Source organism: Mangifera indica, chromosome 16, assembly GCF_011075055.1.
Source record: "Mangifera indica cultivar Alphonso chromosome 16, CATAS_Mindica_2.1, whole genome shotgun sequence".
Taxonomy (NCBI): domain Eukaryota; kingdom Viridiplantae; phylum Streptophyta; class Magnoliopsida; order Sapindales; family Anacardiaceae; genus Mangifera; species Mangifera indica.
The window spans coordinates 7,877,453-7,949,541 of record NC_058152.1 but is presented as its reverse complement, the minus strand read 5'-3'; the positions used below and the strand labels follow the sequence as shown (position 1 = coordinate 7,949,541).

At 34.0% G+C, this 72,089-nt stretch overlaps 2 protein-coding genes and 1 pseudogene across 3 annotated transcripts; 2 read left to right on the top strand and 1 right to left on the bottom strand.

Annotated features, from left to right (window-relative positions):
- The first annotated feature begins 38,290 nt into the window (after nt 1–38,290).
- On the top strand, nt 38,291–39,858 carry LOC123199444. The gene is made up of 2 exons (XM_044614452.1): nt 38,291–39,310; nt 39,484–39,858. The coding sequence occupies exons 1-2, from the start codon at nt 38,574–38,576 to the stop codon at nt 39,572–39,574; spliced, it is 828 nt and encodes a 275-aa protein (XP_044470387.1). The 5' UTR covers nt 38,291–38,573; the 3' UTR covers nt 39,575–39,858.
- Nucleotides 39,859–40,410: 552 nt separating this feature from the next.
- LOC123199445 lies at nt 40,411–60,710 on the bottom strand. 2 transcript variants are annotated; one of them, XM_044614453.1, is made up of 7 exons: nt 60,413–60,705; nt 60,016–60,127; nt 59,686–59,847; nt 58,977–59,023; nt 41,633–41,711; nt 40,900–40,966; nt 40,411–40,819 (listed from the first exon to the last, which is right to left on the bottom strand). In XM_044614453.1, exons 1-7 carry the CDS (start codon nt 60,602–60,604, stop codon nt 40,765–40,767), a joined length of 714 nt encoding a protein of 237 aa, XP_044470388.1. In that variant the 5' UTR covers nt 60,605–60,705; the 3' UTR covers nt 40,411–40,764. The 2 variants fall into 2 exon arrangements, with proteins under 2 accessions (XP_044470388.1, XP_044470389.1); XM_044614454.1 differs by lacking the exon at nt 41,633–41,711 and having other exon boundaries at nt 60,413–60,710.
- Nucleotides 60,711–67,760: 7,050 nt separating this feature from the next.
- On the top strand, nt 67,761–70,420 carry LOC123199628 (annotated as a pseudogene).
- The last annotated feature ends 1,669 nt before the right edge of the window (nt 70,421–72,089 follow it).

Genomic DNA, 72,089 nt, shown 5'->3' with positions numbered 1-72,089 from the left:
GGAGTTTGATGTGTGTATGAAATACACACAAATAGGGTTACAATAGTATAGTTTTAAAGAGAATTTTGGTCTATTTTGTCAAATTCATTAAGTTTTATTTAATCTTGATGGTTTTATCTTATTTTGTTCTTTGAATTATATTTGTAGATGATTTGGAGTCATTCAAGCCCCTTTTAGAGTGAAAATGGAAGCTTAAAGAAGCAAATGAGAAGGGTTTACATCAAGAGGCAAATAGTAATTATGAGCAGTCTTATGGTCATAATTGGTGCCCATAATTACTGGGCATAAATAAAAAATTAAAAAAACAGAAAATAGGGTTAAGTGACAGGTATAAAAAGAAAGTTACGTCTTCTCCAAAGGGGGGAACCAAATATACAGCAGTTCAAAGGATTTTTAGAGAGAAAAAGCTTCAAGAAACAAGTAGAAGAGGGAAGATCCAAGATTAAAGATAGAAGACCCAAGAGAATCAAGATTTGAAGACCTTAGAGTTTTTCTTATCTCTCTATTTATCTTCTTTTATTGATTCAAAATGTCTCTCTCTCTAACTTTGCTAGGGTTTATAATGAATCTATAAATTCTCAAAGATTATGTAATAGGTTTTGATTTTTAATTAATAATGATGAATATTTGATTTAGTAATTGTGATTTTAACTTCTTGTTTGGTGTTAGGGCCCAATGTCATGCTTGTTTGTAGATTAGAGTGTGATATTGAGAAATACATATCTAATTAGTTCATGCATTTGCTAAACCTAGGGTTTTATTTAGAGATAAATATAAATCTTTTGTGGGCAAATTGATTGTCATAGAAATTAATGGGTTTTGATTAACAATATACCACGAAAGTAGGTAAGCTTTTAATCTTAACACTCCTAATTAACTTTGAGAGAGGAATTTGGTAAAATAGGATAATTGGATTCGTTACTGATTTTTGAGTAATTGTTAGTGAAATCATAAACCCTAGGCATCTCTATAATTGGTATTTTACTTTTAATTTGCTAAGTGATTATTTTTCTTTGTTAATTTCGATTTAGTTAGTTGTTTTATTTTATTATTTTTAATTCAATCCCAATCCATAGCATTTCTATTTCTCTAGCTAATTTAAACTACAAAACAAGCTAGTATTCAACAACCAATCTCTGTGGGACCGACATCTTTCTATATTACTTGATTGACTCGTATACTTGCGAGCCATTGGCAACAATATACAACTTCTTCTCTTGATATAAAATAATCCAAAGATTTATATATCAATTAGTGAAGCTGCTTCTAATAAGTCTATTTTCTTTTTTGAGAATTAATCGATACGTTATGTTTGACATAGTGCTTTTGTCATTTACAATTTACAGATAAAAAGACTTAGCAATTTTATTTAATTATTAATATTCATTTTAATTACGAATTTAATTAATTAAATTTGTCCCACTATTTTCCTCAAGTTAACAACCTTCACTATTGTACTCAAGAAGTTCATTAGAACCTCTTAGTAGATTGAGATTTTTTCGCATTAATTTTGTCATTTGCTTGGCAAATAAGTTTGAATTAATCAAATAGGTAAATTTCAAATTAATCATCAAAAACTCATGATCTTAAGGCAAGTGTTAATCCAATAAATCATACAACCTCAAATGTGACTTTTGGTATCAATAAAGTGGATATTTTATATCTCTTTACATCAACAACTGCATTCCCTACTGATGTCTTTAACATACTTCACCTTCACTTTGACGAACAAACAAAGTACATTAGTTAAGTCGGACATAATACAATAAACAACTAATTTTTCACCTTGTAGAAGTGTACCCTTTGCTCTGGCGAACAAGGTTTCAATGAATAGGGGCTAAATTGGGACATTATATTGGAAAATACTAATTAAATCTTAGACTTAATATTTAAATTGATGGTTTTATCAATTAGTTTCATCATATTTTAGTTGCATTTTGGGTGATATTTGTAAAATAAAATCTACACATACATTCTATGATGTAAAAATAAAACGTGTCAGTACATAACCATAAATAATGCCAAACCCCTTTGCCAAAAGGAGTTTGACTGGATAACTTATGTGAATCTTTATCTTCGAGTCTTTGTACTTGTCCTTTGTCTTTACTCCTAAATTATTACATGGCTTTGCTTTCTAGCTACATAATTATAAAAAAATAAAACAACCTACTCTAAAAGAAGAAATAGGATAAAGGCATATAGGTCTTATTTAAAATTATAATCCAAAAATAAAATAAATAAAAAAACATTCACAAGGTCCATTGATTGTGTACTGGACACCATACATGCATACATCCATACATATACATACTAATTAAAATTAAATTTTAATTATCATTATCCTAAATGTCAAATTACATTTTGATCCTTGAAGTTTCATAAAATTAAAATTCAACCCAAAGCTTAAAAAAATCTTAGTTCAATCCAAATTCAACAAAATTGAACTAAACTAATATTTCCAACTTTGCCAAATGTGTAGGTAAAACATCTAGTCATGTTTCTGAAATTCACAAAAATTTCAAAATGATACACGGTTAGAGGACTTGATTGGAAGGAATGCACATAGCTAGAAATAAGCCAAAATGCATGGTTGACACCATGTTGAAGTCATGGCTAGACTAAGAATGTCTAGCAGTGCACCATGGCATGGTGAAAAAGAGTGCCCCTTTGGTATCGCTATGTGTTGTTGAGTGGTGTGCACCTGACACCCACCATACATGGCGATTTTTCTAGAATCAGTTTTCTGAGTTTTTCTAATGACAAAAAATTTAGAAAACTTTATAATCTTCAGCAAGCCAATCACCGGGGTGAGAGAATATGACATGTAAAACATACTCATACTAATGTCAACATTGAAATAATTAAACAACATGATTCAAAGGCTTTTTCATAAAACAACATAAAACCTATGACATTTAACCAAAAATAACCTATATAAATCAACAAAACTCAAACAAAAATTCAAGAGTCATCCCTTAATAATTTAACAAAGTTTACATTATACATGATACTCAACAAATCGTGCAACAACATGATTGAAAATCATGTTTACCAATTTTATTCAGTTTTGATTATTTTCAATTATATGCAATCAACATATAAAATTAATTAAAACTAACTATAGGCATAATTTTCATGAAAAATATACAAAACAATAGCTCTAATACCACTGTAGAGTTTTCAAGGCATCAATAACTACTAGTATAACATAATTTAAAATTTTAATAATTAAAAAATTAAAAAACCTCAGCCAGGATACCTGTTTTAGACATGAAATTCATGAATATGCAAAATACTTATAAGGTGTTTTAGATTTATACTTGCGTTGATGGCTCCTTCAAAACTTCATGTAGCTTTGAGAAGATGTTTTCGAACCCTCATGTAGCTTTAGTGTCTATGGAATAAATCCTCTAAACTCCATAAGTACATATGATCTTATGACTTGAGGTTGCCAAACCATCTCATGTAAGGATCAATATGGTTCGATACTATCCAATGTTCTACTATAACTAGGGTATCTGAAAGGTAGTGAACTACCATATCATGAGATACACAGAGGCTATGGTTGATCAATAAAAGATTTGTCACTTTTGAGCATAAAAGAAAACGTCTCACATGAGAATACTGAATGACATTCATGATTATTTGATTTTGTGGCTACAATAAGATAAAGTTGTAGCCAAATCTTTGTAATTATTAATATGTACCAGTTCATATCAAGGAACTATTGAGATAGGCACATTTTTATGTCTTAGTCTCGAGAGATATTGGTCGACGAAATGATTGAATTACACGTAATTGTAATGTTGTAAAAGCTTAAGAGATTTTCGTTGACAGTCTATCTTTTGGGTGGCCATGATACTTTGCTAGAGGCTAATCTTGGATTGTGTTTGAATTCAGTATGAATGGAGGCACTACCAATTCAATAGAAAGCTTATGGGTCATACACATATAACAGTTGATGCAAACCCAGAAGTGAGAATCATTTGATGACAATCTTGGTGTTTAGGGAAATAGAGAACTCTATTGACCACACTTAACCAAAATCCTTTAGTATGCATGTGCCACCATGCAAAATAGAAGCTTGGCACGGTTGGACAAGAAATTTTCCAATTGTGCAAAGGCCAATGCATGGCATGACTTGACAAGCCTTATCAAGCTATGCAAGGCATAATTCATGTCAGGCAGTACACTTTAGTATCTACCCGTGTATGGTTTCAAGTGTGTGAAGTGGCACACAAGTGTAACACCTATGCACGTGTGTTGATAGAGACATTGTTGGATTAAATTCCAATAAGACATTATTTCTTACCTACATATAAATAATAATAAGCAATAATTAATAAAAATCTAATAAAAACAATGCACATACAAATTTAGAAAAACCTAGCTATTAGGTTCTCTAAAATTTCTCTCTTCTTATGAATAGATTTTCATCTAACATAGAAGCTCTAATAGCCTTCTTCTTGGATGACCTCTTATGTTCATGCTTTATGTGAATTCCAGGGTGCCACCTCATGAGGGTTGGATAGTGTTTTTTTCTTTGCCATGTGAAGATTTCAAGAAGCCATTAATGCAGGTATAAACCTTAAAATCACCCTATGGTTGTTTTGAATATTCATGTTAAATATGTTTTAAAACAGGTATTTTGGTTAGGGTTTTAGGATTGTATGATTTTATAAAATTTTAATTTCGCTGTACTACTAGTTATTGGTTCCTTAAAACCCTAAAGTGGTATTAAAGCCACCATTTAGTCATATTTTCATGAAAATAATACTTGCTTGTTTTGATTATTTTACCTATTATTGCATATAATTAAATTTATCAAAACGCTAAAATTGGTAAAGATGATTTGCAATCATCTTGTCACACAATTTGTAGAGTTACATAAACAACGTAAACATATGTTAAATCATCAAGTGATGATTTCTTATTGTTTTGCTTGAGTTTTATTATTTTTGTAGGTTGAATTAAAGTTGAAAGTTGATCTACTAGAGTGAGTATGGTTTAGGTGTCGTATTTCTCACCCAGTGGAGGCTTGTTGAGAATAGGATTTTTGATAATTGGAAAATCCAAAAGAATCGTAAAAAAAACTATCGTGAACAGAGGTGTCTTTTGCAGAGACCTTGTACCAAAGGAGGTGTCATAGTAGTACAAAATTTGGTCCAATCGTGACATATCACTTGGTGTTTGGCACCATAAGTGTCACAATTGGACCATCTTCAAATTGGTCCAGTCGTGACACATAAAAAACACCTAAAGGTGTCATAGTTGGGTCGATTTTTATATTGGTCTAGTCATGACTTATCATGGCACCATATGTGATACCCTTAGGCGAATCTTGCATTGGTTAAAGGTGGGAGAATTTGATTGGTTGAATAGCTTGTGAGTTTCTTAAACTGTTAAGACGCGTTTTGGGTTGTAAAGCCTATAAACAAAACCATGATGGACTGTGTGTCCAAAGTGGACAATATCTTGACAATGGTCCAGGTTATTAGACTAGGGATGTTACAAATGATATTAAAATGGCTCAACGTGTCCTTTTGAATGATAGTGGGGCAAACCTCAATGAGGATGCTATGTCTTGTAAGGAGGGTTGTATGTGATACCCTTAGACGAATCTCACATCGATAAAGCATAGGAGAGATGTTGAGTCTATTTGTACTCTATCTATGTATCCCACATCAGTTAGAGGTGGGAGAATTTGACTAGTTAAATAGCTTATGAGCTCTTTAAACTATTAAAATATGTTTTAGGTTGCAAAGCCTAAAAGCAAAACCATAATGGACTATATGTCTAAAGTGGACAATATCTTAACAGTGGTTGGGTTATTAGACCAGGGATATTATAAATGGTATTAGAGCGGCTTCGCGTGTCCTCTTTGAAAAATGGTAGGGCAAACCTCATCGAGGATGTTGAGTCTTGTAAAAATGGTGTATGTGATACCGTTAGGTGAATCTCATATCGATAAAGCATAGAAGAGATGTCGAGTCTATCTATACTCTGTCTATGTATCCCACATTAGTTAGAGGTGAGAGAATTTGACTAGTTAAATAGTTTGTGAGCTGTTTAAGCTGTTAAGACGTGTTTTGGGTTGCAAGCCTCGAAGCAAAACCATGATGGACTTTATGTCTAAAGTGGACAATATCTTGACAGTGGGTCGAGTTATTAAACCTGAGATGTTACACCATATGTCTAGCCATGAGACAATTATATGTCATGGCTAGATCATTTTTCATATTAGTCTAATCATGCTCAAGTCGTGTGCTAGTTATACATTCTTTTGGAACTTTATTGAATTCCAAAATCATGACTAGATGTCTCGCCTGCACGCCCGACAAAGTTGTAATTACGGTTTGGTCTTGTTTTATTGAATTTAGGGCGAATTAAAATTTTCTTAAGCTTTAGGGTAAATAATAATTTTACAGAACTTCAAGGACTAGAATGTAATTTTTCACTTTGTTAAGTAATAATTTAAAATTTAATTTTAATTGGATGTATATGTATGCATGGCACCCAGTGCATAGCCAAAGAATCGATGTGAATGTTTTTATTTATTTTCTTTTTGAGTTGTAATTTTGAAATAGAGTTTGTGGTCTTGCCTTAGCCCCCCCTTCTTCTTTAGTTTAAATTGTTATTTTATTTTGTTAGAATTATGTAACTAGAAAACAAAGTCAGGTAATTATTAAAGACTAAAGGCGAAAAGACAAGTGCAAAGACCAAAAAATAAAGATTCATCTAGGTTGACTAGTCAAACCCCTCTTGGCTCGAGGGGCTTGACATTTGTTATGTCTATGTGATGGCATGTTTATTTTTACATTGTTATATGTATGTAGATGGTTATATTTTGCAAATATTACCAAACATGCGACTTTAATCTAATAAGATTAATTAATATAAACCTTCAAATCAAATATTAAGTATAAAATTAAATTGGTGTCTTCCAATATGATGCCTTGATTAAGCCCTTTTATTTGGAACCTTGTTTACCAAAGCGAAGGGTAAACTTTTACCAAGCAAAAAATTTGGAGGTGTTTATATTAGGTTTGACTTAACTAGTGTACCTTACTTGTTCACTCATTAACTAATGTACCTTAATTAGAGGCATAAGTAAAGACTGCATTTGATGATGTAAGGAGATATGTTGCATCCACCCTACTAACACCAAAAGTCACATTGGACGTCGCATGATTTGTTGGGATAAAATCTAGCTCGAGATCATGGGCTTTTGTTGATTAATTTGAAATTTACCTATTCAATTAATTTGAATTTGTTCACCAAAATGAAGGGGAAAATTAATGAGATGAAGTCTTGGTCCACCAGAAAGTTCACTGGAACTTTTTGAGTATAATAGTGAGGGCTATTGGCTTGAGGAAAATAGTGGGAGCATTTTAGTTAATTAAATCCATAATTAAAATAAATATTAATTATTAATAGAATTACTAATTCCTTTATTTGTAAATCGCAAATCAAATAATCATCATGCCAACCCAATGTATCGATTAATCCTCGAAAAGGAAGTTAGGTTCATTGGAAGTAACTTCATGATTGGTACAAAAATCTTTGTATTATTTTATGTCAAGAGAAGAAGTTGTACATCCTTGAGGGATAGTTGTTTTGTGAGACATGTCCTGATACCCCTAGAAGGAAAAAGATACTTTTAATTAGTATCTTGATGACTCCGTGGAAGTGTTTCATGTTGACTTCTATGTCACTTGAGCTTCAAAAACAACATGAAGAAATGGATGTTCTTTCCATACTTGCAAACTTCGAGAGTTATATGCCATTCATGTAAGGGTTGAATGATATGAGGTGTTAAGTGTGCTATCTGATTGTAAACTCTCTAAAGGAGAACAACTTGGCTACTATGTGGTCACGATGATTGGCTACATTAAATGGTTGGCTAGCTTGAGCTTTATCATGGACAATAAGCTTGCCATTGACCTGGTGTTGAAATCTCTCCTTAAATCATGGCCTAATTTCATCACAAACTTTAACCTGAATGAAAAGGAGAAAACCCTTGAAGAGTTGTTATATATGTTTTAGTAAACTGGATAAGAGGTACAAAAGATAACTTTAACTAATATGCTTGCAAATGAAGCCCATGCACTTAGATCCAAGGCTAAGGGCAAAGATAAAGCACAAAGGAAAGAAGTAACTAGATACTACAGCTCAGCCAACAAGTGGTATGGTAAAAGGTAATGTTGTTTACTTCTATTATGGCAAAGCTAGTCACTAGAGAAAACATTGCAAAGCCTTCCAAGAGAACAAGAAAAAAAAGGTAGTTAAAACCTCTACTTCAGGTATGTTTATCATTAAGATAAATTATTCTCCTTGTTTATCCTAAGTTGTAAGCATAAGATATGGTTTTCATATTTGTTTCGATATGCAGAGACTACGATAAAGTAGATTACTCGTCAAATGAGAAGTTAACCTATGTGTTAGAAATAGAATACCCATTGTTGAATTAGCCCTAGGGGTTTATTATCTTAGGCTGCCCACTAGGCTAGTTTTAGAATTAGATAATTGTTATTATGTTCTAGAAACCTAGTTTATGTGTTTGTTTTGGACAAAGAGTGATATTTATTTTTTATGATTGGTGGTACTATAACTATTAGCCTAAATAATATTTTTTATAGAGAAGCTTAATAGCATAATGGTTTATATATATTCTAAAACTATATAATGAAATTCTCAAAAATGTAAAGCAACAAATGATTGAAATCAAATGAGTTGAATGCCACATAACGTATATCAAGGCTTCTTAAATAAAAAGTCTTGCAATCATTTTACTTCTAGTCTTATGATAAATGCAATCATACCAATTGGGTAAGATGACCAAAGTGTTTTTCACTGGACATAATGAAAGAGTGGCTGACTATTAAGGATCATTCACAATGATGTTTGTGAGCTCATGATAAAACATAACAAATATGGGGAGGAGGTCTACTTCGTCACATTTACTAATGACTTAAGTAGATATGGTTATGTGTTTTTTATGAAACACAAGTTTGAATGCTTTAATAAATTCAAAGAATTCAAGAACGAGATAGAAAAGCAACTTGGAAAACAAATTAAAATCCTGCACAGTGATTATAGAGGTGAATACCTATGTGTTGAATTTAGAGGATACCTAAAGGAACGTGGGATAGTTTCTCAACTTACTTTTCCTAGTAAACCACAGCATAATAGTGTATATGAATGGAAGAATAGGACCTTGATAGAAATGATTAGGTTAATGATAAGTTTTACCGATTTACCTATGCCTTTATAGGATTATGCCTTAGAAATTGATGCCTATACATTAAATTATGCCCCATCTAAATCAGTGGATAAAACTCCATAAGAGTTATAGATTGGACAAAAGCCTAATTTAGATTACTTGAGGATTTGGGGTTATGAAACTTATGTCAAGAAATTGACTTCAAACAAGCTAAACACTAAGTCTGAAAGGTATATCTTTATGGGGTATCCGAAGGTAACTAAAGAATACTACTTTTACTAATCAGAGGAGCAAAAAGACTTTGTTACTTATACTAGCATGTTCCTTAAGAAGGAATTTATTCTCAAGAAAACCTATGGGAAGAAAGTGGAACTCGATAAATTTCCTAGACCACAAGATACATAAATATTAGATAGGATGATGTGTTATCATAGATGATTGATCACATTAAGAAAGTTCCTTCATCTCAAGAGAAATAACCTCAGAGTACACAAGAGTTATATAGGTCTACCTGAGTGTGTCGTGAGCTAAAAAGATTTAGTTTTCTTATAATTCAACACGGTGACATACTAATCATCGTTAATGATAAGCCAAAGCCCTATAATAATGTTGTCTCGAGTCTAGATTTTGAGAGATAGTTAGATGCCATGAAATCCGAAATAGACTCTATGTACTAAAACCAAGAACTCTAGTGGATACACCTAAAGCAGTAAACCAATAGGGTACAAATAGGTTTTCAAAAATAAAACTGTCATGAAAGGTAATGTGCATACCTATAAAGCTTGATTGGTTGCCAAAGGTTTCACTTAAAAATATGACACTAACTATGATAAAATCTTTTCGCTAGTTGTTATGCTTAAGTCTATTAGAATTATGCTTGCTATAATTATGTACTATGACAATGAAATCTTTCAAATGAATGTCAAAACTACCTTTTTATATAGTAACCTTTTAGAGGACATCTATATGTCATATCCCAATGGTTTCATTCTTGTTGGATAAACAGATAAAGTATGCAAGCTATAAAAGTCAACTTATGGGTTTAAATAAGCTTCTAGAAGTTGGAATATTTGTTTTGATAAAGTTGTTTATGATTTTAATTTTATCAAAAAGAAAAATGAGTCATGTGTGTATAAGAAGGTTAGTATGAGTGTGACTGCATTTCTAGTACTGTATGTCAATGACATCTTGATTATTGAAAATGATATATCAAACTTGCAATTGATAAAGGCTTGATTATCCAAGTGCTTCTCCATGAAAGACTTTGGTGAAGCAACCTACATTCTTGGGATTAAAATTTATTAACATAAAGAGCTTAGAGTATTGGGCCTAAGTCAAAACACATATATAGATAAGGTATTGACAAAATTCTTTATAGAGGAATCCAAGAAAAGATTTCTACCTATCTCTCATAATATTTATCTTTTGAAAAATATATGTCTATCTTCATAATCTAAGATAAGATGAGTAGATCTCATATGTCTCAGTTATAGCATTGATCATATATACCATACTACATATGAGAGTTGATGTCTCATATGCCTTTAGTATTTGTAGTAGATATCAATCTGATCCAAGTGAAAAACACTAGATAACTATCAAGAACATCCTAAAGTACCTATAAAGAATTAAGGATACATTCTTGGTTTATGAAAGAGATTCTGGTCTCACTGTTGGAGGCTACAGTGATGCCAATTTCCAAACTAATCGAGATGATTTTAAATCCCAATTAGGGTTTGTATTTTGTTTGAATGGTGATATAGTTAGCTAGAAAAACTTTAAGAAAAGTATAGTGGATGATTCTATGATAGAGTCTGAGTACACTACCCTTTCAAAAAGGACAAAAGAGGTTGTATGGATCAAGAAGTTTGTTACTAAACTTTGAGTAGTCTCAAGTATCATCGAGCTAATTGAGCTTTATTGTGACAATAATGAGGTGATTGCTCAGGCAAATGAGTTATAATCTCATCAGAGATCTAAGCATATACTCAGACGATATCACTTAATTTAAGAGATTATTCAACCTGATGATATATAAATAGAGAGAATTGAGATAGATGACAATTTGGTTGACCTATTGACAAAGTTTATGTCATAGCAAAAACATGATAAGCATGTAGTAGGATTAGGTATTAGATATATGACTGATTGGCTATAGTGTAAGTAGAAGATTGGTAAGGTAGTAGTCTAAAACCAATTAAGTTAGCATTTGTAATTGTAATTTTACGTTCATTAATTAATAAAAGATTAATTATTATTCAATTCATACGTGTGTTTTTTCACATGATTGTGTGAATAACATGCCTTTAGAATGGTATAACTATGATAAAGGGATCAAATGACTGATCATGAGAACCTTATGCACATGTCATTTTAGAAACGTCCATAATCTTGACATTACAATAAACAGAGGCACACATAATGATGACAAGATTATCATAGTATTGAACTACCACATTAAAAGGTGATGACAATTCTCATGTGTTAAAGTCGTTTATAGATAGTTTGGTGTAATATATGGGTGCACATTATAGACGTGTTCATTAGACTAGCCACCCCATAGGATATCCATATGGATGGTTACTTTAGTATCTATGGAATAAATCTCTTGAGCACCATGGGTGCATGTGATTCTATAACTTAAGGTCGTTAGACTGTTTTGTGTAAAGATCAATATGGCTTGACACTATCTAATGTGCCAACGTAACTGAGGTATCATAAAGGTAGTAAACAACCATATCGTAGGATACATGAAGGCTATTATTGATCAATAAATGATTTGTCACTTCTAAGCACAAGAAAATATATCTCACATTAGAATCCTAAATGACATTTATAACTACTTAAATCTGTGGCCACAATAGGATAAAGTTGTAGCCTAATCTGTGTAAGTCATTAATTTGTATCAGTTTATATAGAGGAACTACTAAGATAAACACATTTCTGTGTCTTAGCCTTGAGAGATATTAGTTGAAAAGGGATTGAATTGCACATAACTATAATGTTGTAAAAGCTTAAAAGATGTTCATTGACACTCTGGGTGGTCAGGATGTTTTGCTAGAAGCCAATCTTGGTTTGTGTCTAATAGAGAGTTTATGGATTACACATATATATGAATCCAAAGGTGAGGACTATTTCATAACAATCCTGATGTTTAGGGAAAGGGAGAACTCTGTTGACCATACTTGACCAAAATCCAACCTTGGCATGGTTAGATAAGAAATTTCCAACCATTCAAAGGCTAATGCAAGGCATGGCTACAGAAGCCTTGTCCAGCCATGCAAGGCATGATTCATGCCAGGTAGTACACTTTAGTATCTACCTATGCATGGTTTAAAGTGTGTTGGGTGGCACACAAGTGTTCTACTTGTACACGTGTGTTGATGAAGATGTTGTTGGATTAAATTTCAATGAGACACGAATTCTTACACACATATAAATATAATAATCATGAGTTAATAAAAATCTATAAAAATAATACCAATATAGATTTAGAAAACCCTAGTCTCTAGATTCTCTGAATTTTCTCTTTTCTTATGAACACATTCTTATCTAATACAAAAGCCTTAGCAACCTTCTTCTTGGACAACCTCTCATATTCGTGCTCTATATGGATACCAAGGTACTACCTTACAAGGGTTAGATAACATTCGTTTCTTTACCATATGAAGATTTGGAAAAGCCACTAATACAAGTATAAACCCTAAAAACACCTTATGGTTGTTTGAATATTTATGTTAAATATGTTTTAAAACGAGTATCGTGGTTAGGGTTTTAGGATTGTATGATTTTATAAAATTTTAATTTAATTATGCTACTAGTTAACAGTGCCCTAAACCCTACTAGTTTTTCCAACTAGGCAATACTCATGTATAAATAGTCCAAGTTTTGTGAAAGTTCCTAATAAACAGTCACTGGCCAATTTGGATATTCTATCTTGGCCAAGGTGTCCTAATCTAGCATGTCATGTATTCTCATCAACATCCATATTATTGGGAGTAGAAAATAATGGAAAAACTAACATTATCATTACCATAATGAAGGGTGTCCAATACCATAAAACCATTAAAATAAATCCAAATCCAAAGAAATCAGTACTATTGTGAATATTAATAGAGTCTCAAGAGAAATTTAAATTATATCCTAGTCTAAATAGAACAAGCACTAAGACCAAAATTTGTCAAATGTCTTGAGCATATAAAACTTTATATAGGTATAGGGTTCGTCCACCATGCAAAACTTGTTGAATCTTAATGTTTTGATAATAATAAAAATATAAGTTTAATATATTAACATATCTAAAAAATGCATGAATGCATTACAAGGTGAACAAAATGTGAAATTTGCAGATAAATTTGAAGCAAGGAAATATTGATCGTACCTCTTCCGTGATGAAACCATGCGTTAACCGTTCAGTCTTCTGGAAATAAAAATTACTTAAAAAGAGAAACGTTCTAGCTATGATGATTTAATTGTTCTAGTTGTGAATTTTATGCCACGTGTGAAGTGTCTAAAGCCTCATCTTTATGTGTCCAAGGAAGTGCTAATCTATTGCCGCCAAGTGTTCAAGTCACATGTGCTAAAATGGTCGTAGCTAAGACACTTGAAAAAAGTCCCAATAATTACATCTCTCTTTACAAATCGCTGTCATGTGTCACTTCCAAGCAATGCCTCGCTGCCACATGTCCAAGGAAGCTGCTAATCTATTCCTTGTCACCACGTGTCTAATTGCATTAAATGTCCAGTTAGGACACTTGAAAAATGTACTAGCTATGACACTCTTTTTTCATGGATTATTGCCACATGTCATCTCTAAGCTGTGTCTAATGTATCACTACCACGTGTCTAAGTAATTTGTTTCACTATCACATTTCCAAAGACTTATTGTCCCAACTGTGACATAAAATCCAATTCAGGTGTGACATGTGTAAAATTCATCCCTCTCATGCAGTTTTTGAAAACCTCCCAATTGTGACATAAAATTCAATCAAATTGTGACACGTGTAAAATCTTCCCAACCTGTAGTTTTTCAAAACTTTCCAATCGTACCTCTCTTAAAATCAAACTCTTACTTCAACCATGTGCAAGTTGGTATATTATCGTTCAAGCCTTTGGATTTTTTTTCTAAACATAGAAATAAAGCAAGCCACTGATGACACGAATCTGTCACTAATGTTGAGTATATTTATTGCTATCCGTTGTAACTCTAATCGAGGTTTGTTTTTTTGGCTAGATTTTTGAGTTGGTACTCAACAACAACTTAATCCAATGGAATGCAACTAGCTCTATAAATTGGTTTCAGATTGAAGAGTAAAAGGTTACAAATTCTACAAAGTAAAAAAATAAAAATAAAAATTATTCTGATTTCTCTCTGTCACTCTCTCTAAGCTTCTGTTTTTATTCATTGAGAGTTTTGTGCACTCAACTTGTATTTACAGTCTTATAAAGGTATTAATACTTTCATCTCTTTGTAATTAAACATTGTGGGTGTAATCCAAGGTGATTTACTTAAAGAAGTGGATGTAGGAAGCTTGCAAAAAAAAGCTTTGACCATTCTAACTAAGTGTTTCTACAACACAGACTCTTTAAATTGTGTCTATTGTTACTATTATTTATTGTTATTACTATGGTTGTTGATATCGTTATTTATTGTTGTTGTTGTTATTTATTTCTATTGTAAAATTTGTTATTATTATGCCTCTATAAAATCGTAATTTGTTTGTTAATTTATTGTTGTTGTTACTATTATTTGTTTTACAAAGCTTTCTCTAGAATTTATTAAAGTGTATCCTCTAATTTTTTGTTAAAAACCTATTCACCCCTATCTAGGTTCATATTAGCCATTATAAGAGTGTTTAATAAAATTAATTTGCATATGTTATCCCTCTTACTTCAACCTTTGTATTGTTGCTCATAATAATCCATCTAACCTCTTTTGGTATTCAGCGACTTTCCATAAAAAACTCTTTTTTCAGAAGTTACATGGTTTATGGATTTTGAGTCCACAATCCAAATAGGATAAGATTAAGTTATTTACACAGTATTAGAAGCAAAAATTTTATCACTAAAGAAGACTAAGACAATATCTTTTTCAACTTTGCATATTCACAAGTGAAATGACTCTTTATGCCAAAATGATAAAATGTCATCTTACTTTTGTCTCCTTTTTTAGCATGTTTATCTATCTTTAGTTTTAATTGCTTGTTCTTGTTCTTTGAGCCTTGTATGACATTCTTTCCTTTCTTGGACTTGTGTCACTTACGTTTGAAGTCCTAAATAACTCTTGGAACTCGGCTCTATAATGTATGCATGAATACCTAGTCTAACTGCCTTTAAATGCTTGTTCTTTGGCACAATATGGTGAGTAATATCAACAAAAAATCTTATACTCTCATTATGGGTCATATGCATCTTTATATGTTTCTAACTTTTAAGAAGACGTAATATTACCGCATGAACCTATTGTTCATCCATTTGGTTGTGTTCAATTGACTTCAACTCTATAATCATATTTGTGTAAGGTTTTAGAACACTAATAACCAACAGTGCAGCAGAATTAAAAATTAAAAGAAAAAAATAATTCTATAACCCTAACCAAAATACCTATTTTACAATATATTTAACATAAATATACAAAACAACCATAGGTGTTTTAGGGTTTAAACATGCATTGATGGCTCTTCCAAGTTTTCACATGGTAAAGGAAAAAAGGTTATCCAAACCTTGTAAGGTGACACCTTATATCAACGTGGAGCTCGAAAATAGGAGGCTATCTAGGAAGAAGGCTACTAGGGCTTCTATATGGTAGAAAAAAACGTGTTCATGGGAAGAAAGAAAATCAAAGAAATCACAAATGACAACTAGGGTTTTTTCTTTTTCTTTTCCGTATATGGCATTTTGTATCATATTGTATTAATTAACTCAAAACCCATTTCCATTAACATATGCATGAGTGGCACAAAATTATGTCAGGTGACATTTAACACGTATTGCACAGTTAGATAAGACTTGTCTAGTTGTGCCATGTATTGGCCTTGCATGGGTAGACCAAAAAGGTAGTCTAGTCGTGCCATGCATCCCAAATGGCATTATACATACCAAGTCAAACTTGGTCAAAGAATGGCTAACCAGAATCTCTCCCTCCCTAAACACCAGAATTGTCACCAAAATGATCCTTGCCACCCATGCATATGACCCATAAGCTCTCAATTAAACCGAAAGTGTTTGAATTCAGGTCAAATTTAGACACAAACTAATATAGGCCTCTAGCAAAGCATCATGGCCATCTGGACAACATAATGTCAGTGAATATCTCTTAAGCTTTTATAATATCATAGTTATGTGTAATTCAATTCCTTCCTCAACCAATATCTCTCGAGGTTGAGACATAGAAACATGTCTATCTCAGTAGTTCCTCCATATGAACTGATATACGTTAATGACTTATATGAATTAAGCTACAACCTTATCCCATTATAGCCACAAATTTAAGTAGTTATGAATGTCATTCAGTATTCTCATGTGAGATATCTTCTTCTATTCTCAGTGGTGACAAATTCTTATTAATCAACCATAGCCTACATGTATCTCATGATATGATTATACATTACCTTTATGATACCCTAGTTACAACAATATGTTGGATAGAGTCAAACCTTACTGATCTTTATACGAGATGGTTTGGTGACCTCAAGCTATAGAATCACATGCACCCATGGTGTTCAGAGAATTTATTCTATAGACACTGAAGCAACCATTCATATGGATATCCTCTAGTAGGGTTAGTTTGATGAACACGTCCACAATGTGTACCTATATGTTACACCAAGTTGTTTACAAACAACTTCGACATGTGAGAATTGTTGTTACCTTTCAATGGGCTTGCTCAACACTATGATAATCTCATCACTATTACATGTGCCCTTGGTCATTGCAATGCTAGGATTATGGACATTTCTATAATGGCTACTTAACGTGTGCATAAGGTTCTCACGATTAGTCGTTTAATCTCTTCATCATAGTTCTACCGTTATAAAGGCATATTGTTTGCACAATTATATAAAATGACACATATGAATTTAATAGCAATTAATTCTTTTATTAATTAATCAATTGGCTCTAAAGGCACCCCCAAACAATTTGATGTGTCCCTTAGATGCAGTTTCATTGATATATTGAGGAACCTTCTTATGTTTGTCAAATTTGATGGTCAACTGCTTCAGTTTGGGGACTACAATTCCTCTAAACTTTTCTTTTGAAACATCCACATGACATGTGTAGTTAGATATTGCTAGTACTTATATACCAGACATCATTCATGAAGCTGTTCAAGATACCACATGTAGTGAAGTCTTTTTTTTTACAAGTGTGATATGCGTCTATATCACATTTGTTTAGGCATTATCCTTCAATTAGTTGCAGCTCTTCTATAACTTGATTTACAGCCTTTAAGGCCTCTTACTCATTTAGGACATAGTTCATCTATAAATGACATATATTATAATTATCCTCATTCAATTTCTTATCCTAATTCAAATAAGTAAATATATTTTAAGATGTCACGGTTAACTAGATCACAGAGACACACCAAACATAAGATTAACTAATGCAATTAAATACACATCAATTGTCACAATTGCGCATTAAGTGAAAGTTTACTATGTTCCTAATCATCTTCCATCACTCAAATATTTGATATTTCGAAATTCAATTCAACTAGACTAATATTAATTATGGATGAGAATTTTATTAAATCCTACCAATCTTAAAATTCCTACATTTAACATTTATAATATGTGATACAATAAATGCATCACCACTATGACTATAACCATATCATTATCCCGTATAATTCTTTGAGTTACTTTATCCATAGTAAAGTCTCTACATTATTTGTGATAGGTCAAATGTCTCATATTTCGTTGATTTAAGAATAATAATAAAGTAGTAGATTTTATCACATTCATTATTATGCATTGCACTTCAACAAGTTGTAATTTATCCATAAAATCCCAAAAGTTCTTCACATTTTTATCCCAAACAAGATCATTTATTACAAGAGTCTAATGGTTAGGCATGGATATTAATAGACTATATATCATCTTTTTTCCAACTAAGAGTATGTGACTTATTTTTTAAATCTAAATTTTATTATATATAAATATATCTATAGTCCTAACATGCACCATTAGATTATCAAATGATCATATGTTACATTATATGTGAAGGTCCTAGTCAACAAGTTTGCAATGTTTAGAAACATGTGTTTACATAAGCTGGAATGAGGTATTACAAGCACTCACGCATTGTAGAACCCTATTGTATTTATTTAGCACATCAATCCAAGCATCATCACACTATCACATGCTACTAAAAAAGTTTAACACGCTAAAACAACGTCTTTACATACCTTCATGCACTAAAATAGTGTTGCACCTGCCTGCCACACATTGTATCTTAGTCACACATGTTTGCACGAGCCCTTACACGTCATCACACATCGGGAAGAAACTACTGTTGATTGATGATCGATCAACCATTGATCATTGATTAGTTAACTGACCAGTGGATGTTAATCAATTTGGGTCATCAGTTGCCATATGGGTTATCCTATTGACCAAATGGGTTGGGCCAAGTTTTCCCAACCAAATTGCAAATTGCATTGCCATGAAGAACCCTAATTTCGGTTGGTTAATTTGTCGTCTTCTAGCCATCTATCAGTGATGAAACCATAGGGTTTTTAAAGGTCTCACAACAGTGATCTTACTCATACCAACTACCAAAGTCAAAGTCATCGAAATCTAGCGAAATGGCAACTTGCACATGACAACATGGGTCTTAGTTTTGGCCTCTAAATTCATCAATTTAGGGCTCATCTTTATGTGATTTAAAGATCAAATCATACAGTACATATCCAAACAACATCCTAACATGTTTCTAAGCCTTAATTCATGCAATAAAAACCAAGCATCATCTCTCCAATTAATACTATAATTCATAAAAAAAAAAAAAATGAGATGTACTCTACAACTCTAAACAATGTGAAAAAACAAACAATACGCATCATTCGGAGGATGAAATATGATTGAAAAATACTACACTGAAATAACATTTTAGTTATAAATAAAAAATATAATAATCAGAAACACACAAGGATTACAAGATAAGAGAGTAGAATCTATGTGAAAATTTGAGCAAAGAAAGAAGATCTTTTGACAAACACTAACCATGGAATAGATGGATCACTAACTATAGTTCCATCAATAAAAAATAAAACCGTCAATTGAACCACCAGGAAGGCAGAAATCATAGAATTTAGATTAAACACATAATCTTTGGCATGACAATTAACCTCATTCTGATAGATACAAGTATGCCAATTCTGAAAAATTAAATTATTGTAAATTACATACCCAGATTCTGAATCATTTTGGGTTAATGACGAATGCAATCTAAATATGATTCAAGGTTCGATAATTAATCTAATCCACAACACAATTTGCCCTTTATTAGTGTTTTTCTAAATTTTTTGTTAAAAGGTTGTTTGTTTGGTACTATAGGAGGAGAAGAAGAATAGAGAATAATCACATTCTGTAATTCGATTTCCTTAGAAATAGTTTCTATAGTTTTAGGACATTTAAATATGTCCTCAATTGCTACCTTAACTCCTACTAACTGTGTATTGTCAATTAACTACAAATAGGTCGAGTCAACCCATATGTGTGGATCTTAATCCAATAATTAATTGCACCAAAGCAAAAACTTCACAAGTTTCAGGCCATGATTAGTAGGAAATGTAAAGGAAGCTTGAATTTTATCATAAAAGTTAAGAATTTAACTTCACAGAAAGTGTAAATAAAATAGTTTCTAAAGTTAGAAGATGGGAAAGTGTCATTAGACTCATTATAACAAAATATGGGTAAAAAATAGCGGTTCTCCTGAAATAAAATAACATAGTGATAAAGTATTACAATGTAATTGAAAGATGAAGAAAAGGAATGCTTTGTTTTATTTGTATGTCCATAAACATATTTAATCATCAATGGATAACATATATTTGCATACTAACTTTTTCCCCAATTCATTATACAAAGAAAAGAGTTCATTCTTATCTGGAAGAAAACTTGATATTTTTTCTTAATTCTCTTTTTCTAAAGTTTTTTATTAGATATGATTATTGGCAATATCTTTTTATTCCATATAAAATTGTCATATTTGACTATTTTCATAACTTAGAATAGTTTATGCTTAAACGTTTTCACAAAATCCTTTAACAAATCATAAAAGATCAAAGTTAGAAGTATAAGATACATACTACTAATGTTAATAAAGTATGACTTATTATTGAATAATCAAGTTTATTTTTTATAATCCAGTTTACACCTATACTTAAGCCTTCTAGTTGAAAGTTTTGATGAAATACATTTTCTTACCCAAGGTTTGACCTCAAAATACTTTTTACCCTTATTTGGCATAAAAAACATTATTTCACCCAAAATCTAGCATAAATAACACTTTTCCATGAAAAATTAAACTATGTTAATGAAACAACAATATAAAAAAGTGAAATTACTGTTTCATCCTTATTATTTTATTTTTCAAAATTATTATATAACTCTACATCAATAAAAATTAAAAGTAGTATTTTAAATTTCCAAATTATATAAGAAGTCTGTAACACCCATAGGTAAGCCTAAGAGCATTTCAATCTTTTTCCTAGTTTTAAATTCAATGACTTTTAAATTTCTTTAGTACACGCCCGTGTATGAAGATATAAATGGTCATGTATGGTCAGTAGAAAATGAAACTTTTGGATCAGATTTTGATTATGATGAAATAGAAAGTTGTCTTAGTTATGCAACTAGGCACAACCGTGTATCATATTATAAAGATAAAATAAAAACGCAATCAACCATAATTCTCACATATTCTTTTACTTCCCAGTTGCTCGAAAGAGAGTATGAGGAGGAGTCTGTGGTTGCTTAAGGAGTCACTGCTGATCACCAGAATCATCGTAGCCAGGCAAGGGTGACATTTTCATTAGAATTCAAGTAAATGGAGCAGTTTTCCCTTATTTGATCATGAAACCTTTAATGTTTTTGTAGTATTCACATGATCTAAGGTTGTGTAGACATGAATATGATGATCTATATGATGTACTTGTTTTTTGTATGCAATTTTGATAAGTCATAAGCATGTCTAGCCTCTTGATTTTGAATATTAGGTGTTTTAAGTTGATAATTCAGTAATGTATTTGATATGATATATGTATTTGTTATAAGGCATGATTTTTGATGAATAAACAGTTTAAATGGACTTTGAGACTTTTTGTATTGGCTTGAATGTGTGTTTGAATAGCTTTATATGCAATTGAAACAATATAGAAACCCTAAGGTGCAATTTTCAAATTACGACACAAGTCTATGTGTCATCCCAGAAATTTTGAAAGTTCAAAAAGCCTACGCTTGTTTTGAGGGGAGAAATGCACAGTTGTGTGGTATAGAGCACACGTCAGTATATGGCTTTCCGAAAATAAACAACATGCGCTTGAGGACACATGGATTCGAGTACACGGGAGTGTGTCCAAGTTAACTCCCCATGTGTATCTGCTTTATAAACAACCATGTGTTAAGTGTCATACACTTATGTACATGGTTCAAGAGGCACATAGGTGTGGGTTAAGAAGCATATGACCATATGCCCCTAGACAAAGACAAAAGATGATTATACCCTTAGACTATATGTACAAGAGGGGAGAGTTATGTGAGAAGAATAATAAGCTAGTAAAGGAGAAAGAATTTAAGAAAGACATAAATGAGGTGCCCGACTATGTAGACGACGGCACAAATTCAGATCAAGTTGAGTCTGAGTTAAAAAGTTAGCAACCTTAAGGCTATTGTCACACAATTAGATGACCACTAGCTATGTGATTATGTGATGATATTTGTGGGAGCAATAAGGCTGGATACTAATAAAATGCATCATACATTCCACACCAAGGCATATAACCACCTTGTTCAGTTTAGGTGTGCATGGTAAAAATATGACTTTTAAATATTTCTCACATGATGAGCAAGATGCACTATATATATACCCGAGGTAAAGGTCATCTCAATATAGTAAGTAAATAGTTTCGATCAGCTTTTATAGTAAGAGAAAGAACTGTTATCAAAGATTTTCCCATGTGATTAAGGTGTCCTAGTTAGATAGTCTAATAGACCATTTGGCTTGCGCACAAGGCACTACAATAGCTTTTACTAAGACATCAAATATACTAATTCTAGCTTGGATCTCACAGTTTTTATGAATGATTAATATACTTATTATTATTGTTTTATTATTATCATTACTACTAGTATTTTTAGATATTTGAGGTTTTTATGAATATTGATTAATAAAGGGTTTTTATTATATACTTTATTGCACATTTTTAATTATGATCACGTATTAAAGTTTTCCAATTGTCTAGTTGTGCATGTCTCTTTTAGTATCTTTCCACTAGGGGTATATATCTAGAAATGGATGTTACATTTGTGGTATCAGAGTATGATCTTGGTACCCAAAAAATGAAGAGTTTTTGTGTTTGAAAAATGCATAAGAGTTATGTAAGAAAGTAGCCCCCCATATAACATCGGCCACTCTTGTATGCCTACCACTATAAGAATAATATACCTGCTTTCATATTAAAAGTAATTTATGTCTAAAGGTATTATGATTTCAAGATTAAAAGATCTTGGAGATTAATTAGAGATGCGTAGATATCTCTAGTCAGGAAAGAAACCAAACAAAGGCTTAGGGACAGGTTTCTAGCATGCTAGTTATGCCCTCTATTGATAGTATTGTCATCTGCTAGATTATAAAAGAGGTTTTAAGGTAGAATAAAGAGGTGTTGGCTAATATGGGGCATCCAACCCAAACCTTATTTATGTTAGAGTAGTAGTCAGATACAAAGGCACACTCCTAGTAAAGTAAGAGAAGTGCAAAAGCATCTCGAGTAGAGATTAAAGGTAGCAATAGAGGATAGATGCATCCTATTTATAATCTGTCTAATTATCAATAATCCCCAAACTTCAAAGGTAGTATAGTGTTAGAGGGACTATTAGTTGAAAAGTGGCTAAAGGTAATAAAGGATGTCATGAGGATCTACTTAATGATTGAAATATTGATAAGATCTAGTATGCTAGTTTTCTACTAAAAGATGATGTTAAAGTATAGTGGTAGACATTTTGTAAGACATGTCGAGTTTCAAAGATGTTATAGGCAAACTTTAGACAAGCCTTTGAGTCAGAGTATGTTTGAGTTAATGTCATGTATATGAAGGCCCAAGGGTTTCTCTATCTGAAGCAGAGGAACATGTCGGTCAAGGAGGTCTTGACTAAGTTGAACTCATTAGCCAAGTATATTCTAATGTGGTAAGTTCAAAGAGAGGCAAGCTGGATTTATTCATAGAAAGGTTGAGGCCAAATATAGCCAAGGATGTGATTATGAGAGATAATCTTCCTAAGACTTTTTCAGAGGCCTTTGGTTGAGCACTGAGATTTGAGACCAAAAGACAAAAGATAGCCAAGGACAAAGAGTTACAAGTGGAGCCTACACCATCAGCCTTGGTATAGAGACAGAGTTAGTTAACCAACCAAGAGGGAGACAACAAAGATGGTCTTAGCAAAGATAACAGATTCTAGCCTAAAAATAAGAATAACTAAAAAGGTAAAAAATAGAGAAAAGAGGAGTAGCTCAGACATGATGATTCCCTTGCATGTTTAGATATGGCAGAAGGCACACTAGCGAGTATTTAGTTGAATAGAGGATATGTTACAGATGTAAGTAGTCAGGACACTTTGCTAAGTAATGCACAACCCTAACAGAACAGACAGCTAGAGGAAGATAAGCTCAAGTATTTACTGCTACTCAGACACAGGTGGATACTAGCACTACAATTGTGACAGGGTTAATTACTGTTTCATACTTGTCCTTTATATGCTTGCTAGAGGTATAGTTAAGAGATTAGGACTAGAGCCCTTAGTTATTCCCCATATTAAAATAGAAATGTTAGATAGGAATCAGGTTTATAATACTTTAATATTGGTATAAAATAAAGCCTTCCTAAGAGGCAATGCAATAGTCATAGACCTAATAATCATAGACATGCCAGATTTCGATGTGATACTAGACATAGACTTCCTGAGCAGATACAGAGCTAAAATAAACTATAGGAAAAAGAAAGTTAGATTTAGTATGGATGATAGTGAGTAGTTTACATTTGAAAGAGTTAAATCCTCAACATTATGATTAGTAGTATCAGGGCTAAGAAAATGTTAAGTAAGGGATGTATGGCATATTTAATACACGTGGTTCAAGAATCAACAAAGACAGTTTCAAGCATAGAAGATACTCCAGTGGTATAGGAGTTTCCAAATGTATTCCCTAACAGTCTTTAAGGGTAGCATCAAAGAGGAAGGTAGAGTTCAACATTAAGTTAGCCTTGAGAACAATACTAATTTCCAAAGCCCATTATAGAATGGCCTTAGCAAAATTCTAGGAATTAAAGAAATAGTTACAAGAATTACTAAATAGTGGATTCATCAGACTAGGCCAGTCACCATAGGGTGTATCAATCATCTTTGTAAAGAAGAAAGATAGATTGATGAGGATGTACATTGACTATAGAGAGTTGAATAAGGCGATAGTGAAGACTAAGTACCTACTCTTAAGAATTGATGATTTGTTTGACCAGCTCAAGGGTGTATCAATGTTCTATAAGATAGATCTGAGGTTAAGGTATTACCAAGTCAAAGTAGTAGAGTAAGATATTCATAAGACTACTTTTAGAACTAGATATAGGCATTATGAGTTTGTGGTCATGCCCTTCGGATAAACCAATGCCCTAACAATATTTATAGACCTCATGAATAGGGTATTCTAAGATTGTTTGGATAAATTTTTGATGGTATTCATTAACAACATCTTGGTTTACTTTCAAACTCGAGAGAAGCATGAGCAGTACTTGAGTTTGTGCTTTCTCATGTATTTTTAGCAAATGGCATATCAATGGACCCCAATAAAATCGAGGTTGTGCTATAATGGCAAAGGCCTAAGACAACTAAGGAGGTGAAGAGTTTTCTGGGATTAGCAACCTATTACAGATGCAGAGAAATTTCTTAGTGTTGAGGATGTCAAGCTTCGGGATAATCTAGTCTACAAGGAGTGTAACACCCGGATTTAGGCATGCCAGTGAACTCTACTTCCAAAATTATCCCTAAAGTTGATTTTATAATTTGTTGTTTAAAGAAATTGTAAAAGAATTATGAAAAACTACTAAATGAGTAATAATTTTCAAATGGGGTACAATGGTCATTTTAGAAGGATTTAAGAGACAAAGTGAGAACATAAATTGAATTTCACACTTGAAATTATATAATGGTGCTAAGGGTTTTTGATAATTGGCTAAAGATAAAATAGTCATTTTTAGAAAAGGTTAAGGGTAAATTAGTACAAAAAGCTTATAAAACCAATCAACTATTCATTTTCTTCATCCTTAGCCGAGAATCTCTATAATTTTAACTAAAGTTTTTCCTTCAAGCAAAATTCATCAAAAAACCTAGCTAAACCACCTAATTTCCAGAGCCTCAAATTATAAAAAGTGTAGATCTATCAATTCTGGTAAGTTCTAAGGTAAAAAGTTTAATTTTTAAGAGATGTCAAGTTTAGAGTTTTGATGGATGATTATGTTTTTGGTTGATTAAGGTTGCTAGGAAGAAGAAAAGAAGGAGGATAGGCTTAAATCACCTAATTAGCAAAGAAAATGTAAGAATTTCATACTTGAAGTAATTTGAGTTAGGTTATTTAAATAACCTGTACTTGTATAAGTGTGTAAGGTATTAGAATTAAGGTGATTTATGCTTAAAAAGATAAAGAAATTCATTAGGATTCATGATGTAATTTTTGGCCATATGGGTATTTTAGACATTTCATATTCCTAGGGTTAGCTTTGTGGATTTTGTGTGTTGAATATATGAGAAATGATAAATTGATGAAAGAATTTGCATTAAGGGTAAGCATGTAATTTTATCCATAAGGTTAATTTTTGCTTAATTATGTGCATGATATGTGGAATAACCCTTATATCCATAAGGGCAAAAATATCATTTTATGTGATATAGGTTAATTTTGCTTAATTATGTGCATGATATGTGTAAAAAACCATTATAATAAATATGTATATTCATATGGAATGCATTAGATATATGTAAACGCATGAGAAAATAATCTGATGCTCAATGAGGCTTGAAAAGAATAAAGAAAAACAATGAATAGGCATATTTCATGTTATGGTTATACATGTATACATGAGGAATCATAACATATCCATGATTTCAGAAAAATAAAGATGGAGGAAAAACATTTTCTAAGTTATGCATGTTTTCAGAAAATGGAAAACAAATGTTTTTGATTTTATAATGACTCATATGATACAGGAAAGTAAAAAGCATGCTTACAATCCTTACACGTGAGCTGTACTGTGTGGACAACAAAGAAAAAAATGTCAGTTGTACTGTGTGGATAGCAAAGAAAGATATTAGTTGTAATGTGTGGACAACAAAGAAAAAAAATGTCAATTGTACTGTGTGGACAACAAAGAAAAAAATAGAAAAATATGCGTGTAAGAGAGGATTGTACCTTATATGGTGACTACAAGTATTGTCTTATTTAGTTTAGACCGGTTAATGAAAATATTTGACAAACAAAAAAAGTAGAGAAAGAATTAGCAAATATTTTATGAAAGTCATTTGCATTAGAATCATGTATGCAAGCCTATGTGGCTGATAAAAAGTTAAGAAAGAGGTACGATCAGAAAATAAAAAAGTCATGACACTCATACATGCATAAATCATAACAAGTGAATCCTATTTGTATAGTAAGGAAATGAATAAATGGTTGAAAGAAGAGAATTATGATATGTGTTTAATGCATGTTTTATGTCAATTATTTTGTATGTGAATAGCCCAAACACGCTGAGTATGGAAGAGCTTAGTACTGATATGAAATGCTTTAAGTATTAAGTATTATTTTTTACTGAGTCATGGTCACTCACTCCGTTTAATTTAATATTTTACAGGTAAAGAGTTGTAAGAAAAGTTCCTAAGGAGCACTAGTGAGACATGAGGCTAAAGGAGAAAAACAACATATTTTTGTTGATTTATATGTCTTGATGTCTATGTGAATATATTCATAAATATATACTTGATATAAATATTGGTAGATATGTATATATTTATTTCCTATATGTATATATGTGATTGTGTATATATATATCTATATATGTGTATATCTATGACTAGTCATGAAAATTGGTTGTAAAGTTTCTGTGGGTGGTAATTTTTATGATAGTTATTATTATGTACTTATTTTGTTAATTGTGATTAAGTTTATGAAAATCCAGTCAGTTGGGAAGATTGGCTTGTATGAATTGTTAATTAGGAATGTTACAAGGCATAGTTAAAAAAAAAAATTCCCCGAGCCTTCAAAAACACAAGAACTCTTGCCGTTTTTCTGTAACACACCTATTGGTTAAGAGAGGTTACATTTTTGGTATCAGAACACGATTTTGGGCTCTTAAAGGTGGATATAATAGAATATGTTGTAATATAATATAATATAATATTTATATATAGTTTTGCATTCTGGTATTGCACAAGTGCCCCTCATGTCTCATAGATCAACTCTCGAGAATCGATTGCAGTAAGTTATTTTCTTTGCCTGTATTCAAATAATAGAATGATAAAATCCTTATGTAGATATACTTATGCAATTATTAGATGAGGAGTACCATAAGACAAGGACAGGGTCATGAAAGAAGTATTCAGAGAGAGATAGGAGAACCGTCTAACTCTACCCCATCAGGTGGTTCAGGATTTAGGCTAGCCAAAATTAGAGAAATAGTCTGTCAGGTGTTGATCAAGAGTCAAGATAGACCCACACCTGAAAATATAGCCAAAGATGCTATCCGAGATAAGATTAGAAGCAAGATTCATGAAGAGGTCATAAAAGAAATCAAAAATGAAATGAGGAATGAAGAGAGAGGAGAATTTGGAGCTCAAAGGTGGCTTGAGCTCATCTATTCCTTACCTAGTCAACATACCCCTCATGAATTTAAAGGTACTAAAGATCCTTTGATGGCTGATGAGTGGATCAAACAGGTGGAAAGTACCATGGATTTGTTTTCTATGACCGATAGAGAAAAAGTTTGGTATGCCAGTCTCTTGATGAAGGGAAAGACCCATGTATGATGGGACCTAGTTAAAGAAACCAAAAATGTGGATCTAATAACCTAGCAGGACTTCAGAAGGCCATTTGAGGCCCAATACAGAACAGTTGATATAGTAGCAGTCAAAGTTTAGGAGTTCATTTCTTTATAGTAGAGAGAGAGTTCAGTAAAGGATTATTCTACCCATTTTGAGGTCCTATCTAGTTTTACTCCAGGCATGGTGAGTACACCTAGTCTCTGACTGGACAGATTTCTTTAGGGCCTTAGAGCAGAGATAACCTTGCATGTGTTAGCTAGACCACAACCTCTTCAAACTTATGAAGAGGCATTGGAAAGAGCATTAACGTTAGAGGTATATGTTAATAAGCTATCTAGGAATGCACCCTCCATGGCAACACCTCCATCATTGACAACACCTCAGACAGTGATGCCAAGTCAGTTAGCTCTACCTATTTTGTTGACTATTTCAACACTTGTTACAACATCAAGGGGTAGTTCAATTAGCTCCAGTTTCATAAACAACAGGGGAAAAAGAAAATTCTAGTCAAAAGCAAGTTGAAAAGGTGGGAATAGTGACAAGAAGCCTAGAAAAAGAAAATATTCCCTAATGTCAGATTTGTGGGAGACATCATAGTGAGGAATGTTGGTACTGACAGAATGAAATGTTTTATTGTACCATCTGAACAATGGAAGGTTTAATCTCAAAATTGTTGGCAACCACAGCAAGCCTCATAACACTAGAACAACCATCATGTGCAGTTAGTACAGCATAATCATGAAGAGCTCATTGATTGTTGATGTTATCCTTCATGGCAACTCTTTGTCTTGCTCGTCTTTCTCTTTTATGTCTTCTAAAAGTTCTTTCAATTTTTAGGTTAAAATCCAATACTTCTAAATTTTGAGATCTGGTCATAAACCAATAGAGTACCTATAAGGAAAGAACAAAAATAAAATAAAATAAAACTCTGGTCTAGCCAAACTATAAATTATTCTAATATCAACAAAGCACGAATCCCTAACAATGATGCCAAAAACTTGTTGTCAATGGCTCGCAAGTATACAAGTCAATCAAGTAATATAGAAAGATGTCAATCCCGTAGGGATTAATTGTTGAGTACTAGTTCGTTTTGTAATTTAGATTAGCTAGAGAAATAAAAAAGCTATGGATGAGAATTGAATTTAAAATAATTAAAAAGAAAACTAACTAGGTAGAAACTAACAAAGAAAAATAAACACCTAGCAAATTAAAAGTGAAATACCAATATAGAGAAGTCTAGGGTTTATGATTTCACTACCAATTACTCACAAGTCAGTAATGAATCCAATTAAAATCAATGATAAAATGAATTATTGATGATTAATTATCCTATTTTATCTAATTTCTCTCTCAAAGTTAATTTGGTGTATTAAGATTAAAAGTTTACTTACTTTCGTGGTATGATGTTAATCAAAACACATTAATTTCTATGACAATCAATTTACCTACAAAGGATTTATATTTATCGCTAAATAAAACCCTAGGCTTAGTAAAGACATGAACTAATTGGGTATGTATTTCTTAATATCACACTCCAAACTATAAACAAGCATGGTATTGGGCCCTAACACCAAGCAAGAAGTTTAAAATTACAATTACTAAATCAAACATTCATCATCATTAATTAAAAATCGAAACCCATTACATAATCTTTGAGAATTTATAGATTCATAATAAATTCAAGCAAAGGAAATTAGTTATTCATGGTTGTAAAGTTCAAACTACAAGATAAAGTTTAAGAGAAAGACATTTTGAATCAGTAAAAAAAGATAATAAGAGAGATAAGAAAAACTCTAAGGTCTTCAAATTTTGATTTTTTTAGGTCTTCTATCTTTAATCTTGGATCTTCACTCTTCTACTTGTTTCTTAGAGTTTTCTCTCTGTAAAAATCCTTTAAGTTGTTGTATTTTGGTGATAGGGATGTGTATAAGACATGACTTTCTTTTTATACCTACCACTTAACCCTATTTTCTATTTTTTTAAAATATTATTTACGCCCAGTAATTATGGGCACCAATTATGGCCATAAAACTGCCCATAATTACCCTCTACCTCCTGATATGAAACCTTCTCATTTACTTCTTTAAACTTGCATTTTCGGTCAAAAAGGGCTTGAATGTCTCCAAAGCATCTAAAAATATAATTCAAAATGCAAAATAAGATCAAACCATCAAGATTAAATAAAACTTAAAGAATTTGACAAAATGGACTAAAATTCACCTTAAAAATATACTATTATAGTACTATTTTTGTGTATTTCTTACACACATTAATCACCAAGTTGAGAAGGCCACATGGAGGTTGAGGAAGATATGCAATAGAGATTCCCATATTTGTTTGAGTGAATTTTGGGGATAAAATTCGTATTAAGGAAGAGGATTATAACACTTATAGGTAAGCTCAAGAGCATTTCAATCTTTTTTTAGTTTTAAATTCGATGATTCTTAAATTCCAATAGTACACACCAATGTATAGAGATATACCCGATTGTATATGGTTAATAGAAAGTCAAACTTTTGGATCATATTGTGATCATGATAAAAATGGAAGTTGTTTTAGTTGCGCAACTAGGCAGACGAACATATATGATTTATACACACCCGTGTACCACATCTTGGAGATAAAATAAAAACACGATCAACCCTAATTCTCACATATTCTTTTATTTCTCATCCACTCAAAAAGTGAGAGAGTGTAAGAAAAGAGTCTGTGATCGCCTAAGGAGTCGTTGTAGATCACTGGAATCACCGTAGCCTAGCAAAGGAGAAGTTTTCATTGGAATTCTAGTAAGTGGAACGGTATTCCCTTATTTGATCATGAAACCCTTGAAGTTTTTCCAATATTCACATGATTTAGGGTTATGTAGACATGAATGTGATGATCTGTATGATATACTTGTTTTTCGTATGCAATTTTGATAAGCCATAAACATGCCTAGCCTCTTAAGTTTGAATATTAAACATTTTGAGTTGATAGTTCAATAATATATTTATTTGTTATACATTAAGCAATAATGGAATTCTAGTAAGAGGTTATTAAATTTTGCCACAATCGTGATGTGTGTATATAGAATCTAAGAAAGTTGAAATTTGCCATAATTGCATGTTTGGTATAGAATATTCACAATGGACACCTATTTTCACGAGTCATGTATTTCATATCAGTGGACATTGATTGATCTAACCACCATATTTGTAGATTTACGCATATGTCCAGCAATTTTGTTCTTAGCCCATAAAGTTAACGAGTGAGATCTCCCATTTACTTAAAAAAACTAATAAAAACCAATGTACTAAAAAATTAATAAAATCCAATTTTAGTCAAATATATATGTCAAGTTTTGTTTATTGTAAAACCAATGTTATATTGTGCTATTAAGAAACTCAACCAATATGGTGACCAACAAGGCATGAATAGTTTGTGTCAAAACATTGAAGGACTTAACAATATTGATTGTCATGATATTGTACCATTGTACTTCAAAATGGGCATGCACTCATTTTTCATACCCAATATTGGCCAAATAGGTTGTCGCATTAGGATTTACCTAGGTAATTCTACTCATGACAAATTTAAACTCATAAACACGATATGCCTTAGCAACTCTCCAAAATAATCTTTCTATATGCTTGGTTTTTTTGAACTGCGTATGCATGTTACCTTTTATGTGGTAGTTACAAAAACCATGGAGGGCATGAGGCATTACATTCACCACCAATGCAATGACTGAATGATGTTAATTAGAAATAATGGCCAAGTTTAGGATGTTGCCAACACACATATATAAGTAACTTAATAACAACATCCACGTCTAATTCCCTTTTTGTCCCTAATACTGAAGGTTAGTGGATAGATTTTATTATTGTTGTCTTTTGCAATAGTAATGAAAAGAGTCCTAAGGTACTTCTCATTTAAATGTGAAGCATTAATGCAAATCATTGGGTGATAAAACTATTGGAATCCCTTTATCAAACAACCCAATTGCATGATAAAAAACTTGAACTTATTTTCCACGTCAATATCATTATGTGTTATAGTTTCTGGGTCATTTAGCTTTAGATTGTGATAATACTTAGATAAGAGCATGAAAGACTCTTCAAGAAATCTTGTAATGCATTTATTACAAATATCTTCACATATTATACTTGTAAGTATGAAATGTCGATCTTGTACCAATCTGCCATGTCAGAAATAATTTTCTTCATCAATAAATTTGATTAAACAGAAACATTTATTTAAGGATGGTCCCTAATGACCTAACACCAATCTGTTTATGATGTAGCAATATTTGATCACGTAGGCAAGTGTGGGTGTCATCCATACTTCGTAACACCCTGTAGTCTTAATCCTTCTCTTTTCTTGCATGTGTTTGCCATTGGTATTGTTCATGTACACAATGAACCTCATACTATGTCCTATCATATTAATTGATTTTCCATTAAATACTAGTCTCTCAGGCATATCATTGAAATTATGCTTTTGACTCTGCCTTCAAATTATAAAAGCCCATTACTTTTAGATTGTTGTCTCTTTGTGTTTTCCAATTACTAATATTCGTGTTCTCAACATCCATGGCAGGCTCAAAAACCCACTGAAACAGATTAGGATGATTAGGAATGTGACATCCATAGTAGGCTTAGGAACCCATTGAAACGAATTAGGATGATTAGGAATGTGACTTGTATATGCTCAAATATATGGAGCCATGACATGTCGTGCTACACTCGGCCTCGTTATTACAAGTCTTGGTTTGACTTTTATCAACTTCTTGGTTTGGTACATCATACATGTCATCACCATCATCAAACCTTGCAAATCCTTATCCACATTGTCATCATCATCACCATGATTCACACCATTCTTCTAGAAACTTTATGGTTGTGCCCAGTCATATGTCAGATAATCCTCCCTTTCTTCCTCATAGACATCTTCGTCTTATAGGTTGTCCCTTCCTTAAATATAACTCTTGGTAAGATAAATAATTTTTTTATCCTCGTATACTTCTTGCTACCATCATCACATACTCAAAATCATTATTGTCTTCAATCTCATATAGCCTTCCACCTACTGACACATCACCAAGGATAAATATATGGACATTTGATTGATTTCTATTAATTATGAGATGATAACATATTTTGTTATAAATCTTTCAAAATTAACACTTGTGTTAATACAGATCGGTCTTTCATCCCTACTGACGTATCTTATTGTATTGTCATCACCTGCAATACATTATCCTTCAAAATAAATCTTAAATGTGATTTTTTCCATATTTTGCTTAAACTAAACGGACAATGTAAGCAAATAAACTTGGATAACTAATTGGGAATTTACGAGTCTAGAAGAAAAGGTTAGCGAGATTACCTAGGCCTAAGCTATATATCTTAGGTGTAGACGACATTGTCGAATCGCCTACCTGTTCTTTAGCTAGTCTTTTGTAGATTTTTACTAGATCTATTGCTAAACTCATTCCATATAATCAAATTTTATCTTCCCAGTTTAACTATCAATACTTTAACTATTGCAACTAAAAAATAACAACATTGTACAATAAATTAAAATTTCCTATTAATCACCTACTTTGTCTAGTATGCATTCTTTGGTTTTCAATTATTAAACAAAAAAAATACATAACATAAGGGGTATGGATGCACCACTAACCTAGATTAGGATGAGTTCTCTACAAGATCTTTGAAAAAAAAAATTGTTTTTTAGTGCTCAAAGGCTGACTCTTCGTTGTGTTTATAAAGTTGAAGGCAATGGTATTTTAAGAATTATGCTAACTTTGTAGTATAAATGTTTAGTGTCTAAAAATTGTTGTAAATTGCTTAAGCGTAGGGCTAGACTCGAGCTGAGCTAGCTCGAGCTCGAGCTCGGCTCAATTCGAGCCCGAAACGAGCCGGGCTCTGCTCAGCTCGATCGAGCTCGAACCGAGCTTGAGCTAGCTCGGGTTGGCTCAATATATTTTTTTTAAAATTTTTTATACAAAACAACATCGTTTTGATCTATATATATATACAAAACGGTGTCGTTTTGATATGAAAAACGAGTCGAGCCGAGTCGTAACCGAGCCGAACCGAAAACGAGCCGAACTCGAGCCGGCCATTAAAAAACCGAGCCGAGCCCGAGCTGGCTGCGAGCCGAGCTCGGCTTGGCTCGAATCCAGCCCTACTTAAGCGGGAGAAAATTATGGCAAAATTTCAATACCCCTTTATTATGTTGGAATGCACTTTTTAGATTATAAGCTTATAAACTTTACTTTTATATATTAATATAATATTGTACAATTGGCATTTTAACACTTACTCATATAATAATATATTATCATTGATACTCGAAATTGATATTCATTATAAGTACATATAACATTACACATAATAAAACTCACTTAAAATATACACATAGTCAACTAAATGCCTATTTCTCACCCAAATTTTGATGAAATGACAAATTGTCATACTTTAAGTTTGAAAATTTTACTTTTCACTCATTAATCTAAGTTACACATTAATTTTAATAGCTGAAAGATATTTTTGTCACTTTATATGAAAATTAAGTATCGACTTGTAAATGTCGAATATATGGGTTCACTTTTTTTTATTTTTCTCATTTAAATAACTGAAAATATAAACAAACTCAAAGAAAATTAACAGTTTAAGAAAAACACTATTATTGAACATTAGAGCAGACATCGCTCCTAGTTAACTTAAGGATGAGAAAAGAGTTCAAAAATTCCAAGAATAAATACGAATTCTTCAAAAAGTTGCTCTCTCTTTCTTCACTCCACTTTGTCTTTCTCAGGTTTTTTTCTCACTTTCTAGTACAAAAGCCTTTGCCTCCACTTTCAGACGTTTCTAAAGGAATAAGTTGAAAATAAAGCACTCTCCGGCTAACTCCTGACTTTCCTCATTTCATTAAGCTTGTTGTATTCTGATATAATATATTCGACTTTGCTTTCTTGCACATTATATGTTGTCTTCCAACCATTTCTTCGAGGGACATGGCTTATGATTTTACCTTCAAGGAAGAACTTAGCGGACCCCTCCTTTCCAACTTTTATTTTTCTCATTTTTCCATTTTCCTTTTCAACTTCCATATTTCTAATTTTTCTCATTCTGCTATTCTCGGTCAAATCACATTTGAGATGGTGCAGTTTGGTCAAAATCTTACATCTTAGTGCGGTTTCAGTCAAATCACATAACTTTAGCCAAATTGCACCAAACTCACGGTGTTCCATCTCGTTAGTCAACTCTAGTGTCGTCTCTACCATCTCACATTACTGACCTCTTCTATTTTTTATGGCGTACACAACAATGTTGCTCACCACTGCTACTCACTTCTACCTCATCACCAACAACCATCATCATCAACCCCTCCAAAATATTCGCCCAGGACCTTGGAGCTTCCTGTTTGTGTGCTCATCGGGTTTAATTGTATTGATTATACGAGATTTATATTGATTTGGATCGCATAGTTGGTTAATTGAAACCTACAAAGCCATTTCCAGATTTGATTTTGATCTCGTTATAACCATTACATGGACATGGTCGTTGTTGTAATTGGTAGAAAAATACTTTTCAAAATGGAAAATTGTTGATCGTAGGAAATAGTCATTTGGCCCACACGGTCTTTTGACGAATGAACAAAATTGTTATGTTACACATTTGTCCGAAATGATAATCTAGAAGACAAGGATATGAGAGCCAAACCACAATTGAACGAAAAAAACTAACCTCCTAAAGTTGGATTCCGCTCCCAAATTACAGGATTGATTGATTGATACCAACCCTTTGAATGAACACATTTTAATGAGTGTAAGTGCATAGTATTATCACACTGACAATCTTTTTTTCATTTCTTCATTTGAAATTGCATAATATACTTTTTAATTTCATTCAAAAAATATTAAAAATAACTCTTTAATTGTTCAGAAAACCTTTAAAATATCAATTACCTTATTTGCAAAAGGCCAAAGGACTTACTCCCATCCAAAATATCTTGATTTCTCAAATATTTATCCTTAATTATGAAAATCTCAAACACCTACCTATGAAGGGTTAAGTCTGTTAGTTTCAAGGATTAAGTTTATTAGTTTTAAAGGTAAAATCATTATTTCATCTATAATAATAAAAATAAATTAAAATTAAATTTTTTTTCCTCCCCTAAACCCCAAAAACTAAAAGTTTTCTCCTATGTCAAGTTTTAAAAAATGATATTCCCCTTCTAGGGTGAAAATTTCAATCTCTTGTGCCAAAGATTGAAAACGAAACTCTAAGGGGGAAATTTCATTTTTTTTGAAACTTAACCTAAAGAAAAAACGTTTAGTTTTTAAAGTTTATAGGAGAGAAAGAGATTAAATTTTAAATGGTTAAAGTTTATTCTATAAACTTTAACCACTTATGGGTGAATATTTATGATTTTCAAAATTAAAAGGTGAAAATTTAGAAAAACAAAACAGTTTGGGTGGGAATAAGTCCTTTGGCCTTTGCAAAATTATAAAATTGAGATGTTCTTAATACTTTATAAGTACAAAGAAGTGAATTGAATAATAAAACATTTCACAGAAATGGGGCAATTCATGTGAATGAGCCATGTTTGTGTTGTGTTTTTTGGGAAAAAACACTCCACTTAAACATGATCCAAATAAGAATCGCGTCAAAAACATGTAACCCAAAGATAATTTATTTTGTGAAGGGTTAACACAATACAACCCTTTTTTTTTTAGGGTCAACCGTTAGCTATTTTGTTATAGGTATATGGATGAAAGGATTGAATCCTTATCTATAAATATGAGCAATAGGGGAGGTTAAGCAGCACAAGAGACCTAAGCCCAAAGCTAATGGGTCTCTCAAGATCTCCATTGATATTGAAATATTATCAAAGAAGATTTAAATTCATACTCACTGCCACTTAAACCACCCCTTGGGAGCCACTCATATAAAACTTTACAGTTAAAAAATGATCAAATGTAGAAAAACAATACTATGCATATCGATTATAGATACATAAATATATACAAACTTATATATACCATCACGTAATTAAATGTTATTTTATCTATAGTTCAAAGTCATTTAATTATGTAATGACACATATAAGTTTGTGTCTATTTGTGTGTTTATTGAATGTAAAAATACTATTGTTACAGCTACAAAAGATGATTTAAATTGTACTCATACCCGCCCGTTCAAGCTTATCTGAAGACCAAGAAAAATCAACTAAGACATGTCATTGGTCAAGACTAGGATCCATTTGAAACTTCACTTTTACCCGAATGGACAAACAAGAAAGATTAGTCAAATATTACCCTTCACTCAAGTTTACTCTCATGTGTAGAAATTCTGGTCCCAAGCATGTGGACATTGTGTAATGGTTAAGCCATTCCTTTGTCAAATATAATCACCTCCCCAAAGTCTAATGAAGAGAATTTCACCAGCCACTGATAAAAACATTATATATTAAACAATACTATAATACATATTTTAAGTACACAAATAAATACACACTTATGCATATCATCATGTGATTAAATGTTATTTTATTATTGATTCAAGATCGCTCAATCATATGATGATATACATCAAATATATATTTATATATGTATTCAAAGTGAGTTCATATATTTTTATTATTATATATTAATATATGTTAAAATAAAAGTGCGCATTTTAAAAGAGAGGAAAATTTTGACTAAAATGACCAAAGGCATGGACCAAACAACAAGAAGCCGGTCGTTGCAATTTGTCTAGATGGAAAACTTTTGATGGAGACAGGTGAAGAAAATTGGACCCAGCACTCGTCCTCCCGTCCAGGACGGCAATGACTTTTGAGTTCCAACAAACAAAGTCTCTGGACAAAATGGCATAGCTAGACTAAACTTCACTTTCTCATGAAAATGTTGCCCTCTTAAACACATTTGTCAATCACAACATTACTCTTACTACTCCTCCCTTCATTCACTTCTCTAAATTAAGCCTGATCGCTGCACTGGCTTTGAGGATTTGTCACTGTGAAACAAGTTTTTTCTTTGAATCTCAACCAGGAAGATGCATAGCAAGCGTCAAAGTAAAGGAAGTACTGATTTTGACTTCTGGGGTGCAGATAAAAGTTCATGTGTTGAGCATAGTAGAGATGAGTTTCGTTTTGAAGAACAGGTTGGAGACGGATATGGTGATTTCTCCCCTCCTTTGTGGAAGGGAATTGATTTGAGAATCAGTGCATATGAATCTTCTCCTTTGCTTCCTTACAACCATCGATACAGTAACCTGTCACCACGGACACGGTCACAGGCAATTGCAGAAGGCAGGAAGGAACTCATGGACATGATTCATAACATGCCAGAGTGGAGTTATGAACTCTCATTGAAAGATATCGTTGATGAGCAACAAACACAGCAAGAGGTCAGGCGTGAGACTCTGACTGATGAGGGAAGTTGCTGCTTCAAGAATGAAGGTGAAACCAAGAAGCTGCAGAAGAAGAACAAGAAGAGAAGCACAAAGTCAGGTGAGATTTTGAGGAGTGAAAGTATGGAGAAGGAAACTTTCTTGATCAAGATGTTCTTTCCAATATCTTTTGGTTCAAAAAAGAAAACAAACGTCAGAAATCGGTCTAAGGTTTCTCCAAGATCATCATTTGACATATCTGAAAATCAACCTGATAAAGAACAGTGGATCAGGAGAAGCTCTCTGGCAGGAGAGAATAAACTGAATATTGCCAGGCATTTCAGCAGCAGCAACAGTAGCACAAGCAGTAAACACAGCATCTGCAACAGTAGCACAAACAGGTATTTGTTACATTATCAGAAGGAAAGTTTTCATTTATCAAAGCCGTGATTTGACTAAAACTCAACTCTATTGGTTAGAATAGTCACCTGAAATCTCCCTCTCTGCTGAAGTTCTATGAAATATACAAGTTTTCAACTATTAATTCATTTTGTGCATCTTCTAATTTATACAGGCAAGCTGAGAGCAATTTTTCATCGGGTTGCTGGCCCATTTTTCATACCAAGAGGAACAAAAACCGGAGACTGAGAGGATGCATCTTCTGAATTATGCATCATTCAACTAGAAATGATGGCCAAAGTGTCTTTATTCCTTGCATTCTCCTTCAACAGTTCTCTCCAAGAATCAACAGTACGTCTACAAGCCAAATGATACCTATTTTCAACATTTTAAAGGACCTAAAACCGCTGTGTATAACATGCAAATAGATGTTGTATTCGCTAGTCAGTGGAATTTCAGTGTAAAATCTATTGCAGCAGCCACTTCCAGTAACATTTTTGAAGATGGCAGATCATTAATTTTGACTAATGCACATGATATTACGCTCCATCATCATGCCAGTTTCAGTTATTCTGGAGCAACCTATGAAATAGATTCAGACAATCTCCAGCTCAATCTCCAGGCCTTCTATGGCTTTAACCCTCAATTCTTTATTTTAATATCTAAAATAAATGTAAGCGCTTACATGACACAGTATGAACCTAAGATATGACTAGGGAGACCTCCCAATTAACAAGAATCAGCTAATCCACTAAAACAGAAGCCGTGGTTGTTCACTGGCATGGATTTCCTATCTGCAGCCATAGAGCGTCATAAATTTAGTAAAACTATTTCCACACTAATTAAGTTTACAAGCAAGAAGTATGTTCAAGAAGAATAGTCAAATCCATAATGATAAACACAGTCAACTATTGTGGATCATACCAGATGCATATCAAAATAATTCCAGCCTGGTACAATGGCTGTAGTAATCTATATGATCCAATGCCTGATAATAACATCAATGAGCCTCATTGCCTTTACAAATAGCTGTATTATATACTTTAATATGCATCATATCATCTTTGATGACCAAGAAAATACACCATAAAAATTTTCCAAATCATCCAAAAATTAAAAAACTACACTCAATAACCATTTCCAGCATCTATAACAAAAAATAGAGCTGATAATTAACTGGCAGTATTTGCGAGATTGTTAATAGCACAACAATAAGTCTCCCTTATCAAGAAATCAAAACTATCTATGTGAAAATACCTAATACATCTTTGTAAACAGAATATGAGAAATTGGAAGATAACCAGCATTTACATGAACTCTCCTTCTAGTGTGTTAGTGTGATGCTCTAATATGACCAAATTCTTTAGTGTTGCTTTGATTACTCATTCGCATGGTCATAAATGGAGGCTTTGATTCAGCTAATTCTCAAAGTGATAAAACTGTCATTTCTCTTACTCTAGTTATCTTTGTCATCTTCAGTTTCTTGTAGTAAAGCACCCCTTACCTTTGCCCTGCCCAAGACAATATGGCTGTTAGCTGATACAAATTAAATTACAGGATTAGGTGATATCCTGTGTAAATACTCAAGTACCTGCGGTATGCTGGAATGACACGATTAGCAACTTTGGCTGAGATCGAACTTTGTGATGGTTGTTTATCTGCAGTTCAGTGAATAGAAAACAAAAGAGCTGATTGCTAAGGATATGATTATTAAAAAAATAAAAAATAAAAAGTAAAAATAAAACTTGCTAGTACCTAATGGCTCAAGGTTTAAAAAATATACAAAAATATCCGACATTATACAGAGATAGGATAATATAAAGAGATTACATACATCAGTTCATATGTAATGGTTTAATGAAAGCAAGAAAATTATGAAACATAAAATAGATGACTACAGATATAAGTCAAATTGATCCACAAAGTCCAATTTTGAATCTGCAGTCTTTTCTATTTTTCTAACTTTTTAGAAGGCTAAACAACTTGACTTTAGGATTTAGCCTGCTCACTGATGCCAAAGCCTATAATGTTTCCTAAACTAATCCATGAAAAGGGCTCTAGACCTAGCTCCTTAGCCTCTCCTATAACCTATAAAAAAACATCATGATGACTCCCATAATGATATTAGGAGCAAGACATTCCCATTTTTTTTTTTCATTTAATAGGAAATTTTATATCAATCCATGGACAAAAACAGCTTACTTCTAATCTGGATATTCTAACGCAAATACTATTGAACTGAATTTGGATGCACTTCAAGCTGAAATAATACATGCCTGGAGAATCTTGCAAACCATTACTCATTAAAGGAGCTAAAAGTTCACCTTTTTCAGAGGATTCCATCTTTTGCAATTTCTGTCTTTCTAGATTCAACAGTTGGTTCTGAATACTTTCATTCCTTTCCTAACAATAAGAACATATTTAACTCAATAAATGAAATGATGATCCCTGAAAAAGAGAAAAGCTACTAATACAGCAGTTGAAAAAACTGCAGAAACTAAGATTGTAAAGATCTTTTCGTTTTGTTGGGTTCAACTGCAGCATTAATGGACAGGAACTATAAGTTAGATCGAGTTTATCTTGAAGCCAAAATTTGATAACCAACAAAGTTATCTGGGTCGTCTTTGAGCTGTGAACATTTGGACTGTGAAATGCAGGACAAGTATAGAGAAATGGAGTCTTGAGTGAAGGATGATGTGAGCATAAACAGAGGAAATGGGTCTTCTTGGTACATGATTTTATAAATAAAAGTCAAAATTTGTTGTGTTTATTTATGGGAGCTCAAGGCAGATTTTTTTTTTTTTTCAACTGGTGTTGTTCACTCTTATATCGTATTCTGACTAGGGTTTGAAACAGTTTGGGTTTGAGCTACCCATCACAATTGTATTTGGGTGATTATTTTGTTTAAAAGTTTTCATTTGCATTTTTTTTTTTTTTGGGCTAAGTATGTATTACAAACAAAGCAAGGATGCCCAAAGGCACCCCGAAACAAGAACAACTGACCACAAAGGCCGGACAGAGACTACACCACCACAAAAGCCACAATGCTAGGACAAACCCCTAGTTAAAGGGGAAACCAAAAACAAGGCAATGTCACCATCCCTGTTCATATACAATGTGATAATCCTCCTAAACCTGACTAACTTAACATAAATACACATAATGATCACAGCAATAAAAACTGTGAAAAGCAGCAGCAGCAAAAAGCAACACAAAACCCACCACAGCATAACTGAGATGCAGGCTCTACAAGCACTCAGATTTGAAAGATACTTCAGGTCTACCACAATGATGCAGCAACACAAGGGGAAATCAAAGGGAGTGCTTACTGTTTGCTGAAGTTGTTTACACACTTGCTGGACATAAATCCACCAAGTATATAACCACCTTGCTGGGCACCGCACAGAGCACTTCTTATCATAACTCCCCCCACCCAAAGAGGAGAGCTATTCAATTGACAAATTTCCCAAATGAGCTTGGCTAAGTTTGCTTTGTTCCTCTCCTTACAATCATAAAGGCCAAGACCACCCTCATCTTTAGGCAAACAAATCTCCCTCCAAGCAACTCTAGCTTTCCGTTTATTGAAAGTTATACCATCCCAAAAGAAGGCTGTTAGGACTAATGTATACATAACATGCAGGAAAAAACACTCCAAAGAAAGGAAATCAAAAGGCAACAGCAAATGGGGACAGGTATCACTCCAGCAGGCTCCAAGTCCTTCAGAACCAACAAAGGACAGCAGAGCCACAGACAACATCTGCAGAAACGGTTAAAGGGATATAAAAGAGAAAGAGGGAGGAAAAAGAAGGCAAGCAGAAAAATCAGAGAATGGAGGGGAATTGAGGGGAGAGCAGACCTCTTGAAGGCTGCAGGCTGTTTTCTTATTATTAAGTTAGTATTTGTTTCCGTAAATGGTGCTTCCAGAGAAGTATCATAAGAATTATATGTTTCTGTAATCGGAAGACAGTGTTTATCTTTTATCTAGAAATATTATTAGACTTTTATATATCAACATGCTAAACATACAATGTTCATTTTTATACATTGAGAATATTGGCTTTCTCTTCTGAGCCTATCTCCGCTATCTTTATTACATCTTTTAGTTGGATCTTGAGTTCCTGAGTTCAGGAAGCAGTGCCTGCTTCTTGTGATTCCTTAGCTTGTGAACCTGTGGCTGTGGGAATCGGTCCCTAGAAGTCAAGGAAGGGCAGGCTAGCTACTGCTACTGAGTTCCCTCCAGGTACCTAACAAAGGCTCTTACAATGGCTTCAATCTCCCCAAGCGCTTCTGAAGGAAGAAGCAAAATTGAGGCCCAATATATGAGTACTAAAAAGCACCAACTTGGTTAAGAGAAAATGCCCCGCATAGGACACAAATTTACTTTTCCATGAAGTGATCCTCCCAAGGATTTTATCCACCAAAGGTTTGCAATCCTTACTAGTGAGCTTGGAAATAATCATGGAAACTCCAAGATAGTTAAAAGGGGTTTTTCCTTCCTCAAAATTTAACATTTCAACAATTTTTTTCTTCTCTTCCAACCCAACTCCGAAAATAAATACACAACTTTCTGAATTATTAGGCTTTTAACCTAGAATACTTGTGGAATAACTCAAGAGACTTCTTAATAAGACCAATGGACTTTGTTTCGACCTTACTAAAGATGAGGAGATTATCGGCAAAGCAAAGGTGCGTAATATCATTCTTCTTACATCTCCAATGAAACTCAAACTCCTTATTCAAAGACATAATCTCAAGAATTCTAGATAGAACTTCCATAGCTATGACAAAGAGGTAAGGGGAGATGGGATCACCAAGCCTTAGACCTTTAGAGCTAGTGAAGAATCCCTCAAGCTCACCATTAATGCATAGAAAGGAGTAGACATACACTCCTTGATCCACCTTATAAACATGGGATGGAGGCCAATCACTTTAAGAACTTTTAAAATGAAACTCCAAGTTACCATGTCATAGGCTTTGAGGAGGTCCACTTTGATGCCACATCTCTTAAGCTTGCTCTTCTCCCTATAATAAATGTGCATAAGCTCTTGACAAAGGAGAATGTTATCTCCAATTTTCCTTCCCTCAACAAAAGAAACTTGTGGCTTATTAATGAAGTTTGGAAGCATTCCTTTGAGCCTATTAGCCAAAATTTTGATAATACATTTATAAATAGTATTACAACCAGATATGGGCCTAAAATCTTTACAAAAGGTAGGATTCAGGCACTTAAGAATAAGAGTGCTAGAAATTCAACTCTTATTTAGCTAAAACAGAAGATTAAAACATAAAAACATAATAAACTAAAACTATTTCATTAATCAAAAGATTACAAAGATAAACTGAACAATTTAAGGAATTCGGAGCCTCTCATTCCAAACCGTTTGAAAAGTCTACGATCTCCCATTTTTAGGTCGTTCAAGGCATCAGAAACCTCCCACAATCAGCTAAGATTGGCTACCCAACCAACAAACCCTAATATGTTTTTCTTCTTCCCTCTTTTGAAACCTAAAGCGCATATTTATAATAGACTTACCATTGGATTTAGAACAAATGTCCCAGTTCTAACATTTTCCTCCCCTTCAAAACCATCTTCTGCTCAAGATGGACATTCATATATTGATTTTTTTTAACTTTTTTTTTCAATTTGCTTTTTTTGATTTTTTTTTCATTTTTAATTAATTTAGTTTTTTCTACATCAACTGACCCCTCTCTGTGCCACTTCTTTTTTACCTCTCCACTTTTTTCTCAAATGGCCCCACACTTTTTTTTTTCTCCTCCCAACAAACCAACCTTCGGCTTTCACTTTTTCTTTTCCCAGCAAATTAATAGCCCTCTTTCTCCTTTTCCCAATAAACCAACAGCCCTTTTAAAAAGCTTTGCCTTCCACCTTTTTTTTTTAACTTTTTTTCTGTCTCTCCTTTCTTTCTTCTCCTTGTCTTTTTCTCTTTTTCTTTCTTCTCCTCTCTTCATCTTTTGTCTTCTTCTCTTCACCATTTGTGCTACTTCCTTTTCTCCCCTTTCTCCTGTTTTATTTTTTTTAAGCCATTTCTCAGCATCGACTCTGGCAGCCTTTTAAATCTCCAATCATCGTCATCTTGCCAATTTGCCTTTCACCATCATCATCTTCAGTTGATCTTATTCTGACAAAACCTTTTAACGACCATCCACTGTCAACCAGTGACTTTTCGACTTCCTCATCTATCTCCGATCATTTCTCTTGCAGAAAGCACAGCAAAAACTCAGATCAAACTGCTCTGATACCATTTTGTTAGGAATCTAGCTCTTACTCAGCTAAAACAAAAAATTAAAACACAAAAACATAATAAACTAAAACTATTTCATTAATCAAAATATTACAAAGATAAATCAAACAATTCAAAGAGTTCGTGACCTCCAATTCCAGACAGTTCAAGGAGTCCAAAACCTCCTATTTTTCGGCCATTCAAAACGTGGAAGACCTCCCACAATCAACCAAGATTGGCTACCCAACCAATAAACCCTAATATGTTTTTTCTCCTTCCCTCTTTTGAAACCTAAAACGCATATTTATAATGAAGACTTATCATTGGATTGAGGACAAGTGTCCCAATCCTAACAAAAAGCAATAATGGAACAATTCATCTCTTTAAGCAACGATCCCAACTTGAAGAAGTCTTGGATTGCCTCAACCACATCATTGTCAATCACACTCTAAGCCTTGTTGAAGAAGTAAGCGCCAAAACCATCCGGACCCAAAGCCTTGCCATTGTCCAAAGTGAACAAAACATCTTTAATCTCCTCTCTCGGGACCTCCTTCACCATCTCAAAAGCTTGTTCAACCGAGATTCTATAGTTGACCACCTTGGCAATTTCTTCTTCTTTCACCTTTTGATTAAGGCCATTTTGAAGATGATAAAAGTATCTAACAAACTCCTCTTTCACTTTGTTCTTCTCACACTCAATGCTTCCAATCTTTAGGACAAATGCTATTAATGGCATTCCTATTGGTTCTAGTCTTGACACACTTGTGGAAATAACCAGTATTTTGGTCTCCCTCCAAGAGCCACTTGACTCTAGATTTTTACTCAAAAAATAACTCTTCTTTCCAACTAAGATAATTGAACTCCTTGACTTTTCTTTTCTCTTCTTCCACCAATAAATTATCACTGCAAACCTCCTTTGCACACACTTAAGCATGTTTCTCACACTTTTCAATCTCTTCGGGAGGCACCAAAACTATGATACAGACCTGAAGAGTGAGAGGTTTCAACATAGAGAAAAGCAGGCTCTTACTAGATACCGGCTTTAGATTACAGCTCCTTTAGAGCCAGTATGCTACACATTATAGTCGAAATAGCTCCAATGTAACAGTGCAATGTAAATCATTAAATGTAACAGAATTCCCCGAATTAATATATATTCATTTCATTCAGCAATTCAGTTACAATTACAGAAGTAATTTTCTAATTCAGTGTTACAATATTGATTTCCAGAAAATTACACAAAACAGTAACAACACATTCCAAAACACACTCTTGCAGTAGTTTCACCAAACCAACTGCTGAACCACAACAACTTTCGAGAGGTTGTACTCTCCCTACCTATTACTTTTTCCTCAAAAAACTGCTCTCCCATACTTCCTTTCTACAAGCTTATATCTACTCTCCTACTCCTTTGCCTCCTTTCTGCCACTCAGGATTTGCCACCTCATCACTTGAATTTCCCAGGATCAAATACAATTCTCTTGCTTTTGACCTCTACTATTTCTAACTTGAGAGACTCTTCAAACTTGTTTGGTTGTCCTACTTTCTTCCAGCTTGTCGGCCACATGTCACTCTCCCTCTCTTGGTCTTCCTTTTGATATACACCTTCACCCTAACATTGCCCCTCCCATTAAGAGGCACCTTGTCCTCAAGGTGCAAATTGGGAAAGAAGTGTTTGAGATTATCATACAGTTCACAAGAATTCTCACAGTTCGACAGTCCTCGCCATTTTGTCAGCAGCTCTAAATCCCCCTGTTTGGAATATCTATGTGCCAATACTATTTCTGGTTGAGTTTGCAGCTCCATTTCCTCATTAAGGCAGTCAGGTAAGGGCTGAGGCAGTAAAGCAGATCCTATCTGCTTCTTTAGTTAAGAAATGTGAAAAACAGGGTGTATTTTTGCATTCTCAAGTAGTTTTAATTCATAAGCCACTGCACCTATTTTTTTAATCACTTGAAATGGTCCATAAAAACGAGGGTTGAGTTTCTCATTCGGACGAGATGCCAATGAACAAAAACAATATGGTTGTAACTTAAGGAAGACCCAATCGCCTACTTAAAATTTGACGTCCCTTTGATGTTTGTCGGCTGCCTTCCTCATTCTTTCTTGAGCCATGTGTAAATTGCTTTTTAATTAATCCAAAATTAAGTTCCTCTCCTTAATCATGGAATTCACTTCTTTAATCCTACATTCTTCTTCCACCCATCTCAAAAAGGGAAGGGGATCTCTCCCATAGACGGCCCTAACAGAGTCATGCCGGTTGAGCTATGAAATGGCGTGTTATACCAATATTCTGCCCACGCTAGCCACCAAGGCCAATTTTTGGGCTACCTCAAGCAAAAGCAGTGAAGGTACGTTTCTAAACCTCGATTCACGACTTCAATTTGGCCATCCGTCTGAGGATGGTAGGCCGTATTATATTTAAAGATAGTTCCAACAACCCTAAAAATTTCTGTCCAAAAATGACTCAGAAAAATACGATCTCGGTCTGTAACTATGCTTCGTGGGAACCCATGAAGGCGAACCACCTCTTTGATAAACACCTCTACCACGTCTTTGGCATTGAAGGGGTGGCGTAGTGCGATAAAATGCCTGCATTTCATTAATCTATCCACGATCACCAAAATAACACTCTTTCCTTTTACCTTTGGAAGACCTTCGATGAAATCCATAGTTAAGTCCTCCCACGTATTAGCTTGGATAGGTAATGGTTGTAGTAAGCCCGCTGGAGACATTGCCTCATATTTCATCCTTTGACACACATCACATTCTGCCACACAACTATTAACATCCTTCTTCATACCTTCCCAATACATAATAGAATTCAGCCTTTTATACGTTCTGAAAAAACCAAAATGTCCACCATAAGATGATGAGTGAACTCAACAATCAAAGAAGGAATAAACCTGGAACATTTTGGCACCACTAATCTGCCTCTGTATAGCAACTTACCCCTTCTTAAAGAATAGCCAACGTGGAAAATAGGATTGCTTAACAGGTCTTGAATAATACCTCTTAATTTTTTGTCATTCTCCACTTCCTATTGCAGGCCTTCGGCTGCTCCCAACTAGGGCTAGATACGAACCGAGCCGAGCTCGGCTCGCAGCTAGCTCGGGCTCGGCTCGGTTTATTTATGGACGGCTTAAGTTCGGCTCGAGCTCGACTCGGGCTCGGCTCGAGTTCGGCTCATTTTTCATTATCAAAACGACATCGTTTTGAATATATATAGATCAAAACAATGTCGTTTTGTATAAAAAATTTTGAAAAAAAATCTACCGAGCCAACCCGAGCCAGCTCGAGCTCGATCGAGCCGAGCAGAACCCGGCTCGTTTCGGGCTCAAACCGAGTCGAGCCGAGCCGAGCTCGAGCTCGAGCTGGCTCGGCTCGAGTCCAGCCCTACTCCCAACTGAACTACCGTCACAGCTCCACATTCTGGGACAAATTTGGGGTTCCTTGATAAGGCATTAGCGGCCTTATTTTCGCATCCAGGATGATATATAATTTCGAAATCGAATCCTAACATTTTGACTAACCATTTTTGTTGCTCATGGCCAATAATCTTCTACTCTATCAGAAACTTCAAGCTCTTTTGGTTGGTTTGAATTTGGAAAAACCATCCGAGAAGATAATAACACCATTTTTGAAAAGCTAACATAATTGCCATTAATTCTTTCTCGTACACAAATTTGCTATGATTCCTTCATGAAAGAGCTTTGCTTAAATACGCAATAAGTCGGTTGTCTTGCATAAGTACAGCCCCCAATCCCGCTCCAAATGCATCTGTCTCGATTGCGAATTGTTTAGAAAAGTTTGGGATGGCCAAAACAAGAGCAGAAACCATGGCAACTTTAAGGGCGTCAAAAGCTCGTTGTGCTTCCAATCCCTAATGAAAAGCATTTTTCTTCAATCACTTCATTAAGGGTTCGGCGATTTTTCCATAACCCCTTACCAACCGCCGATAGTAACCTGTTAATCCCAAAATCCCCCTTAAATCCCTCAGATCACATGGAACAGGTCAAGCCTCCATATCGGGTCAGCTTCTACTCCTTGTTTTCATACAATGTAACCCAAATATTCGATCTGATTCTATCCAAACAAGCATTTCTTCCTATTAATCACCAGACCATGATCTTGGAGTAGTTGCAAAACAGGCCTCAAACACCTTAAATGGTCTTGAAATATCCGACTGTAAATCAATATATCATCAAAAAAAACTAGGACATTTTTTTGTAGATGAGGCCTGAAGATCTCGTTCATCAAACTTTGAAATGTAGCGGGGGCATTGGTTAGTCCAAATGGCATGACGAGAAATTCATAGTGCCCTTTGTGGGTTCGAAAGGTTGTTTTTTCAACATCCTCTAAATGAACTCTTATTTGATGGTACCTGAACTTCAGGTTGAGTGTACCGAATACCTTCACACCCCCTAATTCATCCAATAATTCATCAATGGTGGGAATTGGAAATTTATCAGGAATGGTAATACGACTGAGAGCTCGATAGTCGACACAGAAGCACCAACCCCCATCCTTTTTTTGCACTAAAATCACCAAGCTAGAGAATAGACTCACATTGGGTCGAACCACCCCTGCTGCCAACATCTCTTTCACTATTTTCTCAATCTCATTCATTTGAAAATATAGGTAACAGTAGGGTCGTAGATTCGGAGGTTGGGAGCCCGATAATAATCGGATAGCATGGTCATGATTTTTTTGTGGTGGGAGTCCCTGAGGCTCTTGAAATAGAGTTTCGAATTGTCCCAGAAGCTCTTGAATCTCTGGAGGTACTATAGGTTTTTCAACCCCATCGTGTTTTGCCATTATTCCCAATTCAACCCAAAATCCTTGTCCTCCGTCGCTCAGTAGTTTGCACATAGTTTTGAGAGAAGATTCCAGCCTAACCAGAGAAGAGTCCCCCTTTAATTCCACCCTTCTACCATCCCACCAAAATCTCATACAAAGATTATTCCAATTGATTTTAACCTCCTCCAATTGCTTTAACCACTCAACCCCAAGTATGACATCTACGCCTCCTAAAGGAAAAGAAAGAAAATTGAGCGACATTGAGAGCCCTGCAACCTCAATTTGACTTCCTCACAACGACCCACTCAAATTTTTTGGTTGTCCCCAAGCACCACAGAGTATCTAACAGCCTGAACCTATAAGCCCAACTCTTGCACCAACTTATCTAGGAGGAAATTCTGAGTCGCGTCGCTGTCCACCAAAATGACAACCCTTCTGTTGTTTATTTCTCCCAACAGTTTCATTATTTTGGGTGAATCAAACCCCACCACTGAACTGAAAGATTTTGGCAAGAAAATTAAAATTTTTAGATCATGTTCACATCATATGTAACAATGATAATATAAAATTTACATGTTGTTTCAAGAAATAAAACATAAAAACATGTAAACTACCTTGTACCTTGTAAGTTGATTTGAAGTTTGGAAGCTTGAATCACTCAAATAAGTGATCTCTTGACTTGCACCCTTCAAGGAAGAAAAATGGTGCTTTTCCCGGCAAAAGAAGAAGAAGAAGAGAAAATGTAATATTTTTCTACATTTTTCTCTCTTTTATTAAACTAAAACTTGATATTTATCAAGTTAAAGCATGTGTTCAATTCTTATTGGTTGATAATTAAGAGAAATTATAATTTGACACATGTTGAATAATTTGTGCCCAAAATTATTCATTCTAACTTTCTAAACAATTTAAAAGGTGTAAAATGACAATTTTACCCCTTTTCCGAATCTTATTCAAAAAACATAATTTTTTATCCTCGGAAAGTGCTAACCCACCATGGATAAATATTTTCAACTTCATAACACCATTTTCTTTCTTGAAATATGGGTGTAACCTTCAAGGTTCATAGTGACGTAGTCGTGGGCCTATGTCAGACGATACGTTTCATTATATCATTGTATAACTCAAAACTGTCGTTGACCAATATACTTTGTTTTCCGCTACAAAACAAAGCTCCCACTGATCATGTGGTGTCATTTAGCAATGCCCCATGACCCCTACATCATAATGAAGTACAAGCTTCACATAATGTCAAATGAACCTTTCTTACTCACACTTATCATGTAATCCAATCCTTCTGTCATTACATCCCGATTGAACTTGGATTTATAGAATATCAAAATCCAATATTTAATCTTTTCGAATATCAAGTCATACATCATAACGTGCCACATCGAAACTCTCTTCATGTGGTCTTTTATTTACACTGGCCAGTGTCTTAGATTTTCATATTTCTCGATATTTGTATGGAAATTCGAGAGCAGTCGAGCTGACAGATCCCTGTATGATCACTTATCCTCTCGCTCAAGCAACATATGATTAAAGCGGCTTCTGAACGAGACATGATTAGCGTCGTGGTATACACCGTATGAACCATACGTTCCGGAACGAAACACAACTGTGATATCTCAAGTCAAAGGATCTATACACTAGTATGATTTACGATGTATCATTGAATAGATATTAATGCCCATATGATCATCATTCAACGGTCACGTTCGATAAATAATATAATATAATAACCTTTGATCAGTTCTCTAACCATCAAATGGTTCCATTGTTTACCTATGTGTATATCCACCATGTCTAATATCATCTATTGATATACTGTGGTGATATAGCACACACCCACTATGCAATACTATTGCCCAAACAAATTGCCTATACAGAAAACGATTTGATGACGTTTATTAAAACTCATCGGGACCTTTCACATGTTGTATGCATGTAACTAATATGGATGTAATATACAACTACAACATAAATATAAAAGTGACGTAGAAAACATGTGAAGTATGACAGAACTCTTTTTTTATTAATAATGTATATGCAAGATATACAACCCTTAAAACCAATTAAAGCGATTGGTTTTTAAGGCATATTCTAACAAGAACTCCCACTTGCACTAAAGCCAATCGCGGTAGTACCTAATGCCCATTCTCTGTATGATCACTTATCCTCTCGCTCAAGCAACATATGATTAAAGCGGCTTCTGAACGAGACATGATTAGCGTCGTGGTATACACCGTATGAACCATACGTTCCGGAACGAAACACAACTGTGATATCTCAAGTCAAAGGATCTATACACTAGTATGATTTACGATGTATCATTGAATAGATATTAATGCCCATATGATCATCATTCAACGGTCACGTTCGATAAATAATATAATATAATAACCTTTGATCAGTTCTCTAACCATCAAATGGTTCCATTGTTTACCTATGTGTATATCCACCATGTCTAATATCATCTATTGATATACTGTGGTGATATAGCACACACCCACTATGCAATACTATTGCCCAAACAAATTGCCTATACAGAAAACGATTTGATGACGTTTATTAAAACTCATCGGGACCTTTCACATGTTGTATGCATGTAACTAATATGGATGTAATATACAACTACAACATAAATATAAAAGTGACGTAGAAAACATGTGAAGTATGACAGAACTCTTTTTTTATTAATAATGTATATGCAAGATATACAACCCTTAAAACCAATTAAAGCGATTGGTTTTTAAGGCATATTCTAACAAGAACTCCCACTTGCACTAAAGCCAATCGCGGTAGTACCTAATGCCCATTCTCTGTATGATCACTTATCCTCTCGCTCAAGCAACATATGATTAAAGCGGCTTCTGAACGAGACATGATTAGCGTCGTGGTATACACCGTATGAACCATACGTTCCGGAATGAAACACAACTGTGATATCTCAAGTCAAAGGATCTATACACTAGTATGATTTACGATGTATCATTGAATAGATATTAATGCCCATATGATCATCATTCAACGGTCACGTTCGATAAACAATATAATATAATAACCTTTGATCAGTTCTCTAACCATCAAATGGTTCCACTGTTTACCCATGTGTATATCCACCATGTCTAATATCATCTATTGATATACTGTGGTGATATAGCACACACCCACTATGCAATACTATTGCCCAAACAAATTGCCTATACAGAAAACGATTTGATGACGTTTATTAAAACTCATCGGGACCTTTCACATGTTGTATGCATGTAACTAATATGGATGTAATATACAACTACAACATAAATATAAAAGTGACGTAGAAAACATGTGAAGTATGACAGAACTCTTTTTTTATTAATAATGTATATGCAAGATATACAACCCTTAAAACCAATTAAAGCGATTGGTTTTTAAGGCATATTCTAACAAGAACTCCCACTTGCACTAAAGCCAATCGCGGTAGTACCTAATGCCCATTCTCTGTATGATCACTTATCCTCTCGCTCAAGCAACATATGATTAAAGCGGCTTCTGAACGAGACATGATTAGCGTCGTGGTATACACCGTATGAACCATACGTTCCGGAACGAAACACAACTGTGATATCTCAAGTCAAAGGATCTATACACTAGTATGATTTACGATGTATCATTGAATAGATATTAATGCCCATATGATCATCATTCAACGGTCACGTTCGATAAACAATATAATATAATAACCTTTGATCAGTTCTCTAACCATCAAATGGTTCCATTGTTTACCCATGTGTATATCCACCATGTCTAATATCATCTATTGATATACTGTGGTGATATAGCACACACCCATTATGCAATACTATTGCCCAAACAAATTGCCTATGCAGAAAACGATTTGATGACGTTTATTAAAACTCATCGGGACCTTTCACATGTTGTATGCATGTAACTAATATGGATGTAATATACAACTACAACATAAATATAAAAGTGACGTAGAAAACATGTGAAGTATGACAGAACTCTTTTTTTATTAATAATGTATATGCAAGATATACAACCCTTAAAACCAATTAAAGCGATTGGTTTTTAAGGCATATTCTAACAAGAACTCCCACTTGCACTAAAGCCAATCGCGGTAGTACCTAATGCCCATTCTCTGTATGATCACTTATCCTCTCGCTCAAGCAACATATGATTAAAGCGGCTTCTGAACGAGACATGATTAGCGTCGTGGTATACACCGTATGAACCATACGTTCCGGAACGAAACACAACTGTGATATCTCAAGTCAAAGGATCTATACACTAGTATGATTTACGATGTATCATTGAATAGATATTAATGCCCATATGATCATCATTCAACGGTCACGTTCGATAAACAATATAATATAATAACCTTTGATCAGTTCTCTAACCATCAAATGGTTCCATTGTTTACCCATGTGTATATCCACCATGTCTAATATCATCTATTGATATACTGTGGTGATATAGCACACACCCATTATGCAATACTATTGCCCAAACAAATTGCCTATGCAGAAAACGATTTGATGACGTTTATTAAAACTCATCGGGACCTTTCACATGTTGTATGCATGTAACTAATATGGATGTAATATACAACTACAACATAAATATAAAAGTGACGTAGAAAACATGTGAAGTATGACAGAACTCTTTTTTTATTAATAATGTATATGCAAGATATACAACCCTTAAAACCAATTAAAGCGATTGGTTTTTAAGGCATATTCTAACAAGAACTCCCACTTGCACTAAAGCCAATCGCGGTAGTACCTAATGCCCATTCTCTCTAGATGCTAGTCCAACAGTCTTTGTATTAGTGCTTTAGTTAATGGGTCTGCAAGATTGTCCGTCGAAGCAATCTTCTGAATGACTATCTCCAACTCCAACGAATTCTCTCAAGATGTGATATTTTCGTTGAACATGCTTTGACTTTTGATGCGTTCTTGGTTCCTTTGCCTGTGCAATGGCACCAGTATTGTCACATAATATAATTACTGGTTAACTCATCTGAGGAACCACGCCCAACTCTGTAACGAATTTACGCATCCAAACGGCCTTTTTTGCAGCTTCTGAAGCGGCAATATACTCAGCTTCTGTAGTAGAGTCTACAGTAGTCGATTGTTTGACACTTTTCCAATAGACTGTGCCTCCATTACAAACAAAAATAAATGCAAACGTAGACTTTCTATTGTCTACATCTGACTGGAAATCAAAATCTGAGTGTCCTTTGAGCGTCAACTCTGAACCCCCATAACCCAGTATCAACTCCTTGGTCTTTCTTAAATACTTCAGGATGGCTTTTACTGTTGTCCAATGTCTTTCTCCAGGATTTGACTGATATTTGCTTACTGCACTAACTGCAAAAGCAATGTCTGGTTGTGTATATAACATGGCGTACATGAGACTCCCTACTGCTAAAGCATATGGCACCTCACACATTCGTTATCGCTCCTCATCAGTCTTTGGACACATATCTTTTAATATATGTCTTCCATGAGGAAACGGTAAAAGACCTCTCTTGGAGTTTTACATATGAAAACGTTTCAACACTTTCTCTATGTACAACTTTTGAGATAAACTTATTAATCCTTTCGCTCTATCTCTATAGATGCGAATACCTAGAATATAGGTTGCTTCTCCAAGATCCTTCATGGAAAAAGATTTCACTAACCATAGCTTAACCTCAGTCATAGTGTCAATGTTGTTTCCAATTAATAATATGTCATCTACATACAAGACTAGGAAAACGACAATTTTATCCCTATCCAATTTATAAACACACGGCTCATCCGGATGTTTAATAAAATCGAATACTCGAATTGTTTCATCAAACCGATTGACTGCTCCATATAAATATTTTCTTCAATATACCCATTGAGAAAAGCAGTTTTAACATCCATCTGCTATATCTCATAATCATAATGTGTTGCGATAGCTAGCAGGATTCTGATGGATTTAAGCATCGCGACTGGTGAAAAGGTCTCCTCATAATCCAACCCTTATTTTTTAGTATAACCTTTAGCTACCAATCAAGCTTTATAAGTTTCAACTTTTCCATCCTTACCAATTTTCCTCTTGAAGATCCATTTACATCCGATCGGAACTATTCCATTAGGTGGATCAACGAGTGTCCATACTTGATTGGCATTCATAGATTCAATTTCTGAATTTATTGCCTCTAGCCATCTGTCGGAGTCAATATCCAATATTGCCTCTTGGTAAGTTTTTGGATCCTCTAGATACTCAGTTTCTCCCATTAGAAGCGATTCAAAATCTCCTTCTGTCAGAAATCCATATCTCTCGAGAGGTCGAGACACTCTAATAGACTTTCTTATTAGAGCCGTTGTAGTTGGTATAGGTGATTGTATACCTGGAGGATTTACTTGAATAGGCTCGATTACGGGCTCTCCAGACTCTTCTTCGAGCATAATTTTCCTTCCTGTACCACCTTCCTCTAAAGATTGAGATGACTATTTGGCAATCTAAAATGGTAGATATTCTTCATAATCAACACCTGTAAAGGTCAAGGAAGGCTAAGAAGATTGGCTTGTAAACATTTCAAGTTGACTTGTAGGATGACTTAACTGGACTTGTGCAACATTTGCATTCTGAATGGGTCACCCATGTAATTTATAACATTTCTCCTTAGTATGCCCCCACCAATTACAATAACTACATCTAGGCCAACCCCCCTGTTTCCTCGAGCACCTAGATTATGTTAAGAATTGAAAGCCAAGATAGAGGAATCAACGGTTATGGATTCAGATCCTACGCTATTGGAAGAGACCAAAGCAGCCGAACAAACACATCATCTAGAGTGGAAACAGTAGCATTGGACAAAATATGATCCTGAACAAAGGCAAGATTTAGATTAATAATAGGAAAGGTGAACACCATAAAGAACTTATCACGTTGAGCCAACTCTTCAGTGACAGTTTTGCCAGCAGGTATCAATGAATTACATTTTACCTTCAGGGAGGCTATTCGACCGAGAAACTTAGACATGTCCATTTCTTGTTGTTTTAGATTAACAAGGGAGGACACAACAAAATAAAGTCTCTAGATGTCATTAGTATAAAGGCATTTGGCTTGAGTCCATATCCCAAAACAAGTTCTATAGGCCTTATAGATAGGATGGAGTTGAGGATCGATCGTATTCTAGAGCAAACTACACATCAAAGCATATGTTTTCCTCCATGTCGACTTATCCACTTCGATATTGTTAGCTTGGGTAGTTAAATGATCCTTGAGACCTTGCCCTATGCACCATAATTCAAATAAAGCAACCCAAGAGGTATAGTTGGCACTTCCCGTTAATTTTTTAGTTGTAATAATGGGAAGAGAGAGAAATGAGAAGTATTTGGATTTGGAACTCTTGATAGCCATATTAACCATTCAAGATGGAGAAATTAATCATAAATTGAGGAACGCTAGTGAAAAGTACCCGGTGATGAGGTTAGAAAAGTGAACAGAGCCTTGAGAGAAGGAAAAATCTGACAGAAATTGTTTTCTAACAATGTTACAGACGGCTAGCAATGAACAAGCGCGTGGATGACTGGAAAAGATACGCTGGTGCTAGCCAAAGATGATGGTATCAACAATGTTGGCTTGCGCATCGAAAAAGTAGATCAGAGAAGACTATCCAAGAAGGAAACGTCTAGCGCATTCAAACAATTCTGATGACCAATGATGGTGGGCTCACCATAGATCGATTCGTCAATGTCTTTTGAATTGACTACTAAAGGTGGTGTCATCGCACGCTCACCAGAAAAGCAGATCGGTAATGGAGACTACCAAGTAGACTGATGACACATGGAGGAACGTGCAACATTGAATGGTGACTCTCTTTCCAGTGGTTTGTCAGCAAAGTCATTCCGATCACAATGGTGTAGCCATGGCCATCGAAAAAGGACAAAAACATGATAGTCGGAGAAGACAGTCAAAAAATGACAAACTTTGTTGGAGAATGAATCAGGATCACCGGAAAAATTTTCTCAATACCACGTAAAACACAAGAATAATTGTATAATTCTCAATATTTCATAAGAATAAATTACAATCATTAACAGGAGATTGAAAACCTAATATAGGAAAGACTATCAATACATTCCTATTTTACATGATACAATTACCTAATCCTATTTTAGAGAAATCCTAACCTAATATGTACAACTCAACAGATATTATACTCAATATATTCTTACAACACCTTTTCTTCTTAGAGATCTTTCTTATACACGATTGGTATGTTGTCAACCTTCTTGGCTATTACATTACACTTCATATGTCCTTAATGGTTTCTTTTAAAATGGGTGTGTTTGACTTTAGTTAATAATGTAGGATCTTAAGTTTTGATTTTAGTGAACCAAACATTAATTAGCCTAAATCTTAAAGACCTAAATGTGATTGTAGCTAACAAGTGAGACTGCCATATGCAACACAAATAGAGAGATGTGAAAAGGCAAAAGCTAATGTGATTATCCCTAAAAAATATGTAGCATCAAATAAAGAAAAGTAATAACGATATGCCTTGACAAATGTGCAAGTAGAAACCAAAAAGATTGAACTGTAAGCTTAAATGTATAGAAGTGACACAAAGGCATACCTTCTCAGCCAATATCACTTTTGTTAGTTGAAGAGACCATTCTTGCTCTATGGTAAATACAAAATGAGCAACAATTAATTTTCTCAAAAGATAGTTTCATCACCAACACTATTAAGCCTGTCCTAAAGTCACACCATGTGAAAGACATGAAATGGGGAATAAAAGAAAAGATCTATATAAATAATACACCACCAATAACATAATGCCAGGAAAAAGTACATCATATAAGTGGTGCAGCTGGAAGAATGAATAATAAAAACACATAACCATTGGCATTTATGCAATATACAAAAAAATTGAACACAATAAAAGATTGTAAAAGTTCTTTCTTAAGAAGACCAATTCACCAACCAATGAGAACCAATAGATTCATAATAGGGTATTATCAATTACATTTTCATTACTAGCCCACCCTCATTTAAGTATAATAGTATATGTCAATCCAATATCTATTTTAGTGGCTATCTCCTTGTGTTAGGGTAAAAGTTTTAAGCTAGCAATCAAAGATACATCTCAGTGACCTTCTCTACAAGTTGTTAATAGTTGTGTAGATATAAGAACAACAACCACAGTTATAAGAACTTATACGATTTATAAAAAAAACCATGCAAATTGACAACAATAAAATTTTCAAGTATGTGACCCAACATCCCCTTACCAGGAAAAAAATTAGAAGTATAATAATTAAAGTATATATATAAGATATTACCATTTATAAGTAGTTGTTGCAGGCTTTTGAAAGCTTTGAAGAGCTGTAAAGATAGATTTTCCATAGCCTTAGAAGCAACAGATCCCTTGAGTCTTGTGAGAGAAATGGAGATTAGAGGCATCCCTTTCGATTTTTGGGCCACTAATCTTGCACTTGCAACATCTGGAGCACAGTGAACAGTAAGTAGCATCAAAAGTTTTTCTCTATTAGAGAGTCTCAAGGTTTCTTCTGTCTGAATCACTAACTTGGTAACTACCTCAAAATAAAACACCCTAATTTATCATTATAGTTAATAGCAGAAAGATAATGATAACTTTGAATTTTGATTACCATCTGAGTCTGAAAATCCCTCCAGAACAAGCTTGACATCTTCAGATTTAATGGACGAGACAACATAATCAATGAACTCAGACCACGAGCCCCCTACTCCAATTTTATCCCTCTGCAAATATGATCAGGAAAAGTAAAATAAAGCATCATAATCATAATCTAAACCTAATAAACCCAACACTTGAAAATGCTTCAATGATCCACTAGCTATTCACTTAAACCAAACAGAACCTGCCATATACCCAGCAACAACACAGTGCCGATCCCTAAAACAAATTCAATGCCAAGGATTTCAGTCATATAAAGTTTCCTCTTGCTTAAAAATTCAATGCTAACCAAATATAGGGATTCCTTAACCTTTAAAAAAAAAAAAAAAAAACAGAGGAAGATTACATACCATGTCCTCAAGCTGCAACACGGAGCGTTTAGCCTCCCAAGTACTGGAGTGAAAATCGGTGGCATGGATAAATAGGTTAGAGGAATCAGGAGCGAAGACATGGAACAAGAACCGAATCACTCGACCTGAACCCGAGCCAGCCCACTCAATTTTCGGTTCTCCAAATATAGGTGCGAAATTATCCAACTCCATCTTTCTTCTCCTGTGTTTGCCTATCTGGTTGCCGAGAAGATGAAAGAACCAAAAAAGAAGACGGAATGAAACTTACAGCAGAAGGAAAATAAAGGATTGGGCTTTAAGGCTCCCCTGAGGTATAATCAAGCTACTAAAATTTCCCTGAATTTTCATATAAAACAAAAAAGGAAATCAAAAATTACCCCAAAATTAAGGGGGCAAAAAAAATTACCCCTGTATTTGACTTTTAAACTAAAATGCCCTAAATTCTTGCAGAGACGAAAATGCCCCTCATAACAAAATTGAAGAAAATTATGCGTTTAGGCGTCAAACACACAAAAACAACAAATTCAAACACACGTTTCATGCAGTCGACACCTTCGATTTTCTCAAGCGATTTTTACAACATTTTTTATGACGAAAATGGACAAAAAGGTTAGTAAAATAATCTTTGTCATTTCTTTATGCATTTTGGTTCAAGATTTACTTGATTTGATATGAAATTTGCATGTTTAGCGTTAGGGTTCCAATTTGAAAAAGTTAATGAAATTATTTGATTTTTTGCTGATTTTGATAAATTCCATCAGGGCTTTTGCATTAGATTAGGTGTAGAGTTGATTATTGTTGAAATGGCATTTAAAAAACAAAATTTGGGAGGTAAAATGTAACCACATGAATTCAACGGTGACCATGGAAATTCGTATGGTGAGATTTGTTGGAGACGGGGAGGTTTTGTGCATTTTTCAAACTTCATGGACCATACGAGGTCGTGTGGTTGGGGGTAAAAATGCAAGTTTTAATCATGTGGTGGGGCAAAAATAAATTTAAAAAGTTGGTTGACACGCGAAGGGACGGTTAACCACATGAATTCATGCGGTTGATAGGCGAATTTGTGTGGTTGACACGTGAATTCGCATGGTAGGGGGTAAAATGTAGTTTTCCAAAGTTATCTACCATGCAAATTCACGTGGTTAGATTTAGGGGGTAGAATGATGTTACGCAAAATTTTAGGGTTTTTGTATTTTTCATATAAGGGGCAAATTTAAATTTACGCATTTTATGGTTTTTTGACGTGTAAAATTCAAATTTGATATTTGTTTTTTTGAATAAGGCCTATATGTTCAGAATTGAATAATTTATAATATAAAATTGATATAAATTTAATATAATTGTAATTTAATTTTGATAAAGGCAAGGATAAAATGTGATTTCCTATCGAAAAATACTTCAAAGCTCAAGTTACTACACGTTGATATAGAAATTTGGGAGTCATGATCAAAAAATTATTAACAGAAAGGCAATTACAAATTTTCCAATGTACCTATTTCGGATACTTCATAGACTTGAAGAATAGTCAATTTAGTGGGGTTCTAATACACTCCTTCATCCTTAGAACGGTAAATAAAATGACCTTGAGAGAGGAGTTATGGTTTTGAGTTAATGATGTGGATGTAAGATTCAGTCAGTATGAGTTTGCCATTATGACAGGCCTTCAATTCAGTATATGGTAGATATTGATATCTATATTCCATCGAAGGTTATAAATCGGATCCTCTAGACATATTTTCACAGGTGTAAGTTAGTTGCATATGTTGATCTGAGTCGTATTTTCCAATAGAAGTCATAAGGGGAGGACGACATTGATGCAATAAAGTTAGCATTGTTGTTTTATCTTTATATGGGGTTATTAGAGAGTGATTTGAGGAAAACAATTCCCTAAAAGATACTGTAATTGGCTAATCATCTTGATGGGTTTAATGCATACTCATAGGGAGTACGGGTGTGGCAAATGACATATCGCTCTATATGTATAATATCTCCTGAATTTCTATAGATTTCAGCTCGAAAAAGAAGAAAGAAAACCAGCTTAAACAGTATGGTATCATAGGATTTCCACTAGCGTTTCAAATAATTGTGGCATTTATTAATTTAAAAAAATTGTGATTAAAATATAATTGATTTAATACGATTGTAAATTTATATAATAACCAATTTAAGTTAAAATTACAGTTTTGGATGTACGAGACATTGGACTCGCTATATCGATGGGTGGATATCTCACTAGTTTTAGGAGCTGCCCAAATGTTGAGATGACACACAAAAGACATCCCAATATGAGATTTTATCTCAACTATCTTATCCAGAAATGTAGTAAGTATTAATTTGTTATTGATTAACATATGCATAAACTATAATAACAAAGTACCCTTAAAAAAAAATTACAGGATGATGTTAATTTCCCACTAGTTTTATCTCTAAGAGAGAAAGGTACAGACTAATAGAGAAAGGTAGGATGTTAGATAGTCGATCTTCTTCGTCCACATCACCTTTGGCGTTGTCTAGAGATGTATCATTGGGTCCTTCTAATGTTACTTCTTCAATTATTGCTCATCTTCCTATCGAGGCTCTTATACAACCTCCTGTCACCAAGCCTTGTCTGATCAATGACCCTATTATGACCCTTGTCGATGAGCACATATCACTGGAGCCCATGCCTCTACTCTCTACCACTGAACACACGTTAGACGATCCTCTTATCAGTGGACCAGATTTCTCCATTTATTACTTTGATGTTGTATTAGCTCGATGGAAAAATCTTATCTTAGATCGATTCACTAGTATGGAGGCCAAAATAAAGAATAGGTTTAATCAGATTGAGGATAGGATGACTCGTATGAAGGATAAGCTGAGTCATATAGAGGATATGTGATTTGTACAGAGGAGACATGATCTCATCACCACACAAATACTAGTCGATAGGTAAAAAAGTTAATAATTTACTAGATATTTCATCTATTTATATATGCAACCATATAAACCCTACAATAATTGAATATGTTGTTACAGTCTTCTCGTGACGATGGTGACAGACTATAGAGAGGAGGTTCGACATTATCATTTCCACCTGTTGTCGATATGAATGCTAAACTTTCTTAGTATATTGGAAATGGTACTTTAGAAATATTTTTAGTCTTTTGTTAACTTGTGAATGTTGATATTATTATGGCGTCAGTTGTTTGATGAGGGACCATCCAAAAAAGATTTTATATTGACTTTTGATATAGGAGATGACATATCATCGCATGAGGTTTTTCTGATGACACCTTCTATAATGGTTAAGGTAATTATAACGTCATTTGTAAATGTTATATTTAAATTCAACAATTGTTGATTGATTACCTGTTAACGAGTTTCTGTCGACATTGTCATAGAGGTCTGGCATTTCTGAGGCTGTACCGATGGAGAATCCAGAGATGACATTGACTCAAAAAAAATATGTATGTATATTATCGATTGTAAACCTACTAATCTCGATAAACGTAACTCTTTGATTAACTAATGTAAATTGTTAATACTGTTACAAGATATCGACGATGATGGGTTACCCCACACAGTCTCCCCGTCAACACATTTTGTGATGATTCCAGTAAATATAACATTGACTATTAATATTATATCTCATTTATAAATTCGATTATCAATTTTCTCTCAACTCATTACTATCGACATTGTGACAACAACCTGACATTTCTGAGGCTACACCAATGGAAGATTCCGTGATGACATCGACTCCAAAAGTAGATGTACATATACTATCAACTGTACACATTCTAATATTGTAATATTATGATTCTTTATTAACTCGTTATTGTCGATATTGTGATAGTGTCCTAGTGTTAAAGAGGCCACGTCAAGAGGGGATCCCATTATGATATTTGTTTTGACTTTAGAGGTACGTACATTGTTAACTGTATACTTTATAATTTTTGTTAAATAGTTTTATTTACTAATATGAAATGTTAATATTGTCATAGGATATCACTGACGATGACGATGGATCACCCCATGAGGATGCCCCGTTATCACCTTGTGCGAAGATTAAGGTAAAATGTTGGATTAACCACTGTAAATTGCTGCTTTTGTTAATATCAATTGTCATTTACCCTTGATCTATTGTTACAATAGGATCTCTATTTGGTCTATCTCAACGCACCAAGCAAGGGAAAACAGGTGATCGATATTATCTCTCAGGATGACAAGGTCATTGATGATATGGTTGAGCTCCCTATACAAGGAGATCTCATTTAGGTTATTAAATTTTCAAAAAATTTAATAAGTATGATTGAAAAAATATTATTCATTTACTTAATTGATGTATTTAACTATAACCGGTCTCAAAAGATAATATAGTCAACCTAACTTCATTTGTCGATTCTTCGACCATAACTTTTGTCTTATAGAAGGTATTCAAAAGTTTATAAAAATCTCACGAGTTAATGTAATTTTAAATGATGTATTATTTGTTGTGTTATAGTATTTTTGCACAGTTCGTGGTAGAATTATCAAGAAGGGATAGCTCATTTGTAGCTCATACACAAATCCCTTGAAACCACAAATCCAACCGTCGAGACCGATTGTTTTATTATTGAGTACTGAGCATGAGAAAATTTTCAAGAAATGATATTTAGAACCAAATCTATTCGAGAAATATCATGTATAAGACATAGGAAAAAGGACCAAAATTACCTTCTGGGGTACACTCATAGACACATCCGAATGGTTGTCTGACGAGGTGAGTTCACTTGATCAATTAATTTTGTTTTTATTATAGAAGATCATTCAGGTGCGTGATAACGTTATATTTTCTATTTTTATAACATGTAGATTCGTTTTTGGGATTATTACGTCGACAACAACATAATGATATTGCGAATGTTTGTCAGAATTGGATGACAGTTTTGACTTGTTTTATTAGACACATCCCTCATGAGTATGTCGCATGGATGAAAGATCAATATAACTACCAGTTTCCTTTGCTCTTCACACAACTGGTAGATGTTGATTTTCCACCTGATTTATATTTGCAATGGGGTGTGATCGATGAGGTCAGTATTGAAATCTCAATTATTTTTCAAGAAATATTGAATTATGGTCTAATATATGTATTTTATCACTATGTGCAAGTTTTTATCCTAAAAAAATCGATAATGCATATTGGGTAACAGGGATCTTGGATTTAAAGGAGTGGAAGATTACAGTTTACAACTCGTTACATAATTTTACTGCTAACCCAAAACTATTTAGATGACAGATGTTGGGGTATACATCGATGATATCACATTTGCTAGCTACGACATCATTTTGGTCTCACACAAGATGATCCATTTGCATTGCATAGAATGGTGGATATACCGTAGCAGAGGCCCCTATTAGGTGATTGTGGTGTGTTCATGTTACGATACATCGAGTGTTTGACACTTCGCCGATCATTATCTTTGAAGGGGAGGACTCGTTACGCCTATACACGCATTTAAGCACACAACTATTTTTTCAGGACATTGATTGACAATGATATTATATCTCATTTGTATATGTATATATATTTATTCATTTATATATTTTATGTGTTAGTATATCCATATATTGGTTCATTTCTATATGTTTGTGCTTTATATAATTACTATAAATGACAAGTATAATGAACAAAAAAGAACTCAAAATGGATATATGATAAGACTACATAATGCTATAATTTTACTCCTTAATACTTAGTCTTTTATGTTTATGTTATGCCCAATTATACTTATTAAGTTTAAATTTTGATTTAGGTAACATTTAGAGGCATTTGAATAAAAACGGAATTAATGTCACAATTTTTGGATAGTCTTGACGTGTCTCCGTATTTTAGGCATAATTTTCCCATCCGAGCTCCAAATGAGACCATTCAAGATGCTATGGAAAGCCAAGAAGAAGATCTACAACTTTCATGTTTAGGATTTGTCTAGAGCTGATCAAATCAGGGTCGAAATCGGGCTTTAAGTTGCTGCACCCGGACTAGAACATTTCCTGCTCTATGATATTAGTGGCAGATCAGATGCATGATATTTCTTTTAGAAGTCTCCAGGTTGTGGACGACTTTCACCGCTGCTATGTTGTCTTTTCCTATTTAAATCAGGACTTTTATTTTATTTTTAATATTTCCCATAATTAGTGGGAATATCCTATTATTAAAGGACTCAAGGAGAGGCGAACAGAACAACAACTATTTTTTTTCTTTCTCTTCACTTCTTTGTGTGCTCTTCCATGGCCCTACGTGGCTGATTTATTTGGCTTGGTCAAAGGAAACTGAAACCTCAGAATTCATAAACTCTGAGATCTAATTAGTTTTATTGTTCAATTTATGCTTTGAGTATCGATTGTTCTTTTATGTTTGATTTATTTCAATGGTTATTTTGTTTGATTGCTATAAGGCCTACTAGTTAATTATTCATTATAACCTACTGCTAGATTAGATATCAAATCTGTAATAGTTTGATTTTTCTAATCTATGAAGCAACTAAGGGTTAATGATTTGCTACGTTAGCGATTATTAAATCTTAAGAAGAACGTTCAACTAAATTAAATACAATCGCTTGTGCTTGTGTTATTTAGCTTTATTGATCTCTCTAATTTTTAATGCTGCTTTCAAATTAAATCTATAGTGCTTGACTTAGGTTGTTTGACAGTTAGGGTTAAGTAGATCGCTTGCTTCTAATTAACTATGACTAAGGAGAGATAGGAAAGTAATTCCAACGGTGAATATTTAAAGTATGAATAAATCTATTCATGCATCAATGATCAGTTGTTGAAGTTCTGATGGTGAATGTTGACTTGGACCAAGGCGTGTTTTCTCATTAATTTTGATAATTAATTTAATTTGCTTTTTAGTTGTTTCTTTACTTTTATTTCGTTATAAACAAACTCCCTCTCTTTAATCTTATTCACGTTAGTATAGAAATTAGATTAGACACTCTTCGTGGGACGATCCTTTACTTGCACTATCACATTATATTTTTAGAAGTATAGGTTTTAATTTTTGGTTGCCTACGATAGCACACCAAATTTTTGGCGCCGTTGCCGGGGAGTGATCTAGTTAATTTTTTTTTCGTGATCTTTTAATTTTATTGTTGTTATTTTAATTTTATTTTCTTAATTATTTTCTTATTATTATTTTTTTTGTGGTTTATTAGAATTTCTTTGATTGTGTATGATTGTAACTCGATCTTCTAATCAAGGTAACTTAAAGTTTGATCCAGAAATAGAGAGCACTGTGTGTTGATTAAGGAGGGAAGCACGAAAAAATTTGGAAGAGAACAACCTAGCTTTATTTGCTAGCAATTCAGAAGAGGAAGTCATGGCCAGAACGTTGAAAGAGCTTGTTGCCCCTAACTTAAACCAACAACCCTTATGCATTCAATTTCCTGCATTAGATGCTACTACTACTTTTGAGTTAAAATCAGGACTAATTCACTTGTTGCCTACTTTCCATGGTCTTGCAGGTGAGGATCCTCTTAAGCATTTAAAGGAGTTTCATGTAGTGTGCACGAGTATGAAACCCACAGGGGTGATGGAAGAGCAAATTAAATTAAGAGCATTTTCATTCTCTTTAAAAGACACCGCTAAGGATTGGCTCTACTATTTGCCATCTGGAAGTATTACCATATGGAACGAGTTGCAAAAATTATTTTTAGAGAAATATTTTCCAGCTTCAAGGGCAGCTAACATTCGAAAAGAAATTTGTGGTGTGAGGCAATACAATGGGGAATCCTTGTATGAGTATTGGGAACGTTTCAAGAAACTGTGTGCTAGTTGTCCTCATCACCAAATTAGTGAACAACTCTTAATTCAATATTTCTATGAAGGCCTTTGTCCCACTGAAAGGAGTATGATTGACGCTGCAAGTAGAGGAGCTTTGGTGGATAAAACTTCTGAAGAAGCAAGAAATTTGATTGCAAACATGGCTGCCAATTCTCAACAATTCGGCACTAGGCTTGATCCACCTTCTAAACATGTTAATGAGGTAAATATTTCTTCCCTTGAAAAACAAATTGCTAGTCTAACCTCTCTTGTTCGTCAAATGGTTATAGGTAACATGCAAACGGTAAAAGCTGGTGGGATTTGTTCAGTAGCAGGGCATCCAACTAATATATGCCCAACCCTTCAAGAAGAGCATATAGAACAAGTGAATGCATCGGGTGGATTTCCTAGACAACCACAAAGGAAGTATGATCCTTATTCAAGCACATATAACCCAGGATGGGGGGATCATCCTAATTTTAGCTATGGAAACTCACAAGTAAATTAGCAATATAAGCAATCACATCCTCCGAGACAACCACCACCCCAAGCCTCTAATTCTGGTATGTCTTTAGAAGATATTGTTAAGTCTCTCGCTACTAACACTATGCAATTTGAACAAGAGACAAAACATTTTCAGCAAGAGGCAAGAACTAGTATTCAAAGTTTGGAGAACCAAATGGGTCAGATGGCAATTGCAATTAGTCGATTAGAGGCACAAAGTTCGGGAAAGTTACCCTCTCAAACAATTGTAAATCCAATAGAAAATGCAAGTGCAATTGTTCTAAGAAATGGTAAAGAGGTTGAGATTCCAGTAAAAAACACCCTTACACCTTCAAACCAAGAAAAGGAGAAAAGTGTCACTTCAGATAGTTCTATTCCCGTTGACAAAAAAAATGTTCCTGACAGTGACAACGTACCTAAATGTAAGTTTCCTCTTCTTTTTTATTATAAACTGGTATCTCCTTTTCCTCAAGCTTTAGTAGAATCTTGAAAAGATGAGCAAAATAGAGAATTATATGAGACTTTTCGTAGATATGAGGTAAATATTCCACTTTTAGATGCTATTAAACAAGTACCTCGTTATGCTAAATTTTTTAAAGAATTATGTACAATTAAGAGGAAACAAAAACTCAAAGGATGTGAAAAGGTAAGAAGGGGGGAGAATGTTTCTGCAGTTATTCAGAGAAAGCTTCCTGCAAAGTGCAAGGATCCAGGTATATTCACTATTCCTTGTATGATAGGGAACACTAGATTTGAGAAGGTCATGTTAAATTTAGGAGCATCTATCAATGTCATGCCATACTCTGTCTATGCTTCTTTAAAACTTGGACCTTTGAATGAAACTAGTGTTGTGATTCAATTGGCTGATAGATCAAATGTCTATCCTAAAGGTGTTATTGAGGATATGCTTGTGCAAATTAATAATTTGGTTTTTCCTGCTGATTTTTATGTGCTTGATATGGAGCATAATGATCAAACAACTCCTATTTTGTTAGGAAGACCATTCTTAAAAACATCTATGACTAAAATAGATGTCCATAGTGGCACACTTACCATTGAATTTGATGGTGAAATTGTGAAATTTAATATTTATGATGCCATGAAATACCCTGCTGATGATAATCCTGTTTTTTTGTTGATGTTATTGATTCTTTAGCACAAGAGATTTTTGAATTTGATGGAAAGGATGAATTAGAAGTTGCCCTTAGTAAACATCTTGCGAAAGAGAATGAGGAGTTGGCTTTGAGTATTGATTTGCAGGAAATAGTAGCAACATTGAATGAATCCTCGGAGTTACAACAGCAAGGTAATGTTTATTATATCGCGTTACCAGTCTCTAACGTAAAACCTTTACCTTCTGTTTTACAGGCTCCCATTCCAGAATTAAAGCCTTTACCTAGTCACCTTAAGTACGTGTTCTTTAGAGACAGGGGAACGTTACCTATTATTATCTCAAACAAACTCACTATAATGCAAGAAGAAAAACTTGTGCAGGTTCTTAAGGAGCATAAGATGGCTATTGGGTGGACGATTGCAGATATCAAAGGAATTAGTCCATCTACATGTATGTATCGCATCTTGCTAGAAGAAGGAGCAAAGCCATCTCGTCAACCACAGAGGAGATTAAACCCGCCTATGATAGATGTAGTGAAGAAAGAAATTCTCAAGCTTCTCGAAGTTGGTGTGATTTATCCTATTTCAGATAGCAATTAGGTTAGCCCAGTTCAAGTGGTTCCTAAAATACCTGGGATGACTGTGGTGAAAAATCAAAATGATAAGTTGGTACCCACCCGTGTTCAGAATTGGTGGCAGGTTTGTATAGATTATAGAAAATTAAATGTTGTAACCCGTAAAGACCACTTCCCTTTACCTTTTATTGATCAATTGCTTAAGAGGTTAGCTGGTCGTTCTTATTATTGTTTTCTTGATGGTTATTCAGGTTATTTTCAGATTGCTATTACACCGAAAGATCAAGAAAAGACGACTTTTACATGCCCTTTTGGGACATTTGCATATCGTCGCATGCCTTTTGGGCTTTGCAATGCCCCAGTTACTTTCCAAAGATGTATGGTTAGCATATTTTCTGATTATATTGAGTCGTTTGGTTTATAGGAAAGATGAAATGCCTCTGCAAGAAACGTTCCCTGACGAACAGTTATTTTCCACAAGTGCGACATTACCTTGGTATGCACACATTGTGAATTATTTGGTTACTAACATAATTCCTCATGGTTTGTCTAAAGCTCAAAAAGATAAGATCAAGAGTGATGCCAAGCACTATGTGTGGGATGATCCATACTTATGGAAGCATTGTGCAGATCAAGTGATAAGAAGGTGTGTTCCTGATAATGAAATTATTTCTGTTCTAACCTTTTGTCATTCTTATGCTTGTGGAGGTCACTTCGGAGCAAAAAAAACAACGAGAAAAGCGCTTGAATGTGGTTTCTATTGGCCGACTTTATTTCGAGATTCATATTCTTTTTGTAAGTCATGTGATCAACGCCGAAGGACAGGTAATATCTCTCAAAAGACTGAGATGCCACAAACCCCCATACTATTTTGTGAAATTTTTGATGTGTGGGGCATCGATTTCATGGGGTCATTCCCTATGTCTTATGGTTTTATCTATATTTTGCTTGTTGTTGATTATGTATCGAAATGGGTGGAAGCTAAAGCCACCCGGACTGATGATTCTAAATTTGTTACAGATTTTATAAAGTCTAATATATTTTCCAGATTTGGAATTTCAAGAGCTCTAATAAGTGCTCGAGGCACTCACTTTTGTAATAGAACTGTGGAGGCATTGCTAAGGAAGTATTGTGTAACCCATAAGACATCAACTACATATCATCCGCAGACTAATGGACAAGCGGAAGTATCAAATCGAGAAATCAAGTCCATCCTTGAAAAGACAGTTAACCCAAATAGGAAGGACTGGAGTTTGCAATTAGATGATGCTTTGTGGGCATATAGGACTGCATATAAGACACCTATTGGTATGTCACCTTATCGAATAGTGTTTGGGAAATCATGCCACCTACCAGTTGAGTTAGAACATAAGGCTTATTGGGCTATCAAGAGTTTAAACATGAAGATGGATGAAACTGGAGAACACGGGAAGTTGCAGCTACAAGAGTTAGAGGAGATTCGCAATGATGCCTATGAAAATGCAAGAATTTACAAAGAGAAAACGAAGGCTTTTCATAACAAGATGATTTCTAGGAAAGAGTTCAGAATTGGTCAAAAAGTCCTTCTATACCAATCACGACTTCGTCTATTTCCTGGTAAGTTGCGTTCTCGTTAGATTGGACCTTTTATTGTTATTAATGTTTTTCCTCATGGTGTAGTTGAAATTTAAAGCTTAGCAACTTCCAAGATATTC

Bases quoted from the DNA above. Each gene is read 5' to 3' on its own strand.
- LOC123199444 (XM_044614452.1), top strand. From the start codon at position 38,574: ATGCATAGCAAGCGTCAAAGTAAAGGAAGTACTGATTTTGACTTCTGG. The intron at 39,311-39,483 runs GTATTTGTTACA...TAATTTATACAG, and splicing joins TGCAACAGTAGCACAAACAG to GCAAGCTGAGAGCAATTTTT.
- LOC123199445 (XM_044614453.1), bottom strand. From the start codon at position 60,604: ATGGAGTTGGATAATTTCGCACCTATATTTGGAGAACCGAAAATTGAG. The intron at 59,848-60,015 runs GTAATCAAAATT...ACTGTGCTCCAG, and splicing joins GGGATTTTCAGACTCAGATG to ATGTTGCAAGTGCAAGATTA. The intron at 40,967-41,632 runs GTGAACTTTTAG...ACTGAACTGCAG, and splicing joins GATGGAATCCTCTGAAAAAG to ATAAACAACCATCACAAAGT.